This window comes from Triticum dicoccoides, chromosome 7A (assembly GCF_002162155.2).
Source record: "Triticum dicoccoides isolate Atlit2015 ecotype Zavitan chromosome 7A, WEW_v2.0, whole genome shotgun sequence".
Taxonomy (NCBI): domain Eukaryota; kingdom Viridiplantae; phylum Streptophyta; class Magnoliopsida; order Poales; family Poaceae; genus Triticum; species Triticum dicoccoides.
The window spans coordinates 31,180,202-31,248,020 of record NC_041392.1 but is presented as its reverse complement, the minus strand read 5'-3'; the positions used below and the strand labels follow the sequence as shown (position 1 = coordinate 31,248,020).

The window sequence follows — 67,819 nt, the reverse complement described above, 5'->3', positions numbered from 1 at the left end:
CGTCGCCGGCGTGCTGCACACTCGCCGGATGTGCCCGTGTGAGTTTAAATTAGGGCTAAACACAATTACTAGTTCTTAACCAATACATAGTAGTTAGTATTTTAGACGCTAACCAGCGGGCCCCCCTTCTATCATGTGGTCCCACCTGTCAGAAAGGGCAAAAATGTCTGAAAAATGTCTCAAAGATGGTCAAAGGCCTTTGACCAGACGGAAGTTGTACGGAGGGGCATTTCTATAAAGACACTTGACGGAAGAGGGGTATTTTTGAGCATACTCGAAATTTAGGGGCAAATGCCAGGTGTGGGCTCAAGTTAGGGGGAGAAATGGAATTGTCCCTTCTTTCTATGATGCATGTGTTGAGCCTTGTGTTACTCATCATTTCCCATAGAGATGGCTGCCTTGAATGGACTCACATCATTGTTTTAACAATTTTATTATATATACTCAACGCTTTCGTTAGAAGGTATTTGTCAAGTACAAACATAACTTAATCAAAGGGAAAGACTACCAATTGTAAGCGCAATTTAGAATGTCTATAAGATCTATTAATACTACAGAGTCATCAAAATCATCATGTGTGACACCCAGAAATTATTTTTGTATATGCCAAAGGGAAATGAAAAAAAACATGACCAATTTGAACAAGGAAACTTTCGCATCATTGTGACGCTTAGGCACAATGAGGCATAAGATAAAAAAATTCGATATTATGCTGCCTAGTGTTTGGGACCCATCAACGTCTTACTAGCATCTTACTTGTCACCATCCCCAAAGTAAAAACAAATAGCATATAAATAAGTTTGTGAATAACTCCATGCCAAACTATAAATTACAGTGTGGCAAACAAGATAAATGCCTTGTTGTCGGTGCACATCCTCCTATTATATGAACCAAAAGAAAACCAGCATCGTACAAGAGGGAGAAAGCAAGTTGAAGAGAGAGAACGGGGGATGCAATGTACAAAAGTTCCCATACAGTGTGAGTAATGTTCTCCATATACCATTCCCATACTCACCAAACTATATTGTTCCACCATCCACGGTTTTAACTGGCGATTCTTTTACTGGGCATATATGTAAGCCCATGATATAGTGTCAACAACAAAAATAGAGAGTATACTATGATAAAATAACTTCAGGACTTCTATCAACAGGTTGGGTGGTATCTGCCTCCGAGACAAAGCAGAGGAGGCATGACTGCTAAGCTCCACAGGGACCTCAAGCTGAATCAAGTCACTAGTATGCCAGTACCAGTTGTTTCACAAGACCGGAAGGTGAAGGCGGCGAAACGAATTATAGTTCAAAAAGAAAAAGGAAAGAGAGAATGCTATAGTCGCCCAGCACACCTTCTGGAATCATAATCTCATGAACTCCCTCCGTTCCAAAAGAAATTTTCTTCCTTCCAATTTTGTAATATATGTAAATACATTTCACAATGAATCTGATCAAGCAAATTTGAGATTCTATATCTTGACATACTTTTACATAAATTTGGTCAAACTTAAAAAGTTTGACTCGTGACAAACCTAAAACTTCTATTCTGGAACGGAGGGACGGAGTACATACCATACAACATTCTTATGAGGCCTATCAACTCTCATCCTCCAAAGATGTGAACTCTTCCTCCTGTCACATAAATGGTTGTCCTATCCTAACACATGTATACAAGCAGATAAATCTAGCTGCTACATCGTGTAGGTGTTGCTGTCATGTTGCCATTCCAGTTAATTAGGACGCAGTATCCAGTTTTGCTGAGCTCATGCCCATGGAACCAGCTACATCATTGCCTCGCCTGACACCCTCTGTTTTGTTTTCTGATACAACAATGTAAATTAGTTCCTAACATAAAACAAGGATCTGCATTAGAATCAGACAATTAGCCCAAAACAACGCAAATTATACGGGCATTGCTAGCCAGCACTGCACGTCTGCGTCCACATGTCGGCGACATACCGGGTACCAAAATGTTGATGAATTGGAAGTTGAATCTTGGTTTTCCTGAAACAGCAGTGACATGGTATGAGAGAGATGCTTCCTTCAGAGATTCTGGCCTATTAACTCCCGTCGTCCAGAGATATGAACTCTTCATATTCTTTCCATGAGGCATGTCTGAGCCTTGTATCACTCATCAATTTCAACAGAGATGGTTGGCTCAAATGGACTCGCATCTTTGATTTATTTATTAGAATAAACTCGACGCTTTCATTAGGAAGCAGTTGTGAAGTACAAACAAAACTTAATCAAAGGGAAATACTATCAATCAATAAGCCTAATGTAAAGTGTCTCTAAGATCTGTAATAAAACTTCTAAGACCACATAGTTATGGAAATTATGCGGTGTGATGCCCACAAATTACTTTCTTATGTGTCGTGGGATTGGGAAAAAATATGGTCGACTCATTCGGACCAATTTGAACAAAGTAAACTTTAGCATTATTATGATTCTTAGGCACAAGGAGGAATAATAAAAAGTAGGACTATTAGGCTGCCTAGTTGATTTGGGACCCATCAGCATCTTACAATAAAAGCAATAACAACTGGCTGTCACCATCCCCAAAGTAAAAAACATGTAGCATATAAATCAGTTTGAGGATAACTCCATGCCAACCTATAAATAACAGTGTCGCAAACAAGCTAAATGTCTTATTATCGGAGCACATCCCCCTTTTATGAACCCCAACAAAACATTGTACAAGAGGGCCAAAGCACATCGAAGACATAGAAGGTTAAAGCCAATACAAAGGTGACCATATATGGAGGTAAACAAGGTCAAGAGAGTCAACACAATAGTGAAACCATTTTCTGTACTAATAATTAGGTTTGAAATATCCCTCCAAAGATAGGGTGCCTACCAAGTTACCAGCATATAAAGGACCACACGTGTATGCTAGAGCAGGTCGTGAGCATTTATCTCGTGGAGAAGGAAGACTCCACCAAACTGTCACACTTGTGTGAGTAATGTTCTCCATGTATCTCGCCCTTTATATATACCACTCCATCTTCACAAAATCCTATACCCACAGTTCTAACTAGTGACTCTCTTACTGGGCATATATGTAGGTCCATATGATTGGTGTCAACCACAAAAAAAGTATCTCTAAGAACCGGAGAGATATGTATGGACATAATGCGGGAACTGGAGACATCAGGGACATTAGCAAGCACGTTTAATTCCACACATGCTTTGGCTCCTGGAGTGGACACTTTTGCAGGGGGTTCTATCGACAGGTTGGGTGGTACGTACCTCCGAGACGAAGCAGTGAAGGTGGGACGGCTAAACTCCAAAGGGAACTCAAGCTGAATCAAGTCACTAGTGCCCAAAACTAGTTGCCCCAAGACTGAAAGGTGGAGGCGGGAAAACGAAATATAGGGTTCAAACGGCGGAAAGCGGAGAGAGAATGTTATGGTGGCCCAGCGCATCTTTTAGCATCATAATCTGGTGCACCATACAACATTCTTATGCGGCCCTGTCAACTCCCATCCTCCAATGAAGTGAGCTCTTCCTCCTGTCACACAAAAGGCTGGCCTAGCACATGAATACAAACAGATAAATCCAGCTGCTACGTACGCCGTGTAGGTGTTGCTGTCAATGCAAGTTGCCGTTCCAGTTAATGAGAGCGAAACTAATCTCCAGTTTTGCTGAACTCATGCCCACGGAAGCAGCTATGTCACTGCCTCCCCTCACGTCCTCTCCTCTGTTTGCTGATACAACAATGCAAATTGGTTCATAACGTTACAATAATGCCCTGCATTAGAATCAGAGAATTAGCCGGAAACTCCACAAATACAATGCACATTAGATGGCACTGTACTGGCCAGCACAGCTGCGGGTCTGCGCCCACATGTCGGCGACATATACCCGGGTACCAAAATTTTGGTGAATCAGAAGTTGAATCTCGGTTGTCCTGAAACAGCAGTGTGACATGGTATATGCATATGGAGATCTTGGTTGCTAGGAAAGCCTGCTTGTAGTCAAAATGATATGCATAAAGTCTTACCAAACTCAAAATTTGATGATACAAATTCAGATTCAACGACCAATCAGCGCATAGGCAATGTTCTCCCATACCATGGAGATAGTTTAAACACAGGTTGTCATTTTCCACGACACTGTCGAAAACCTGAAAGTATAGAAACATTCATGTCACTGTCCTATCCTAGAAGACAGTGACATCAACCAAATCGAAACAAATACTGTGGCAGCACAGATCACATATAAAAGATGCTAGATGGTAAACTTACTCTCAGCAGCAGCAGCAGCAAGTTCTGATCATGTCTCCCCAGCTCTCCTGTCTCGCTGCATCCTTGGGCATTTGCGTAGTCTCAGCTCTCGCCATAGCCCTTCTGGTGATCACCCTCTACATCCTAGGCACAGCCGGATCCTTTGCCATTTTCTGCATCAGAGAGTTCACCCAGAGAGCCCATGACCGGCCACCGCTTATCGGTACCGTGTTCCGGCAGCTCAACAACTTTGACAAGATCTTCGATGAGCATGTGAAGTATGCGCTCCTGCACCCCACCATCAGGCTTGTCTATCCAGGGCACAGTGAGATCTTAACCGCCGACCCTGCCGTCATCGAGCATGTCCTCAAGACAAACTTCAGTAAATACAGCAGGGTAGTTCTCCTTTGCTCATCATTTTTGTTCCTCCTCCCTTTCCTGTTAACCAGTAATATGATGGTAGATGGAGTCTTCATGTCAGATGTTAAACTGGATCCTGCAAAATTTAAACAGAGGATGGTCGACAGCCAAAACTTGAGACCAATCATATACGTGCTATTTAGAGAGTAAACTGAATGCCTGTGGCAATTTACAAAAAGTAGAAGACAATAACCGAGTCTGACTACAATTTGACAATGATGGATCCTATTTCACAGGGGGCCTTCAACACAGAAATCGTGAAGGATCTCTTTGGAAATGGGATTTTTGTGACAGACGGGGACAAGTGGCGGCACCAGAGGAAGCTAGCAAGTGTTCTCAACCAAAGTGCTACGTGACTACAGCAGTGACGTTTTCAGAATGAATGCTGTAAAACTGGTAGAGAAGACCTCATCTGCAGCAGCTAACAGAATTACCATAAACATGCAGGTACTTCCATGATTATCTACCATCAATATAAAGGATAGTATTGTAACTGCTAAGATCATATATCTAGCTTTAATAGTTCAGTCAACGCCTATGAAATTTAGAACTTTAAACTACAAAGAGAGAAGCAAATCAAATCCTAGCTAGACCTAAACTGCCAAACAAAAATTCAGTTAACCATTCATGGCAAATAACTGGGGTAAACCTAGTTTCTTCAGAACTTCTGAATTGGGTTATCCATTACTCAGATTTCTGAGTGAGCAAAGAATGAATTGACTCCGAGTTTGAAGTTTTAGGTACACACTTGGAGTGACTTAATGCGCATTTGCTGGCAGTTCTCTTAATTTCCACCATTTCCTCAGGATCTTCTGATGAGAACAACTATGGATTCAATATTCGAAGTGGGATTCGGTTTTGAGCTTAACACACTATCTGGATCAGATGAATCCAGCATCGAATTCAGCAAGGCCTTCGATGAGGCAAATTCTCTTGTTTACTATCGGTATGTTGATATGTTCTGGAAGCTGAAAAGGTATCTTAATATCGGGTCAGAAGCTAAACTGAAAAAGAGCATAAAGATAATTGACCACTTTGTGTTCCAGTTGATCCATCAAAAGAGGGAGAACATGAAAAACATAAGTGGCCATGTAAGCAAAACTGTACGGTAGTTTGTTACAGCTATTTCAAAATTTTACATATGTTCAATTCTATCTTTTATGATAAATGCAGAAACCCAGAGATGACATACTGTCAAGATTCATACAGGAAAGTGAGAAGGATCCTGAGACAATGAACGATCGTTACCTTCGTGACATAGTCCTCAGTTTCCTGGTTGCTGGTAAAGATACCACAGGAAATACCCTTACATGGTTCTTCTACATGCTCTGTAAGAACCCGGTAGTGCAGGATAAGGTTGCCTTTGAAATCAGAGAATATGTCGAGTGGGCGCAACAAGATACCAGCATGGAAATGTTCACCGCAAGATTGAAACAAGGTGCTATTGACAAAATGCACTACCTCCATGCTGCGATTACCGAGACCCTCCGGCTGTATCCTGGTGTTCCGGTGGTACAAATGATTCCTCTTGCTACTCATTTTAAGAGTAGAGTCTAAAACTAACAAGTCCAGATAGCTTCGACAGAATTTAATTTGGATCTGGCATACACAGTAACTTATTTTGTGGTACATTTTCAGGATGGTAAGATGGCAGATGAAGATGATGTACTACCAAACGGCCAACGAGTGATAAAAGGAGATGGAATGAACTACATGATTTATGCCATGGGGAGGATGAAATACCTTTGGGGTGAGGATGCCGAAGAATTCAGGCCTGAAAGATGGCTTGTGAATGGAGTCTTCCAGCAAGAGAGCCCTTATAAGTTTATAGCTTTCAATGTAAGTTCTACAGAGAAGACATGATTAGAGAGCCTATAATAATTTTACTAAGTGAACAGGTCTAATTAACAGATTAGATTTGTGTTGGTCACAACCTAGATCATCACCAAGAGTTGGCAAAGAACCTAGAAAACAGTAACATTAGTGGTATTTAAGTCTGGCCTTCTATTGCTAAAGCAGAAAATCAAGCATATAATATTGCATTCCAACAAGTAGGGTCCACCATGCTACTTAACTACTAATCACTTGTACTTTCAGAAGATGACGGCAACTAACAGCAAGCGGTCACATGCACCCTAATACAAAAAGTTGCATGGGTTTAACATCAGTTCTCAAGTTATAAATTCATTTTCCTTTAGAGTATAAGTAACCCTTTTCATTTGACGAATCTTCTTCCAATGATCAGGCGGGACCTCGTATCTGCTTGGGGAAAGAATTTGCATATAGACAGATGAAAATTGTGGCTGCTACCCTGATACAATTCTTCAGGTTCAGAATGGAAGATGAATCCAAGGGTCCAATATACAAAACAATGTTTACCCTCCACATGGATAAAGGCCTTCATCTATTTGTGTACCCCCGTGAAATTTAAGCTTGAACATCAGAACAGGCTACTAGATACTCTGTTGTTGCACTGAACTATGTACGTTATCAACATCTACTTTTTCAAGTTGTAAAAATAAATGTCACCAACCGATGTTGCATTCAGGTTAGTCAGATTATTCATACTTTATACTATAACTTTGCATGAAACAGAGTATATTGAACTGTCAGAAAACAGAGAGATATCCAGACTGGTGTGATGTCAACCCCAAATTTCCATTTACATGAAATTTGTGCTGATCCTAGCTAGGTAATTTTCCTCCATATTTAGTTCAGAATGCATCAAACTGTAGGTGTTCAGTGAGCATACCAGGAGTATTAACCTGGATTGTCCCCCAGATAAATGTCATACATAGAAGTACAAACAGATGGATCTAAGTCTAACTGCTGTGTCCTCATATAGATGTCGCTGTCAAGTTGCGAGTCCTTGACTGCCAATCCACTCGAGAATTAGTTTTGGTCTCACCACTATCCAGTAAAGTGGTATTGTGTCTCCATCAATTCCAACACTCTTGTCTCATTTCAGTTTGTGATACATCAAACACCTGCAAAGCGTCTAGATACATAGTTGACAAAACTGAATTATTAGCTAATTAAGTAACATCATATATTCATATATAAGTGTCTTTGGTGCCTCTAAACTACAGATAACCAGAGAAAGTGGATATTAATTATTCTAGACAGAGTCAACCCAACTCTTTTATTCCTTTCCTGTTGCCCATTGGGGTCTATGCAAAGACATTGCCATTTTTGTTATATATTTGTGCATATACCAGCAAAGACGCCAACACCCTCAATACTACATAATACCGGCAACAAATACATTGGCCTCCCTTCATACAATGATCGATAGGCTGGACCAGTCACTTGTGGACACCTATCAGGGCCAGATGTCCCCAGGTTACAGAAACTGGGACTAAGTAGCCCACACCCCTTTTTTCTCCCGGGTTGTCAGGAGGTTAGCCTAGAGATCAATTCCAACACTCCTATTTCATTTCAGTTTGTGATACATGAAACACCTGCAAAGAGTCTAAATACATATAATTGACGAAAACTATTTTTTTTAGTTAGTTAATTGACAGAATATAAGTAGACAAAGTGTAGTCGGTGCCTCTAAAGTCTAAACTAGAGACAAAGAGTAGAACGCTGCACACCATACGGAGCAAATGGACGTTATTAGAGATAGACAGAGTATACCCATTCGCATCTTTGCCGAGACAAATGCACGGTCAGAAGGGCCAGTACCTATCTTTATTAAGATATATATAGGAGAAGAGACAGATTAATGCCCGGGAAATTGTGCTAGCACATCACCCTACATGGGTTCACAATTTGTTATTTGTTGGCGTGCACTGCAAAGAAGACAACACCTCCCGATCTGCAGCTCGTCTCCAAAGGCATTGACCAGAACCATGGATTCCTCCTCCTCGCAACTCCTCACAGCTGCGACAGCAGCCAACTCAACCTTCTACCTGTCCCAATGGAGATCACAGGTGATGATGGGAGTGGAATCCTCCTTGCTTGCACAGCAGAACAGCCTCCTCCGCACAATCCTCGCATGCATCCTCTCCTTCTTGACGGCGACCATGTCCAGCGCGCGGGCGTCGGTGGTGGCTCGCTGTACATCCCGATCCTCAACATCGTGGCCGGACTGAGCCTCAAGACCTCCGTGGCATTCTCGACGTTCATGGTGACCGGCGGCACGCTGTCCAACGTGCTCTACACCCTGCTGGCCCACGGCCCCGGGCTGATCGACTACGATGTCGCTGTGGTCTCGCAGCCGTGCCTGCTCCTCGGGGTGAGCGTCGGGGTGGTGTGCAACGTCATGTTCCCCGAGTGGCTCATCACCGTGCTCTTCACCGCGTTCCTCTCCTTCCTCAAGCACCCCCCTTTCCGTTGCTGCCGACTCCGCTCGCCACCGCTTCAACCCGTGCTCTTCACTGCTTATTGGCCAGAAAGAAGGGGCCGGCCATGGGGTATCACTGGGTGGACTTAGCGGTGCTTTTATCCGTCTGGCTTTGCTTCTTCGTCATTCATCTGTTCATAGGAGGTGAGGGTGCCAAGGTATGATAATCTCTCGACTACAGAATCCTGACTGTTCTTTATCATGCAATTAACTTTTTCCATCGTCATGTCTTCAATGCTCCAAATTAGTAGTATGTTCTGAACTAAAATTTGTGAGGACTGGATACTTCCATCAGGGGGCTTTTGACATAAAGCCGTGTGGCGTTGCATACTGGCTTATCACAGTCGCTCAAATCCCTGTCGCCGTGGCTTTCACAGCATGTATCGTGCACCAAAAAGGCAAATCGCAGACTCGGAAAAGCCAAGTGGTTGAGCTGGTACGCTGCGACAGATCATACTAGCCAGTCTCCAAAAGCACCTTCTTTTTTCACTTGATTTGCGATAAAAATTTTCCTTTTCTGTTTGTCTGACGACCCACGAAGGCAACTTACGTGAAGAGCAGGCTGGACGCTTTGCCGGTGTACGCCTTCCCGGTGGCTGCTCTGCTGACCGGTGTGATGGGCGGACTCTTCGGCATTGGAGGAGGACTGCTTCTCAATCCTGTCTTACTCCACATTGGAGTGCCTCCAAAAGTAACTCTCTCTTTTTGGGTGTTAATGTCTTGTTCAAATCAACAACTAACGGCAGGCTCCGTGGTTGATGAGTTCGTGGTTCTGATTCTGATTTTATTTCCCAGACAGCGTCAGCGACGACAATGTTCATGGTCCTCTTCTGCGCCTCCATGTCAATGGTCCAGTTTATAATCCTGGGAGTTGACGGGATCGTGGGCGCGTTGGTCTACGCCCTCACCTGCTTTGTGGCTTCCATCGTTGGGCTGGTCGTGATAGAAGGGGCCATCAGGAGGTCGGGCAGGGTTTCGCTCATAGTCCTCATGGTTGCTGCCATCTTGGCGCTCAGCGCCGTCGTCATAGCTTGCTCCGGCAGGGTGCATGTCTGGGCGCAGTACACCAGTGGGCAGTACATGGGCTTCAAGCTCCCATGCTAAAACAAGAAACTAAAGTGGAGTAGGCACGCTTAGCCGCGCCAGCAAGTCTGAGCTGTTCAAATAAACTTTTTTTTATCATGCTTTGCCGCACTATAAGGCAATGGGTTTGATATAAATTGTACACTTGAATCTGCTGGGATGTTTAGCTAGTGAAGAGTTCGCATGTAACAATTACAGTATTACACTATTTGAACTGCTAAGTTTGTGAAACAAATAATTCAGATATAGACACGGCCCATGGCACATGTTCAAATTCATAGGGAAAGTAGTATTAGCCTAGGATTATTCTAACAGGCCCTGAATATGCCTACAAGTTAATTAAAGGTGAAAAAAATGACAGCTATGAAAAAGAAAATCTATAATGGATTGTGAATATTCATCTAATTGTGTCATAATAAATGCACAATGGTAACCAATGCAAATAAAGTGTAGGCATAAATAGTATTTTAGACTGACAAATGTATATCACAGGTACCTCATGACAGGCGTGTACATTGGTCGCATAAATTAAAAGCAGTGCAAGAAAAGAGACGATCAACAAAATTGAGCATGGGGTGTGACCTGCAAGAGTACATAACAGAAGTGGCAATAAGTGTCAAAACTAATTTACTGAAATGATATGAATAAATTCACACATAGCAGCAACAATGGGTTTACTAAAATATATGCACTTCTCAGAAAGAAAGAAAAAATTGACTGGTCCTGAAGTTGTATAGTTAATTCAGAAAAATTATATGCAGCATACTCGTTACATCACTAGCGAGTTCTACATGGAGATTATCAGACAAACACTCACCAGCAATCAGCTCAAATATGAAGGCACAATAAGGCAGAAGGAACCCAAAAGCTTTTCAGTCGCCTACCATGACCCACTGAGGCCCACTGAGGACAAAAGCATCCATGTGCAGTTGCTCGATTAGAGTAAACCAAAGAGGCCTTCTGAGCACTTGCTTTTGGATTGCTCCACATATATCAATGCCATACATAAAAGTACAAACAGATGGATCTAACTGCTGTGTCATCGCGTAGATGTCGCTGTCAAGTTGCAAGTCCTTGACTGCCAATCCACTTGAGAAATAATTTTAGTTTCACCACCATCCAGTTTGCTGAACTCATGCTCACGGAATCAGCTATGTCACTGCTCCCTCTGACTTCTGCTTGCTCGTACCTAGAAGCCAAGGAAGTGCACTCCAAAGATCCAACCATGCTGTGCAGAAAATTTGCTCAGAAACGTCACATTGATGTATATAAAATAATACTATTATATGCGAGGTTTAGTCCTGGGGCCACGTGCCAGTGACATATATCACTATTCTGTGTACTTAATGTTGCTGAACCAAAAGCTGAATCTTCAACACAGTTTCCAATTATTATTTGTTCTCAAGAGTGGACATGATTCTTCACCACCATCTTGGTCTTCCCAATCTAAGTTCATCCTGAAACAGCAGCATATAATATGGTATAAGTGAAATATGCATATGGAGAACTTGATTGCTAGGAAAGTTCCAACCCAAAATATCCACACTAAGTCTTACCAAACTCATAATTTAGAGATATCAAAGTTGCGCTTGAAACCTAATCAACTCATAAGCGATTCTCTTGGCCACATGACTGCCTATTTTCCAAAACCCCGTGAATATAGTAATATGCATGTCGCTATTCTAGTCTGGAGGACAGGAACATTGACTTTCACCAAACCCAAGATACAGTGGCTGGCCGGCTGTGTAGATTACAGATATAAGATGCATAGGGTAAGCATATTCTCAGCAAGCAGCACCAGCAGCAGGCAGCTGTAATGGTTCCCCAGCTCTCCGTTGCTGCGTCCATGGGGATGTGCTTAGTTTCAGTTTTAACCATAGCCTTCCTGGCAATCACCCTCTACATCCTTGGTGTTGTTGTGTCCTTCGCAGTCTTCTGCACCAGAGAGTTCGCCCAGAGAGCCCAAGACCGGCCACCGCTCATCGGGACTGTGCTTCGTCAACTGAAGAACTTTGACAAGCTCTTTGACGAACAAGTGTCATATGCGCTTCTGCATCCCACCAGCAGGCTGGTCTATCCTGGGCACAGTGAGATCTTCACCTCTGACCCCGCTGTCATCGAGCATTTTCTGAAGACCAACTTCAGTAAATACAGTAAGGTGATTCTCCATGCTGATCGTCTCTGTTCCTCCTCTGCCTTTCTTAATGATTAATAACTAGTCCATGTTGATCGTCTCTGTTCCTCCTCTGCCTTTCTTAATGATTAATAACTAGTCCATGTTGATCGTCTCTGTTCCTCCATACAGTGAGGAGTGATAGATAGATAGTTTATTCAGAATTTCGATTTTTTGATGATTATAAATCCTGAAGATTCATACAATAGATGATCAAGTCAAACTTTGAGTAGTTTCTTCAGTGGTAACTACATACTATAATTTGCTATGATATGATTGAATAACAATGTATTTTGCAAGGTAGTGAGACATTCAGCTGACAGTTATTAAGTAAACACACACAATCTACTCATAGTGCAATACACAGAGCAATCTCCATTCAGAATAGGATGATTAACACCATATTGCCCTGAATCTAATCGCAAAGAGGCAGCTATTAACCTTAAACCTAGATACAGGCTAGTCGGGTTGCTCATGTTTTACCCCTACAAGAAGAAGATCATGTTGAATAGTTACTGCAAATGTATGTAAAAGTTAAAAAAAAAAAGAGCCGATGAGCACAATTTTTTGATGACGTTGGAGCCTATTTCACAGGGGGATTTCAACACACGAGTCATGAGGGATCTCTTTGGGAATGGAATTTTCGCAACTGATGGGGAGAACTGGCGACACCAGAGGAAGCTAGCAAGTCACGAATTCTCAACCAAAGTGCTACGTGACTTCAGCAGTGATGTTTTCAGAATTAATGCTGCAAAGCTGGCAGAGAAGATTTCATACGCAGCAGCTAACAGATTTACCATAAACATGCAGGTACTTCCATGACTATCAATAATAAAAAAAATACAATATTATTAAGTGCTATAAGATCATATTTGCACCTTTTATCTCTTCTCCATTTTATTTTAGCACTTTAACATACGAAAGACTAAAGTGAATTTAATCCTACACCCAAGCAAACCCAAATTCAATCTAGCTATAATGAGAAGAAACTGGAGCAAGGCTTTCACTAAAAACTTGTAGATTGGACTATGCATATCTCAAGTTTTTGAGTGAGCAAAAAAAAATTAAGTGGCTTGAACAAGCTCAACTGCAAAGTTCAGAGACCAACATGGTTGTTTCGTTCTTCCTATTTCTACCTTTTGATTGCAAATTTTATCAGGACCTTTTGATGAGAACAACAATGGATTCCATGTTCAAAGTGGGGCTTGGTTTTGAGCTTAACACACTATCCGGATCATATGAATCTAGCATTCGATTCAGCAAGGCGTTCGATGAAGCAAGCTCTCTTGTTTACTACCGATATGTTGATATGTTCTGGCAAGTAAAGCGCCAGCTTAACATCGGATCAGAAGCCAAACTCAAAAAGAACATTCAGATAATCGATGATTTTGTGATGCAGTTGATCCACCAAAAGAGAGAGCAAATGAAGAATAGGCATGATCAAGTAAGGGCAACAAAACTCTTATCTCGCTATAATTTGCTACAATCTGTGTATGATATAACACAGTTTTATAATGTCCAAGTCTCAAATACACAGATAACTTGAGGAATAATGTTTAACTTGGCATTGAAATAGATATTGGTATCCAAATCATTTCAAATACACATCCTGTAATAGGCTTGGCAGGATTAGTTGAAGTATATAATATATATCACATGGCATCAATTTCTAACACCTTAGAATATGGAATAATTTTAAGGTAGTATAATGTTGGTCATCTGGATATGGTCAGCTAAAAATTCAAGAAACATTCTTCAAATAAAGAAAGCTGTAGAGAAAGCTGCATATACCATGCTGTATTAACTAGGCTTTCTCTTTTATGATGCATGCAGAAAGCTAGAGAAGACATACTATCAAGATTCATACTGGCAAGCGAGGAGGACCCAGTGACAATGAACGATCGCTACCTACGTGACATAGTCCTCAGCTTCCTGATTGCTGGGAAAGATACCACAGCAAATACCCTATCATGGTTCATTTACATGCTCTGCAAGAACCCCATAGTGCAGGATAAGATTGCCTATGAAATCAAGGAATCTGTTGAATTGGCGCAAGAAGATAACATTGAGACCTTCACTGCAAGGTTAAAACAAGGTGCCATTGACAAGATGCAGTACCTCCATGCTACGTTAACTGAGACACTCCGGCTGTATCCTGCTGTTCCAGTGGTATGAACAACTCCAAACTTCGACAGCTATTCCTTGTAGGGAGTACAATACAACTAAAATGAGACATCACTTGTTATTGCAACTAATCATAACCTGAAACATTGGTAAGTACCGGATTGGTTTGTAGAGTAAGCATACCCTGTATTGTAAATTATATAATAGTAATGATAAATCTGAGCATGTAAAGTAATAGTACGTAGTTTATGCACTTTCCCAGCTTTTGTCCAAAAAAGAACAAAAATCAAAAAGGGTGTAGGATTGTAGCTGTAGGAATGAGTTCCAAAAACATAATTGAAGGGAGGATAATACTAGAATAGCTGCTGCTGAAAAAATAGACAGACATAAATTGCTAGATATAATGTTAAACTGCTGTCAAAATCATTAAGAGAAATATTTAATTTGAAACTTCTAAGTTTTACACAGAAATATAGTCTCCAGAATGGCATTGCCATGGTTAAGAAAAAGTTTGGCAATTTTACAGGATGGCAAGATGGCAGATGAAGATGATTTGCTACCCAATGGTTATAGAGTGATAAAAGGAGATGGAATGAACTATATGATCTATGCCATGGGGAGAATGAAATACCTTTGGGGTGAGGATGCTGAAGAATTCAGGCCTGAAAGATGGCTAGTGGATGGAATCTTTCAGCAAGAGAGCCCTTACAAGTTTATATCTTTCAATGTAAGTATTACTTGAGAAATAATCTCTGCACATGTTTATAGGGCCTATAATTTTATTCAGCGAGCATGTCCAACTCTGACAAATTGGGTTATGTCAGGCACAGGCGAGAATATCACTATAAGTTGGTATTTGGTGAAAAGCATATTAAAAAGTCACACTGCTGTTATTTAAATATGATCTTCTGTTGTTAAGATAGAAAAACAAGCATTTTATTACAAATAAAGTAGGAAACAATATGGTAACTAATTGCTAATGGATGTGCTTTCAGAAAGTACTGCAACTGACATCAAGCGCTTACAAACAAACTAATAAAAAAGTCTGCATGTGTTAACATCAATTCTCATGTCAAAAACACAAGCAAAGATAGTTCTATTTTTCCTTTAGAGTTCAGATGGCAATTTTCATCATTTAATAAGTCTTCTTCCCATGATCAGGCGGGCCCACGTATATGCTTGGGGAAAGAATTTGCATACAGGCAGATGAAAATCATGGCTGCTACCCTGATACACTTCTTCAGGTTCAAACTGGAAGATGAATCCAAGAGTCCAGTATACAAAACAATGTTTACTCTCCATATGGATGAAGGCCTTCATCTTTTTGTGTACCCCCGTAATATTTCAGCTTGAACACCTGAACAGGCTACTAGATCTTTTCTGATCACACTGTCATATGTAAATCTCCAACAGCTACTCTTTTGACAAGTTGTAATAATAATGTCCAGTTCTCGCATAAGAAGAACAAATTAAGTAGCATGGGTTAATGGTCCTATTGCTGAACCAAAAGCAAATAATATATTTTCTTAGTCCCAGAATTCCCAATTACCCCAGAATGATATAATAATTGCTCTGGGGAAGCAAAACAGAACAAGCAACCTCGAATCAAACAACAATATAACATTTCACAATTGCTTACAAGAGATTGCACAACTTGTTATATATAAGCAACTCTGATCTAACATAAGAAGGTCCAAGATAAATGGTTACACAGATGTTTATTCAGCTAGAGAGGGAAGCTGGAGACCAGGCCTTGATGCCCAGCCTTTGATGTTTCTGTAATTCTCAACCACCTCTTTCCTTAGCCTCTCAGCAGAAACATCCAAATGACTCTTCCGCTACAAACACAAGAACAGCACACTTAACCCACGAAATAACAAAGTAAATGAGTTCACATAGAAGGACATGAGAAGAGAGGGCACCTTTGGGAATGATAACTTTGGTGGAGCCTCAACAATATCACCAAATTTGACCTTCTCACGTCCAGGGAATTCCAGATGAGTCTCGGACTTACCAGCCTTACGCTTCTTTTTCTTCTCATCCAGATGTCTGAAACCAATGATACAAGATATGTTATCATCCATTTATTATACGTTGCTACAAGCGAATGTGGAGGTTTTCTTAAGCAGGTGCCTACTACAGCAGAGCATTTGTACTAGTTCAAAAATGTATGCGATTAACTTAGCATCACTTGAAGCAAGATACTATGTATATGGCATTTTATTTGCACCAGGCAACATAGAAACAAAATGGGTTGATGCAAAAGCTACACTTCCGAGCCAAGCAAATGGTTAGATCACTCACTTCTTCCTTTTCTGCTTCTTTGAAACCGAGACATTGGCCTCGAGCTCCTTGAAACGGAGATCCTCGACCTTCCCCTGCTTCCTCTTCTTCTTTCCACCATCAGCGTTCGCGTTCTCATCGGCCACCGGTCCACCCTCTACTGCCTTGGCATCCGCGGCAGCCTCCAGGGTCAGCTTCTTGGTTTTCTGCACAATCATTCGCCAGCTACTAAATTACAATGGCGCAGACCACAGTGCTCTTGTGGAACGAGACGAATTGTGTTAAGCAGTTTTTTAGGTCGCATCCGGTCTCTAGGAGAGGGCATTACCTTATCCTTCCCGGCTTTGTCCTTCCCCGTCGCATCGGCGCCATGCTTCCCGGGAGCCCCTCCTGGTCCTGGGCAACGAGCGAGAGGATTAGCGGCCAGCGCTGCAGCTGCCGTAGGAGAGGCGATACGGGAGGGTAAGGAAATCTCACCTGAGGAAGCGTCGGCCTTGCCCCCGCCGGCGGCGCCGTCCTGCTTCTTCTGGATGGCGATGAGGCGGCGGAGCTTGGACGGGAGCGCCTCGAGCTCCCGCTGCTTGGGCGGAGGGGGCAGCCGCGCGTCGCCCCCGTGCGCCGCCCGGTAGTTCTTCTCCCTCCGCCGCACCCCCTTCCCCGTCATCTCCTCCTCCGCCGCCGCCGCTCGATGCTTGGTTTGTTTTCCGCCGCCGCTCTCTCCGGGTTAGAGCAGAGGAGGAGGCGAGGTTACAGCCGCCCAAGTAGGCCGTTAGGGCCTAAATTGCCACTGTAGGGGCATGGGCTTCTTTGGCGCGGCCCATGTGAAGGGGCACATGGCTCTCGTGACGCGAAGCTTCCCCAAGAGAGAGAAAATGGCAGATTCTCAAAAAAAAAGAGAGAGAGAGAGAAAGAGAGAATGGCCAAACTGCTCCTCTCTCCTTTATGATTCATGCAATTGGATACCTCTTCTACCCGTAATTGCAGAAAAGGGCCACAGTTGGGGGAAATTATCCACCAGTGTCACCTACAAGTGGATACCTCTTCGTTTCTTCCCTCTCATCCAATTAAATAGATCATTTCTACCAAAAAAATCATTCTTGAAGCTGAAGCTAGATGAAAACCAAACATTCTCTTTGATAGTGCTACAACTTATATATGAAACTGCTCCAAAGTGGATTTAGTGGAGTGAAACTAATTTTGATGAAGTGGCGCAGTCCCAAACAGGTCCTTAAGGTGTTTCTCCAACTGGAATAGATGTGACTGTCATGTCTAGCTAGTTTGTTCTCTATGTTAAGACTGCTTAGACACAAACAGGGTTTGGAGCAACATGAGTAAGTAGAGATTATAAGGTAGCTGCAAATTGGATAGAACAGGGTGAGGAGCTGCGATAGACCAAAGCGGGCAATATACGTGCTTCGCCAGGGTTTGCCAAATCGTTGGTGTTAGCATGATGGATTGAGAGCTAATTCACATGCTCGTGAATTCTTTGTTCTAGACAGTTCCTAAATAATCGTCAGTGTTAGCATGATGGATCTAGAGTTAATTGCCATGTTTTGTTTCTTCTCTATATTATTAAGATTGCTTAGACACAAACAGGATTTGGAGCAACACTAGTCGCGAAATCTTTATTCTCGACAGTTCCTAAATAATCATCGGTAGTCCGTCTTACCTTCTGAAGTACATATTGTGGATTTTCGTTCATCTTATTGATCTACAATATGTTTAGATTCCAGGGATTGTCTTTGCAAGAGGGCCTGCTGTCGATGTGTTGATTCTTTTGGAGTCCAAAGGGCAAACATATGATGTTCATAAGTTTCTAAAAAAAATGGCATTCATACTGAATAGGTATATACTACTCCGTCCCATAATATTAGACGTTTTTGCAAGATGTTTTAGTCCTATATTATGGGACAGAGGGAGTGGTATATTGCTGTGATTTGCAGTGAAAGGATGCATATTCGGGGAACACAAATTCTATTGATTGTTGACCCTTCCAGAAATTTTAGGCTAGAGTTCCTATTGGAAGATTTATATTGGAGCTACCAGCTGGAGTGCTAGATGATGAAAACGGTGACTTTGTTGGCACTGCGGTCCGAGAGGAAAGGAAGCTGTTTTGCTCCTATTTGGGACGGGACTTTGAATTCCAGAACAAAATTAAAAAGGAAGAAAATCTCAGCAGGCGGGCTGAAATCATAGAAACGTTGTCCAGCTTATGAGAATGGAAGGAGGTTCAACTATGGCGTCATTTTTACCGGTAGATGGTAAGAGAGGTACTACTGCTGAGGGAGTTGGCTTGGTGCCTCGATCTGACCATTTAAATTTCCGCTGATCCTGCTCCCGTCTTAGGCAAATATCTTCGTAAATAAACCTTGTAAACAAAGAATGTCGATAGACCTTTAACATCGCTGGAAAATGCATATGGGGTTTACTCTCAAATGACATAAGTAAAAATATAGGCATACACTGATAGTATATTTTGGCTTGTTGGAAAAACAAGATTTATACTTCCTCCATTCCTAAATATAAGTCTTTTTCGAGATTCAACTACGGACTGCATACGCAGCAAAACGAGTACTCTAAAATCTGTCTATATACATCTGTATGAAGTCCATATGCAAAATCGAAGGAATATAGTATCGACTGAGACATAACAAAGTCTCAGTCGACTAAGACTTAGCAAAACTGCTATTATAAAGGCTTTGGACCTAACAAAGATCGCAATCTCCTATTGATTGCAAAAAATGGCACAAGAGCCATCCGCACGCACGTTAAGCCAGCTCTGATCTACTACCTACTATGTGATTACAAATTTATAGTGCACGTCAGCTAGGCCAGCTCTGCTCTGTGCGATTATATACACAGCAGAATATTAGGGATGCACACGTTACCCCCCGCCCTGGCCGACGACTTTGAGATGCACATAAGCACTCAAGAGAAATATCTACATGATGGCGTGAACTTGCCCGCCCCGGACGGATGCCCGGATTCTATAAAGAGCAGCCCTGCAGCGCCATTCAAAGTACAGTGAACCATTGTGCGTTTGTCATCCAAATAACAAAGCAACCAAGGCAATCAAGAAGCGATAGCCATGGATCTGGCAACGGGCGCCATGGGCTCCCTGCTCCCCAAGTTGGCCGAGCTCCTCAAGGAGGAGTACATGCTGCAGACGAGCATCAAGAAAAAAGTCGACTCTCTCGAGAAGGAGATGAAGAGCATGCAGGCTGCCCTATGCAAGGTGCGTGACGTGCCGCGAGACCAGCTCGACATACAGGTCAAGCTCTGGGCAGGGGAGGTGAGAGAGCTATCCTTTGACATGGAGGATGTCGTCGACAAGTTCCTGGTGCGTGTCCATGATGGCTCTGAGCTTGCAGCCAACTCAAATAAGCTCGCACGGCTCATCAAGAATATGGTCAGGTTGTTCACCAAGGGGAAGGCTCGCCGTGAGATCGCCACTGCGATCAAGGACATCAATAAGCAAGTCCAGGAGGTTGCTAACAGGCGTGGAAGAAACGCCGTCGACAATATTGTTTGCGGGCCTACAACAGTGACACCCGTCGATCCTCGCCTTCGGGTTCTGTACACTGAAGTGACAGAGCTGGTTGGCATTGTTGGAAAAAGGGATCAAGAACTAATGAAGTTGCTCTCAGAGGGAGACATCCTGTCCAAGGAGAAGTTAAAAATTGTCTCCGTTGTAGGATTTGGAGGATTGGGCAAGACTACTCTTGTCAAAACAGTTTATGATAATATCAAAGAAGATTTTGATTGCCGGGCTTTTGTTCCAGTGGGTAGAAATGCTGATGGGAAGAAAGTTCTCATGGACATCCTTGTTGATCTTGGCATGTGCGGAAGCAATCTCACCCTGTGGAATGAAAGACAGCTTATCAACAAACTCAGGGAAAGTCTACAGAACAAGAGGTACGTACATATCACCTGTTACCCAACTAGCAGACTAGCCTTCGTAATTGCGTGCGAAATATCTTAATTACCTGTTGTTGTTTCAAACATTGTCCATGGGAAATATGTCTATTCCTTTCATGATAAAAATACTTTTAACAAGTAGTAGTATGCACAATTGAGAACTAGTACAAATTTTTGGGCCAAATATCGGAAAGAATCCAATAGATTGTACTGCCTCATTTGATAAACTAGATAGATATGCCCCCCGCATGTTGTAACGAGAATATTTTGCAATATTTCAATGAGGTTTCAGTAGGAGAGAATGGTCATTCACGATGCAACTTTAACTTTCTACGCCAATATAATATCACGATACCATAAACGCTTTCACATGTGCTCAATGGCCTACTCGGTGATGCAAACTTCAGTTATGCTTACTGATCTACACATACTTATGGTTTTAATTTAGTTTAGCCCCAATCTCAATGCCAACAACCACCTAGACGGTGATTTGGACTTCAACAACTACTCCCTCTGTAAACTACGAAGTATAAGACTTTTTACACCATTAAATTAGTGATCTAAAAAGTATTGTATTAATTTACTGAGGGAGTACTAAAATTTAGTTTCATGGACTTGTCTAATACTCCCTTGGTTCATAAATATAAGATGTTCCAATTTTTGTGTCAATCGGATGTATATAGACATGTTTAGTATGTTTGTTCACTCATTTCTATAATTGTGCCTGTAAAGAATTTGATTAATTCGGTATTTAGATACAATAGCATGTACAATGTTAGCCATTTTCCGATCCATACTTTATTCTAAATATCAGTTTACTATTGCATAAGAACGAATTTTTAGCTCACATGCACTCAATGAGCTTGGCTTCATATTTGAATAGGTTCCAAACCCAGATGCACAAACAATATATAAAGACCATTGGATTTCCAATGAAAACTATTTGCATAATATAAACTTTTATGTTCAGGATTCATATTGGAGAATGTGCCAATGTATAAAATGTCATGTATTTACAAAATGAGTGTATATAGTTCTTATAACTTAAATTTAATATTAATATTGTATATTATCTTGAAAAATATTTCCAATCTATGAGAAAATGAGAATCCAATAGGACAGAGATATATAAATTTAAGCATGCCAAGAGCAAATATTATGATGTACGTATATTCAACCTATCACTATAATATAGTACGTATTCCCTCCCTTCCGAAAAAAGTGATGTTGTTTCAGTTCAAATCTGAACTAAAACAGCGTCACTTATTTTAAAACGGATGTTGTACTGTCCTACTAGGGGCTTCATGTTTTAACTCTTGATCACGAAGATCGATCTTATCACTGTTGTAATATTAGAAAACATGTACTTTCTTTCTCATGAAATACATGTGCTCTGTCAATTCATGTAGATAGATGCATACATGAGTACTTATATGCACACACAAAAAAACACAATCAGTCATCTAGGAATTGGCCCGTCCTTGTTTCTTATCCCTTGCATATTAACTACCCATATCTCCATTTCATCATGCTATATTAAAACTCTCCCCCCTTGGGCCTACCATAGGTACATGCATTCCACTAATGATTTCATAACTGATATAGGTACCTCATTGTAATTGATGATATATGGGATGAAAAACTATGGGCCACTATTAACTTGGCATTCTCTAAGAGTAACACGTTTGGCAGTCGGTTGATCACAACAACTCGTATAGTGAGTGTATCTAAATTGTGTTGCTCCTCTAGTACTGATTCAGTTTATCAAATGGAACCTCTTAGTGATGATGATTCCAAAAGGCTCTTCTATAAAAGGATATTTTCTGGCGAGAGTGGATGTCCTCCTGAATTTGATGAAGTGTCCACAAATATATTGAAGAAATGTGGTGGAGTGCCACTAGCCATCATTACTATAGCTAGTCTTTTGGCTAGTGATCAATGCATAAAACCAGAGGATGAATGGCATGTTTTGCTTAAGTCTATTGGTCATGGACTTACAGAGAACCCCAGTGTAGAGGAGATGATGAGGATACTATCATTTAGCTATTATGATCTTCCTTCTCATCTGAAGACATGTTTATTATATTTAAGCATGTTCCCGGAAGATCAAGAAATTAAAAAGGATGGGTTAATATGGATGTGGATTGCAGAAAGCTTTGTCGAGTCTGGAAATGGAAGAATTAGTCTCTTTGAGATTGGAGAAACATACTTCAATGAGCTTGTGAACAAAAGCATGATCCAGCCGGTATATGATAAAGAAAGCGTCATAGGCACAATATGTGCTTGTCGTGTACATGATATGGTGCTTGATCTCATTTGTTTGTTATCAAGGGAAGAGAACTTCGTTACTATAGTGAATGGTGTTGGTGCTATGTCTTCTCAGAGCAACGTCCACAGGCTTTCCCTCCAAAATGTTAGCAAAGAAGAACATGAAGCCACACCTCTGGAATCTGGGCGTATATTACAAGTGAGGTCCATTGCTACATTTGAACCTGCTATTCGTGTAATGCCATCTTTCTCGAGCTTTGATGTTTTACGTGTATTGGATATGACTAAATGCCATCTTGGCCCTAGTTGTCATCTTAACCTTCGGGAATTGGGGAGTTTATTCCACCTAAGGTACCTAGGTCTAGCCAGTACAGGTATTTCTAAGCTCCCAGAAGAAGTTGGAAAGTTGCAATTTCTGCAGGTGCTGGATTTGAGTAATAATTATGATATACAAGAACTGCCATCTACTATTAGTAAGTTGGGAAGATTGATGTGCCTGCTTATTAGCCATTACTGCAAGAGATTTCCAGATGGATTGGGAAACATGTCCTCAATGGAAGTGCTGCGTGACATCAATGGTGACACTCTAAGCATTGTGAAAGAGCTGGGCAAGATGAAAAGATTGAGAAAGCTCGCAATTAGGTTTGGTAATTTGAGCTTGGAGTTGGAGGAAGCTTTTGTGAAGTCCCTGGGGGAAATGGCCAACATCCAAAGTGTAAGCATTGGATGTGATTTTAAATTTGTGGACATCTTGGGGGAACATTGGGTGCCCCCTCGAAGTCTCCGGGAATTTACCACATTCAGAGATGTCAAGTTCTCCATACTGCCTGCATGGATAAGAAATAATCCCTTGCATCTTCCACAACTCTCTAACTTAAGCATCTTCGTCGAGGAAGTGCAACAGGCTGATCTGAGATCCCTTGGAAAGTTACCGGCTCTTTGTAATCTCGCCTTGTGGAGCCTCCGCCGAAGCAAGCTGCTAGTCATCAGTGCCGATGAGTTCCATTGTCTGACATCATTCACGTCCTTTTCTGGTTCACCAGGCCAAGTCGTGTTCCAGCCAGGAGCTTTGCTGAAGATTGAAGTAATTGTCATCGATATCGGCCTGCAGGTCACAAGAGAGGAAGTAGTTGGCAGTGTTGGATATTGTTTTGATCTGAGCATGGGGAACTTGCCATCCCTTCGGGACGTCACTGTCAGATTTGACCGTTCCGGAGTGACGGTCGGTGAGGCCAAGCAAGCGGAGGTTGCTCTAGGGAACACACTCCGCACCCATCCTAACCGTCCCACCTTTGAAATTTCCATCAGGCCGAGCATACCAGAAGGTGCGTATTTTGAAACCATGATACCAATTTTCTTTCCTACCGCTTTTATGAATCCGTGTCTTTATATACTTATCGACTGACACTTAATCTTTCCTTCTTCCGAAGACGCTCCTGACGGTGACGTCCACATTGAGGAGGAGTGAAGAATCTGCAGGTTATATTAATATTTCTGTTAAGAAAACCAGTTAACGATTTGAAACTGCTTTTCTAGTCCCTCCGTTTCATGATTCTTGTCATGGTTCACGGCAAGAATTATGGAACGAAGAGAGTACTCCATTAATAAAACCATTTTGAAGCCATGCTTATATTTTGTAACACATTATTTTGTAGGTTGGCCGGCGTGTTCGAGACTCTTGTATGTAAAACATGCACATTTGCGGACTGCAACACCGATCAACACTTCAACACTCCTTCATCATTGAGCTTATTTGCTGGCTTAAACAACAAAGAAAGAAAAAGGAAATTTACGAAAAATAATGTATTTTTATAGTTCTGTTTGTGATCATTAGTAGGTCAACTTACTTGAAAACTAGTGATACATATTACTATGCACTTTTATGTAGATTAATTATTCAGTACTGAATAGTTCTTAAAATAACATATGCTAATTTTTCCTACTTCTAAAGTAAAAAAAAAAACAAGACCAACCCAGGCTAGACTAGCCCGTTGACATTTTTTTATAGAAGAAAATTTCATGAGCACCAAGCGCTTGAGTCGAGACTCAAACTCTGGTGAGCTGGCTGCAAACTCCCACGCCTTGTCAACTGGCTCAGTTCTCACTTCTACCGTGCCTCCGATCTTTGCCGATTCCTACGCTTGTCACGAGTGCTCGGCCTCTGCTGCTCGGTTCTGTGCCATCAGCTCCGGCGAGGCATGGCGCCAGCTAGCCGATGGGTAGCAGAGCAACGTGCAGCGGTGGCGGCGCCAAGTCCACGGCAAGGCTGAACCCGACGGCGCCCAGGTGGAGCCGGGCAGGAAGCTCTCATCTTTCGCACGTTAGGCTGCCATGGTTGGACAGCGGACAACAGCAAGGGCCGGCGGCCGAGCAGGACGTCTCGGGATTCCTCCTAGGTGAGCTGCCGCGCCTCAAGGTGTCCCTGGCTGCCCCTCTGCTCCTCGCCAGAGTTGATGGCCACAGACCGAGCAGCAGAGGCCGAGCGCCGAGGTCGGGCGTCGGGCTTCATGCCGCGCCTTGAGCGGTCGTCCCTCGGGCCTCGAGCGTGCAGCCAGCGCACTGCTGAGGGTCAGTCGATGTCGGCACTGCTCGCTCACGGATCACCATAGCTCAAGCGTGGAAGCTGCGACCCCTACGGCCCTACCTGTGTCTGTGTGCTCTGCTCGATTGCTCGCCTAGACCGCGTGGAGGCTGCACCACCCGTCGCCACGCTCGGTCGCCGTCACCAAACCGCGTGGAGGGCGTATTCCTTGCAGGCGTGTGTGCGCTTCAAGCACTTTTTATCATGCTGCTATATCTTACTACTGTACAATATTTTCCCATGCTTGTAAGTACCGACTCTACTAAAATCCATACCTGAGCTAAGTGCTTCTTTAGTGTCCAATCCATCATCAAGCATGCCATTGCCGGCATCCACCATTGAAATTGGTGGTATAATATTCACTGGTCTGCTTTCTCAGTCTAATGATGTGTTATATTATTACTTGCAAAACTGAAATTTAGAGGATCAAGATATTGTTGAATAAGTAGGCATTTTTTTCAATTAATTTAACCCATGAATGAAAGACTAGCATGACATTGGCAGAACTAACAAAATGCTGATACTGGATCACACAAGCACATATACTACGCTAATGGCAGACACATCTACGTATAACGCTAGCATGGTTATAACAGAAAAACACTAGGAGCGGGATAAACGAGTTATACCCTCCAGTAGGCCAGGCTGAAGCCGCAGCAATACCATGTGAAAGAGGGGCGGAGGAGGAATGCGCGAGGGCCTCTTCTCTTCTCAAGCTTCAATAGCATGTGGAAGAGAAACCCTTATAAGAAGGTCCAACTCCTCTTCAACTTCCGGGTGGGACTAAACTTCCCACTACACCTAATGCCAATTAAACCCACATGGTCCCTTAGAGATTTTCAAAAATTGTTAGATGGGCCTTAGGCCCACCATAATATTTCAACAGATACCCTCCCCAGGAAGTCAGCGATAGGACATGAACGAGGAGTACTACGTTTGCTGCTGGAGGTGCACTCTATCGATTATGAGATAATAACGACCATTTTTTTATAATATAATTTTGCAATAATCCTACATCCACGGGCCTTTTACGGGGTGATTATGGAGCCTGCCCTTAATCCTCTCCACCCCTGATTTTCAAGTGGGTGGGGCCCTTTCCTCCTCACTAAACCAATCACAACGTCTCAATTCCAAACTGCTCCGTAAAACGCCTGTAATATTCCGTAAGTGTAGCATTACTAATAATTTTGCTATATCAATGTGTGCATCATTAACACTGGAGGTCAAGGAGAAATGCAATAGTTTTGCAGCTTGCCGCGTTGTCTGGGTGAGCTCCAAATAGTTGTTCATGCGTGTTAGCTAAGGTTTGATGTAGGGTAATGCAGCAGGTGTGCCTCCATATAACTATGATTGGGTGGACGTCATTATACAACAAATACTCTTGTTTGATCTGATTAAAGCCCAACCTTCTCTCACAAAAATATTTTCCGTACTCCCTCAGATCCATATTAAAGCAGTGTCAATTATTATGGATCGGAGAAAGTACTATATATATTTGGCTCCATACATTACTATTCCACATCATTTCACTTGGTTCCGTAGCATAGTACTGGCATCTTACTAGTTTCGACAAAAAAAGGAAGTAAAATAATTGTTTGCTTTGGATCTCCTAGTGGTATGTTGCCTAAAAACTCATTAAAAGATAGGTTTTAGGTTCTATGACATGTACTAGTCTTGTACTTAATTATGTGCTAGGTTTTCTGTATTTGGGTTTGGTCGATGGGTAGATTTTTTAGAAGTTTGGGAAGTGGGGAACTCCGCCTATGCCATTAATGTGAAGCTTAGACTCAATATTATTCATAGCCGGTCCCAAGCCAGGAAAAAGGAGGAGGGTCCAATTATATATCGTATAGAGAACTGAATGACATAGTGATAGAACACTTTATATACTCCTACATGTCAAACTTTTTTTACCTTCTTGCAGCAATAGAAGTGAGTAGAATAACATAACATATAGTAATAACTATATATTAGCCTCGCCCAAAGATCCTTCCTTGACTCCCTGCGAGAAAGCGATTCTGGAGCCACCACATCCATTTAGTGTCTCTAGTATCCAGTTCTAGTTGTATAGATCGGGAAACATGTCCTCCATGAAAGTGTTGCTTGACATCAACGGTGACACTCTAAGCATTTGTGATTTGTGAATGAGCTGGACAAGATGAAAAGATTGAGAAATCTCAAAATTAGGTTTGGTAATTTGAGCTTGGAGTTGGAGGAAGCTTTTGTAAACTCCCTGGGGAAATGGGCAACATCCAAAGTGTGAGCATTGGATGTGATTTTAAATTTGTGGACGTCTTGGGGGAATGTTGGGGGCAGCCGCGCATCGCCCCCGTGCTACACCCGGTAGTTCTTCTCCCTCCGCCACACCCCCTTCCCTGTCATCTCCCCCGCCGCGCTCCCTCGCTCGATGGTTGGTTTCTTTCCACCACCGCCGCCGCCACTGGTACGCGGGGTTAGGGTCCAGTTCTTTTGGCACTTTTCCCAGAATCTTGAGAATCAAGCCTCCCCTCACTTCTCCCAAAATCTTGAAATCTTTTTTTTACAATCCTAGCTTGTTTAGGATGTTTACAGCTAGGATTATCAAAAAAATATGTGTTCAAGATTCTGGGAGAAGTTGGATAAAGGTTTGATCCTAAAGATTATGGGAGAATCGCCAAAAGAACTGGGCCTAGAGCAGAGGAGGCGAGGTTACAGGCGCCAAGCGGGCCGATGGGCCAAAATTGGCACAGTGAATGGGCTTCTTCTGCCCGGCCCGGCCCATGTGAAGGGGCACATGGCTCGCGTGACGCGAAGCTTCCCGAGAGAGAGAAAATGGCGGCGGCGGCACGTGCAGCAGCAGCGCAGTGTCTGCTCGGATTGGTCCGTCGCCGCGCGCCGCCGCTGCCTCTCCTCTCTTCCCTCCCCCTTCCCCGCCGGAGCGGCGCGCTGGCTGTGCGCATGGCTTCTTCGGACGCTCAGCTCGGCGCCACCGTGGAGGTGCCCGGCGCGGCGGGGCCCGTGCGGGTCGTGGCGGCGGCGGGCCTCCCCGAGGTGGACTTCAGGAAGGCGCTGGACTCGGCGCTGTTCAGGCGGTGGCTGGAGAACCTGCAGGCGGAGAGGGGCCTGCTCGCCCACGGGAAGCTCAGCCTCCGCCAGATCCTCATCCAGGTCTGCTCCTCCCCCTCTCACACTCTCACATCGAAATGTTTGAGCTGTTACGATGTCGTTCCCGAATCAATCGACCGACGGCGCACCTGAAATTCACGGCGCGCGGTGTGGGCAGGGGGTGGACATGTTCGGGCAGCGTGTGGGGTTCCTCAAGTTCAAAGCCAACATCGTCGACGAGGAGACCCAATCCAAGGTGATCAAGATGTACCTATCAAAATTATACTCCCTCCGTCCCATAATGTAAGACGTTTTTTGTAGTGTCAAAAAACGTCTTACATTATGGGACGGAGGGGGTACTTTAAGACACTCCAACCTTTTGGCACTAGTAACAGTTTGTGATTTATGCAATTTTATGGTGTTTCTCCAACTGAAATGTATGTGATTTTGTCATGGCTAGCTTGTTCTCTATTAGTATTGCCTAGACACAAACAGGGTTTGGAGCAACATGAGCAAGAAGGGATCATAAGGTAGGTGCAAATAGGATACAAGAACAGGGGAAGGAGCCGGGCTGGACCAAGGTGGGCAACATATGTGCTTCACCAGGGTTTGCCAAGTCGATATGCATAGGCTGAAGCACCGTTTGGTGGCACTGCGAGCATGATGGCTATAGAGCTAATTTGCATGCTTGTGAAATCTCTATTCTAGACAGTTCCTTCATAACCAAAGTACTTATTGTGAATTTTTGTTCGTCTTATTGATCGACAATATGTTTAGATTCCAGGGATTGTCTTCGCAAGAGGGCCTGCTGTTGCTGTGTTGATTCTTTTGGAGTCTAAAGGGCAAATTTATGCCGTTCTTACTGAACAGGTATATTACTGTGATTTGCAGCGGATGGTTGAATATTCCTAGACCAAAGCATTCTATTTCTTATTGACCCTTTTGGAATTTTTCAGGCTAGAGTTCCTATTGGAAAATTTATATTGGAACTACCAGCTGGAATGCTAGATGATGAAAACGGTGACTTTGTTGGCACTGCAGTCCGAGAGGTTAGTATCTTCTTTCCCCAAATATACAGTTTATCCACTGAAGTTTGCATGCTATTGCAGCTTGTGAGAAACACTAGCCCTGTTTTAACTCTATTAGGTTCACAAGGCATATACCAGTCTTGCTGCCACTGCCAGGAATCCGACTTAATTTCTGAAGCACTAGGTATTCAGTTAATGTATACATCACTGTTCGGTAATTATACCTGGATTGTTGGCAGGTTGAAGAAGAAACTGGTATAAAGTTAAATCTAGGGGACATGGTTGATCTTACTGCTTTGCTGGACCCTGCTACTACTGGGTGCAGAATGCTACCATCACCGGTAAGTGGCCTGCATTCCCTTCAGTTCACAGTTAAGGCGTAACTTCTGCTTGGAAAAGAATAACATAACTTGACTCAGATTGGCTTATGTGCACTGGGCCGACCTGATGATAACATTGACATACGTAGTTTGGGTTCCTTGCTTCAGTATACCCATATGTTTTTGTTGAGAATCGCACGCAGCACAAAAAGCAGAAAACAGCCGGATGCATTCAGTTGGCAATAACTTTGCACATCTTAATAATCCTGCTATATATGCTGCTTGGAAACATAGCAAAGAGTACTGTGTAGCGGGATGTGATTCAGCAAAACTTCTATAAGTGGGATGTACTAGTTGGCATGTGATTCAGCAAAACTTCTATAAGTGGGATGTTCTTTTGGCACCATATACCTGGAATGGAAAAGTTCTCCCGATCCATGCCGATACAATTTTGACACATGTTTTACAATACTACCAATGACTAACTAGCTTCCCTTTTTACCAGGGTGGCTGTGACGAAGAGATTGGCCTGTTCCTTTACAGGGGGCATGTGGATGAGGAGACCATCAGTGCTCTCCAAGGGAAGGAAACGGGCCTGCGAGATCATGGCGAGCTCATCAAGCTGCGTGTGGTCCCCTACGACCAGCTTTGGCGCTCAACGTCAGACGCGAAGGCGCTCTCGGCCATAGCTCTGTACGAGATGGCCAAGAAGGAAGGCGTCCTGCCACCATCGCCGCCGTCTAGTGGCTCGTCGTCGAACCTATAAACACCGAACGGGGCATACTGTGTGTTCTTCTGTAACGAGATGTTTGAGAACATTGGTGATCAAGTGCACCGTAGTCTCCGTTCATGCCTGCCTGAAAGGTAACAAGAAATATAAAATGCTAGACCATGCTTGTTGCAGAAAAAGTTTCAGAAATATTTGACTTTCCAATAAAAAGTAAAAAAAATAATCAGTCTGAGTATGTGTGCACCCATGTTCACTATTTTCCTTTCGAGTTAAAAGTTAAGCATTGCCGGCGAACAAATCAGTTTACAAAACTTGTGGCAGAATCTTCATAATTCTACCACAAACACTATGACATATAACCAATAAAAATGTACTACTGCTAGGCAAATCCTTGAAGAGAGCATTGCACGTGTGCCGATGCTTATGAGTTCAACCAAAGGTCAAACATTTTTTTTTCATCTCCGAAGCTTCCAGAGCTTTGAGCCAACACCTTCAACATTGGGTGATATGTGCTAGTCATGGTCGGCCAACCATTGACTAACCAGCTATCGAGGCACTTCCTGTTGGAAATTGGAGGCACTTCCTGTTGGAAATTGGGTGGGTAACGCGATTCAAATTGAGATAAAAGTGTGATTTGGGTGGTTAACCCAAATCTTGTTTGACAACTCATCTATTGATTGGAGTACCTTGTTGGTAATGTTACGGATCAGTGAAGATGTCCATTTGAAATTAGAATGCTTTTTTGTTCTCCATATCAATGACGTTCCCTATTCAATGTGGTTGCCTTTTTTGTTATGTCTATGCTCCTCAAATGTCACATGTTACCTTTCTAATCCTGTTCATGTTACTATTTTATTTGTCAACAAAGAATAAGTCTTGCTAGTACAAATAGACATAACAACATACGATGCTTCTCTCTCTAAAGTATGAATCTTGATAGTAGGTCCTTCCTGGCTTTTGGATGCACCATAAAAGATAGAATTGAACATATATGAAATTTGAAATGCTTGAAGACCAAGATATCCTATTCCAATACTAAGTTCAACTTTATGCTAAAAATATTTTACTCCAAAAGTATCAGTCATTAGTTTCTCTTTTTGTATTAAAACGTACTCATACTGTAAGAAAACTATCATATAGATGGAGCATCGTAGCCCTTACATAATCACTTCTGTTCTTCATTTTCTCTTTCTTTTGATGGATCAACTGTATCACAAAGTCATTCATTATGTTATGCTCTTTTTCAGTTTGGCTTCTGGCCCAATATTAAGATACCTTTTCAGGTTGCAGAACATATCAACATACTGGTAGTAAACAAGAGAATTTGCCTCATCAAAGGCCTTGCTGAATTTAATGCTGGATTAATCTCATCCAGATAGCGTGTTAAGCTCGAAATTGAATCCACTTCGAAGATGGAATCCATAGTTGTTCTCATCGAAAGGTCCCGAGGAAATGTGCATTCAGACTCGATTTGCCATCGAAATGGTAGAAATTAAGAGAACTGCCAGCCAGCAAATGCGCATCAAATCATTCAGCTTTTGGTACAAGCATGCTACCTCAGCTTCGAACTCAGAGTCAATTAATTCATATCTTTACTTTGCTCACTCTGAAATCTGAGTATAGCCCAGTTCAAAAGTTCTGAAGAAACTATGTTTACTGCAGTTATTTCCCAAGAATAGGTCACTGAATTTTGGTTTTGCCATTCAGGTCTAGGATTTGATTTGATTATCTCTTTTGTAGGTTATGAAGTGCTAAATTGGACAGGCAAACTGAACTGTTAAAGCTAGAAATATGATCTTAGCACTTAAAATATTATCCTATTTATATTGCTGATGAACATGGAAGTATCTGCATATTTATGGTAATTCTGTTAGCTGCCAATTATGAGATCTTCTCTGATAGTTTTGCAGCATTGATTCTGAAAACATCACTGCTGAACTCATGTAGCACTTTGGTTGAGAACTCGTGGCTTGCTAGCTTTCTCTGATGTCGCCACTTCTCCCCGTACATTGCCACAGTCATTCAGTTTAGTATCATTAATTAGATTGGTCTGACTACCTTGAATTTAAAGTCAAGGTTAATCGTCTACCTGATGATGGTTAATCAATTCAGGAGTACATGGCAATATGTTGTTCATACTACTCAGTTTTGACTCCATCCTCTATAAATCTTGCAGGATCTAATTAAACGTCTGACATACAGACTGATGTATCTATCAGCAATTCACCATGCTATTTGTTAAGAAAGAGAGGTGGAACAAGGATGTTCAGCAAGGAAGATCACCCTACTGTATTGACTGAAGTTTGTCTGCTCAATGACGGCGAGGTCAGCGGTTAGAACATCGGTTTGCCTTGGGTAGACCAGCCCGACGGTGGCGTGTAGGAGCGCGTACGTCACATGCTCGTCGAAGATCCTGTAAAAGTTATTAAGCTGGCGGAACACTGTCCGGTGAGCTGTGGGCGGACATGGTGTCTCTGTGTGAACTCCCTGATGCAGAAGATGATGTTCAAGAAAAAAAAAAGACGAAAGATCCAACCAAAGTTTTAAATAGTGCGCTAAGCCTCTTAGCGGCGGCTCGGCCAAAAGCTATGAAACGCTATGGCGCAGCTATAGCATGCTAACCCTCATTTAGCATTTCAGCATAAATCAATTAAACAATGTACAATAAAAGAACTAGTAGTTCTACAAAAGAACTAATATTGTAGAGATTTAGATATAGCAGAATCAGGAGAATTCGTTCATTGAAATGTTGTTTTTGTAAGAGCATAGGGTTACAGTGATAAAGATTCAGCAACAGTCTGGTTCTTGCAAGCTACAAAGATGTTCAGGATTACTTGCAAACTGGTTTTTGCAAGTTATGAAGATGTTCAGAATTACTTACTACTCCCTCTGTCCCATAATATAAGAACGTTTTTGACATTAGTGTAGTGTTAAAAACGTTCTTATATTTTGGGACAGGGGGAGTACTTATCTCTAATGTTGAAAACAGATTATGAAGCAGTCCAGACTCTTCATACACGTGATGAACATTGAAGCATTCACTCTCCCAGGCTGTTCAGGATCATCAACCAAACTCAGTCTGCACCAAACTCAGGCTACGGCCATGGGTGACAGGCGCACGGACAAGCGACCGATGGAGCCTCCGATCTCCGAGGAGGAACGAAGGTGTGAGAAGGCCTTGCAGGAGCAGGCGAAGCGTGGTCAGAGGGCCAAGGCGGCGGGGCGTGTGGACGGCGGCGGCGGTTTCGAGCATGGACAAGACGGCAGTTCTGGTCGTGGCTACGGTGGCTACCAGGGTCAAGGATCTGGATCTGGTTTCCACGGGCGCGAGGGGGATTGGGGTCCTCCTCCACCCTGGTGGGGCCAGCAAGAGAAGAAGAAGAAGCGCAAGCATGGGACGCGGCGGCGCGAGCTGGAGCGTAAGCCGCAGGAGCACCCCCTTTGCGGCAGGGGCCATGGGGATCCGCTGGCCAAAAAGCCGCGGGCATCGGCTGTCCCATTAGCGGTAGTCTTGCTTGATGCGCCGCGGGGCTCGGCGGACGAGCCCATTCCGGTCGAGGAAGAGGGCGGGGAGTGCTTCAAGTGCGGTCGGACCGGGCATTTCCAGGCCAAGTGCACCTCCCCCCCCCCTGTGTGATCTGCAAGCAGGAGGGCCACGCCTCGGCTTATTGCCCTTCGCAGGGCAAGCAATGCACCTCCAGATCATGGGCAGTGCTATTCCGGGCGAAGATTTCTTTTGCATGGAGTTCGAAGAAGAAGAGGTGGCGGAGGGTGACGATCTTAAGGTTGCTAATGGTGCCATTCTGTCAGCGGAGCCAGGGAGGCTCTTGCTGCGTACGCTCAAGCAGGAGCTGAATCACATGGTGGCTGGTGACTGGGACTGGCAGATTGCGCAGGTTGGTGATAACGACTTTGCGGTGGTGTTCCCTTCTGCAGATCTGCTGCATATGGCCAAGACAAGTGGTAAGCTCTTCCTCTCCATCAATGACATTACGGTGCTGGTTTGTGACTCGATCCATGAGACGATTGTGCCCCTCTCCATGCCGGAGGTGTGGCTCCGCCTTCATGGCATCCCCAAGAAGCACCGGCGTGTCGATCGTCTGATGGAGGGGCTCAAGATGCTGGGAAGACCAATCGTGGTGGATGAGCTCTCCCTCATCCGGGTGGGACTGGTGAGGATGAAGTTTGGATGCAAAGCCCCTGACAAGTTGAACGGTTTTGTGCAAGTCTGTTTTAACCATGAGGGATTCGATATCCGGGTTGAGGTGGAGCGGCTCCCAAAACGCCCTGGAGACGGGCCAGCGGCGCCTGGCCCTGGCAACACACCTTCTCACCCGGGTGACAAGAACGTTGGTCCGCCTGGTTCGGGGACCGGGGGGTCAGCTGGGTAGCAGCAGAATGACCCAGGGGCCCAGGGAGGGCAGCACAATGGCAACGATGGCCGCTCTATGGATGTGGACATGGCCGGCCGTGAGGACGAACCTGAGGACAGCATGCCAGACACGTCAATCGACACAGAGACTTGGAATCAACTGGGCATCAAAGACCTTGCGCTCTACGCGGGGAACGAGAGCGCGGAGCCTGGGTCGCGTGATCTCGGACACGGCTGGGAGCAGTCCGCCTCCGTCCCGCGCGCTGGTGGGGGCTTTCAATCAGGTGGGCTCGTTGACGCTGCCTGCTGCTGTTTGCACTGTTGCTGCGGTCGCCCCAGCCTCCCCCAGTCTGCTCGGCTCTAACACGGGCATGGTGCTCAATGAGCCTTCCATTCGCACCCCGCTGTCAAGTCGCTGCAGCTCGGGGGGCTCCGGGCGGGCTCCTAAGAAGACGGCCGGGCGGAAGCCTACGGCCAATCAAGCAGTGTTGTCGCTCCCTTCGCCTGTGGCGCCGGCGTGTGTGGATCTGCAGGCTGCGCTGGGTTCTGCGGGCACGGCGACCAAGGCGCGGCTTTCTCGGGCCTCCCCGGGCCCTCAGCATGCTCCAAGTGCTCGGGCCAAGGCGGCGCTGGGGGACCTGTCTTCCCTGGAGAGTGCGCAGTTACGCCTTGCGGACAAGAATCTTGAGACTTCACGTAACCCCCCTCCCTCCTTTAAGATTCTGAACGTGTTTACAGATCCGCAACTTGTTTCTATTTTAGACGACAGCGGTTTCGAGTTAGGTGCGGAGCGTGGTGAGCTAGTGTCCCTTATCCGTGCTCGCGAGGAGGCCCAAGCGGCTTTGGCAGAGGCAGCTGCAGCGGCCAAGGCCAGGGAGGCCGCTGCCACGGCGCTGTCGGCCCCTGTTTCTTCTGGGACTGTGGCCAATTCCATCTCGTTAGTCCTGTCGGAGGGGGCTGCTGCAACCAGGGAGGTTGACGCAGCGCCAACGACGAGCCGAGCCCAGGCTAAGAAACGTGTGGCAAAACCGATGACCTCCAAAGGGGTTCACCTACGCAACCGTATTATTTGATGCGATACATCTTCTGGAACATTCGGGGTTGCGGGCACTCGGGTCGTCGCACGCAACTTAAAGAGTATATTGCTCATGAGAGGATTGACGTAGTGGCGCTTCAAGAAACGATCAAAGCTGATTTTTCTTATCGTGATCTTGCGGCTTATGACCCCCTTTACCGCTTCGTGTGGGGCTGGGTTCCTTCCAGTGGCCATTCGGGCAGTCTTCTCCTGGGATGTAATTCTGATGTATGTGATGTTGTAACCTGGGACGTGGGCTCGTTTTTCATTTCTGTTACGATTAAGCATAGGGTTTCTCTGGCTTCCCGGGCGATTGTGTGTGTTTACGGTCCAGCTAACCACTCGTGCGCGACAAACTTCCTGGGGGAAATCCAAGACTTGGTCGGGGCCAAGCAAGCTGCTAATATCCCCATTGTTCTTGGGGGCGATTTTAACCTTATTCGTTTGGGCGCGGACAAAAATAACCGCAACATTGACTGGCCTAGAGTCTCCCTCTTTAACAATGCCATTGCGGCTTGTGCGTTGCGGGAAATCGCTAGGACAGGGGCTAAATATACGTGGACAAACAAGCAACTCACTCCGGTGCAGAGCGTTCTTGACCGAGTGTTTGTTACGGCAGACTGGGAAGTGATCTTCCCCATGTGTACGTTGGTCGCTGAAACGCGCATTGGTTCTGACCATGTGCCGTTGATCTTGGCCTTTGGGGAGGATAGGGTCAAACGTAGTCCTCGTTTCTACTTCGAAACAGGGTGGTTCGAGGTAGAGGGTTTCGTCCCCATGCTCCTTGCGCGCTGGGAGCAAGCAAGGGCTGCGGCTGGTCGTTCCAGGGGTCCTGTTGACACTTGGGTTTCGGCGGCCGGGGCCCTGCGTGATTTCCTCCGAGGGTGGGGTGCAAACCACGGGAGTGAAGCTAAACGAGCAAGGGAAGCTATTATCGAGGAAATTAAATCCCTTGATGTGCAAGCTGACTCTAGAACCTTTTCGGAAGCGGAGTGGGCTAACCGCTACGCCCTCGGAAATCAAGTGCTGGCCATCCTCAGGGAAGAGGAGGAATATTGGCGCCGTATCAATTTCAATTGTTACTTATTAGCAATACAAAGTTAAGTACCCTAACAGTCAGAAAACCAATTCAAGAGAAGATAGGCAACTCTTACCTCCGATGCATTAGGCAGTGCAAAGTTTGGCAAGATGGTGACCTGATGAGATATATGATTCATGCATGGCCTATTTTGCATGGCGGGGTTGCCATAGTTCTGCTCTAATTCAGTCCCACGCATTCAGAAAGGTTAATTAGAATCCCTCCAATTTTGTGATCTGGTGGCTTTTGTGGATAAGGTCAAAAATTCTTCCTGCATGGAATATGAGCATTTTCTACCTTGCTGATAATAACCCCTGTGCCCAACAACGATGTTGGAATTCTTATAAAACCCATTAAATCAAGCCCAACATAGAATGTGAGAAACTAAATGCACGTATAGGATAGAACCTCAGAAGCACAGTCCAAGTATAAGATGTCACAAAAACAAGCTGGACTGCAAGATAACTTCTTTTTTACTCATACCATGGGCATCGGTAGTCCCTCGATGGACAACTTCATGGGCTTGATTGAATAGTTGTGCATTGATACGTCCATACAATCAAGGGAGACATTGATCTTATTAATAGAATTGGCTGTTTTACAGTACGTGTCAAAGATGAGGAATAGGGGGGAGTATCAATGTAGATTTGATGGTAGAAGAAAATGTGTCATGATAATTAGGGTATAAAATATGAAAAATTAAGACAACAAAAGAGAGACAAAATCAGTGATAAAAATATGAAACTTGTTTTGTTGAGTGAATCCCCATGCTCCAAATAATAATAAATCACATAGCTTGACTGATTTGAGAGGGTATAATTATATATGTATACTTTTCAGCCATCACAGACTAACACCTAGGGCCTACTAACACCTGTAAGTTGTTTGTCTTGCCTAGTTAATTACTTAATGAACCACAATCTTTCTTAGATGAACGCTACCTGCAGACAAATAGCTTGTAGAGGTGCATGTTAAAAAGACACTGTAAGTAAATAAGAAAATATTATACTACCTCAGATCAAAAATTTCTTCACACGCTTAATCCATCACCAGACCAGTTGCTTAATGATGAGCATATCACCGTGTCCTCGGCCTCGACGGTGCTGCAGCAAAGAAGAGCTTCCCATATGCACCCTGGATGGATAGGCTAAACAATGTTAGAACTGACATATTGCAGACAAACAATATCATTTTACCTAACCAAAAGATTGGGTTGGGTGATGTTTAAAAGATCACTGTATAGTGGATGGTCCTGCATTGCACTTGATCGACCAATTTTGTATAACCTGTGGAGGCACCCAATTATATAATCAGTAGATGACGTTCATCACCTGCATTGAAATCTCGCTTTTCTCAAAATTTTCACTGGATCTAACTCACTGCATTATCTTCATCATCTGCAACACACACACACACGCGCACGCTGGCCCCGGCCGCGTCGGGGCAGCCGACGGACGGTCTAGGGACGTGCATCGGGCGGTGCGGCTGTGTGCCCTGCCCGAAAGGGAAGGTCTGCATCGCTGTGTGCACACCTCCGCCGCCCTGCGAGGCCAGATGCCGCTGCACCTATTCCGGCACGGGCTGCTAGGCCGGCTGCGACCCTGATGACGCGGCCTGCATGCAGCGCATGAAACTCAAACCAGCAGTGTATTGTATGCGCGCGTCTGTGTGCTGTGATGTGGTAATAAAGTTTAAACGGATCGATCCGTGAGACAAAAATCAAAAAATAGAAATGTCATTTTCGTTTCACAGTGTATATTACTTTTATCATACTCAAACTTCAGAGCAAGTATATTGGAAACCTATATCAACCTATATAATATCAAACAAATACAATATAAAAATACTCTCTCCGTTCAAAAATACTCCCTTGCTGCCCGTGTCCTCTCCGGCCATGCCCTGGACCGAAAGATGGCTCTGATGCCAATTGTTATCTCTGAGCTCAAAGCTCTGTCAATGGCGAAAGCACTCACGAGGAACTGGACTTTTTGTGCAGCGCAATACCTTGCTGCTTTTCTACTTCTCTCTTCTTATTCACTTGATGAACGGGAAAATCGGATCAAGAACAGCCCCCACTACTGGATCATGCCATCCCACGATTATGGGAGTGCTCATTCTGCGAGCTAAGGGCCTCGGGATTGCACATGCCGCGTCCTCAGGCACTGTCTAACTGAAAACGAAAAATACGCTATCTGACGAAACTGAAAAACTATCGCTGCAGCTGCAGCTCTACTGACCTTCAGAACTACTCGACCCTAGTGACCTGTCACGCTAGATTATTTGATAACAATCTCCCCCTAAGCTAGTCGTGACAGAAGGCCTAAACCTCAACCATGCCAATGCGTGCGTGCTGCTCTCAGAGGCGTACCCACGTTGGGCCAGGGGGTGTCACAGGACACCAGGTAGATAGATATTTTGCCTATACATATATAGCCCATATACGGCTGGGACACCCCGTAATTTCATTACCTTGACACCGGGACAACAAGCTGGCCCATTCAACAACTACCTGCTGCGCGATGCAGCTAGCCAGTGCGAATCCGTCAAACAAAAAAAAAAGCTAGGAGGCCCAGCCTTAGCAGCGAGCGAGGCAGCCAGGCGGCAGCTAAATCGATCGATCGTCTTCTAAGGGCGCCGTTCTAATGGCGATGCCCACAGTTTAGCAAAGTTTTCATTAAATTTAGCTCACGGGCGCCACATGTGGCTTTTGCATCCCATAACCCTCTATGTATCCCATAAATTGTGGTATTTGATGAATAATTTTTTTTCATCCCTAAAAAAATGCTAAATCGATCAACCACCCTTAAAAAAAGCTAAATCGATTGACCAGGCTCTCATCGAATTATTTCTAAAAAAAGGCTCTCATCTAATTCTCAAAAAAGGCTCTCATCTAAAACAAACAATTCCTCAACAACAACAAAAATGTCGTACGCCTCTCCGTGTCACTCTAATAAAATCAATCCATCGTTGGCTCGGCACTCGGGTCACCATACTCACTTTGACGCCGCCGTCCCCAGATCTTGTCAAGTGGCCGAAGCAGGAGAGGAAATATAAGATAAATCATACGAAGTACAGACTCCAATGCGACGTGTTTCTTCTAGATTGTAATTCTTGTTCCTCAAACCCTTGAGGATTCCGGCAAGGCCTCTTAACTGTGTTAATGATCGGATCATTGAAATATTTCTAAAAACAATTGCGTGAAATATTCAAAATTTATTCACAAAGTGGAGGTCAGATCACAATCCTTGAAGGTGATCGGCATTTGTGCTGGACGATTCTCGGAAGACTAGACGCACCAAAGTAAGCTTACTTTTATAACCGTGCAATTCAAGTATAACCTGGAAAAAAAATCCGAGTATTAGATACATATTCTTTCATGGTTTAATCTTCTCTGCCCAAATATAAATTATCACGCACAAATATCAAATAATAACTATCAAATCACATGTCATAGAAGGAAACATTTCTAAAAAGGCAAGAGCGATCAATACATAATGAAAATGTTGATTGGTTTCAAATATAATGTTGTAGAATCGTATGCAATAAAATATATTTTTATTTTTATTTTTTTGTTTTGTTGGCCATTGCGGCAGAAACGACTACTTTTATGTAATATGGTATGCATGTTTTATTGTACATGGGACACCGGGTAAATTTTGTCCTGGGTCCGCCCCTGCTCGTCGTCGCCGGCAGTTGCTGCTAAGTCTTGCTCCTTGGCTCTTCCTCCCCGCGCTAATCTGGAGGCGGTCATGAAGGCCGGCGACGCTGGAAGTCTTCCTCTGGCCGTTGGTCGGCGACGCTGGCAGCGTGTTTGGCAGCTTGAGGGATTGGGAATGGGAGTTTAGGAGGGGGAGTTTGTGAAGGGATTAGACTTGGGAAGTAGAGTTTTAGTCCCAATCCCATGTTTGGTGTGTGGTGGGAATTATCAGTGGGAATTCAATAGGGAGTTATTTTCCTTTGTTTGGTTCATGGGTATAGAAATGGGAATTGTTCTATGAGATTGGCAAATGAGTGTTACCGTTAAATATGTCTGAATAAGAAAATACTCATATTTTTAATTTATTTGTTTCACACGGAACAGAGAAAATGTTAAAGCTACAACGTTGCATTTGATCAGTATACTTACATACATACAAAATATCAGAAGGTATCAGGTCAAAAAGGAGATACCAGATAATGGAATTTAACATGAATGTACTTCCTACATTTATATAATATATACCCCTCACATATGAAGTCATCAAATCTGTAGTAGCTATCAAGACTTGTTTGAGTGTAAAACTGAACTTAGAAAGTACAGGAAGCATGAAGCATAAAGGTATACAAATGCAAGTGCTATATGACATATATACATATTGTTCTCTACATGCAGCCACAACGACAAGTTAGAGCCATTGTGGCTTGCCGTTTTTCATGTATGTGTCAGGTGGCATGATGTACAATATTGGTTCTCTACATGTACAAGTAGCAGCCACAATGGCAAGCCAGCGATGACCAACAAACTACAGCTGAACACTAGCAAATAAATTTATACATGTACAAGAGAATTCATCCAGTAAATATTCACATCCATGTCCAATGTATGCTTCTAAAAAAGTAAAAAGGACATGACAAACTAATCAAGACAGAGACCTCTGTACAGTATTTTTATGAATCAAACAAGGGAACAAATGATATACTAAATCAAAGTAGTAATCCACACCTCTAGCCTTTTGGTGACTCTTGATTGTGAACTAAAAAGGGACAACGGGAGTGATGGAACAAATCTGTGACCTGTGTATTAGGAAAAAAAATAGAAACAAGAATATATCTGCATCAATTTGTGAAGGGAAAAGAAACGAATCCAGTTTTGTTAACAAAACCAGATGGGATACAGCTAGATATGCACGTAACAAGGTTGGATTGGCAGCAAAATTTCCTCAATTCACGATGGAAAGGGGAAGAACAGGTTACCTCAGCCGCCGATTTGTTTGGAGGAAGAATGGCGGCGGTGCTAAATAAGGGTCATTAGCTAGGATTTTGCCGGGCTATCACTGGGATTTTCGTCCTTTTTTCCCTTCCGCCGCGGGACGCCGCCGCGGGACGTGAGGAATAGCGTAGAGCTTTTTTTTGGGCGTCAACTCCCACTCCCACGCTGAATTACCAGGGTCCCCCCAGGGAAGAGTTTCAGGGGAGTTGGGCCTCCTAATTCCTCTTCCCCTTCCCCTCTTAATTCCCTTGTCCCTGAGACAATCAAAGGAAGTTAATTCCCATGGGCCTTAAACTCCCATTCCCCACATCCAAATCCCCCCAAACAAACACGCTGTGGAAGTCTTGCTCCTTGGCTCTTCCTCCCCACGCTAATCTGGTAGCGGTCATGAAGGTTGTGGGCATGGCGGTGGCAGAACTCTTGGTCCTGGGCCCTTTCTACCACATGATCATCTGGATGCCGCCTTGAAGATTTTGGGCGTGGCGGCGGCTGCCGGCGTAGATTGCAGCAAGGCGAGCTTCCCGGCAAACAGTCACAGACTGGTGGTCGAGCGCTGCTCAGTGTCTTGTTCTGTGCCGCCTCGCCTGGTGCCATGCTGCTAAGGTGGAGCAAAGCACGGGACGGTGGTTCAGACCGTTCCTCGGCCAAATTTGACCACCGATGTTGCCGGGGCACGATCTGGGGCATGGTGGTTATTGGTGTTGCCGTCGCGTGATGATACCGTCATCCTGATCTAGTCGGTCTTGGGTTGGGAACTTGGGATGTTGAAGTGGCCGATTCATCACCCAGATTAGCCTGTTGAGGTGACCTCTTCGGCCCGTGGCTGCCGCTTTATTGTGGCCTCAACCGTCTTGTTGCGGATTACGTTGGCCACCAAAAGGTCTTCATGAGGGTTTCCCCCTTTAGAGTCAGCGAATGACTTTGACAACGAGATCAATGACTGTTGCACAATGCATGTAGCTGCTTGGTCAAAGAAAAGTGGTGGCGGCAACCAATGACTGACGTCAATTGTGGTGGTAATGGAGCACCCGGTCTCGAATTCTGGGTTGAAAGCCTAGGTCTGACCCAAGTTGGTTATGTTAGAATTAATCTTGACATGTGTGTACGTACATGTGTGCATTGCATGTTAGTAGTCTAAAGATGGCTGGGGTCGTGTGAATCGACGCGCAGCCGTGTGAGACGGCAAGCTGAAGCCAAGGTCCTGAGGTGTAGACGGCAGGCTAAGTTAGTTAGTTGCATGCCTAGTTAGTAGGAGAGGATTGAGTCACACGCCTGCATGGATAAGTTGTTAGCTGGCTGGAGAGATTTCAGGGTAGTTAGCTTAGTGTCTGCGTGCGTGAGGTAGTGGCCGAGTGTGCCGGCCAGCCATGAGTTAGTGGCTGGGTGTGGAGTCATTTGTACATGGTATTTAAGTTGATCAGATGAATGGAAAAAGAGAGGCTGTGAGGGCTAGAGGAAACCATGTAGCATATGTGTTGTCACCGGGAGCAAAGGCAAAGCTAATTTTCTCCCAGGTGAATGTGCGTGTGCGTGTGTGTTTTCTGTCTCGGTGTGTGTCCTTGTGTTCTTGAGAGACAAAGGAGAGAAGAGAGAGTTGTGCGAGGAAGCTCGAGGTAGAAGAAGGTCGGCGCTGCGAGGAGGCGGCGCCAACATTTGGTATACAGAGTCAGGTTGATCCGAGATGGCGTCGGCTGTGGCGCAACAAACTCCATGCGAGATGGAGGCCGACGGCGCAAGGAGGAGGCCGCTAGTGGCGCAACGCCGCTGGTGGCTTTAACGGCGCGAGGCCATTACGACGAGAAGATGGTGTGGCGTACAGCGCCACGAAGGCGTCGTCCATGTCAAGAAATGGCCGCTGCATGCGGCAGGAGGTCGTGGTACTCGGCGCCGCGACAACGTCGTCGATAGCAAGACGGCATGGTGATCGGTGTTGCGATGGCATCGTCCACGACTAGATGGTGTGTGGTGATCGGTGCTGTGATGGAGCCGTTCACGACAAGGAGGTGTTTGGCGGTGTGACGCCGTGCAAACATATGGCTGATGTGCGACGCCGCAAGAGGAGACGGTGGTGCGATGCTGCCACAACGGTGAAATGCCGCTAAGGAGATGTACAGCGGCGCGATGCTGTCACTTGGATGGGTGCGATGCCGGCGGCGGTGGTGCGATGCCATCATCATCATGGAGAGTTGGTGTGAAGCCAGCAAACATTGCAGTGCGATGTTGTGGCAAGGTGTGTGTGTTCGGCGCTGAGACGGCGTCGATGACGAGATGGAGTGAAGCTCGATGCTGTGAAGGCGTCATCCATGAAAGTTTGGTGAGCCACCATGTCAAGATTAGAAGGGAGAATGTTAGAACTAATCTTGATATGTGTGTACGTACATGTGTGCATTGTATGTTAGTAGTCTAGAGATGGCTGGGGTCGTGTGAATCGACGCGCAGCCTTGTGAGACGGCAAGCTGAAGCCAAGCTCCTGAGGAGTAGACAGCAGGCTAAGTTAGTTAGTTGCATGCCTAGTTAGTAGGAGAGGATTCAGTCACACGCCTGCATGGATAAGTTGTTAGCTGGCTCGAGAGATTCTAGGGTAGTTAGCTTAGGGCATGTACAATGGTTGATAAGACAATTTTATCTTAAATCTTGCATGTAATTTAGAGATGATAAAAAAGTATGTCTACAATGGGTTATATCTTAGCCTTATCTTTAATAATTTATCATTCCTTAAAATATGATGAGACAAGTTGTGCTAAGAGATCATCTCTTGTCTTGTCTTAAATAAAAAAAGACAAGCCTTTTCTTATAAGTTCTCTCTCCTTCATATTATCATTTATCTTATGTAACACTTCTAAAATAGCACTACTGTACATGCCCTTAGTATTTGCGTACGTGAGGTAGTGGCCGAGTGTGCCGGCCAGCCGTGAGTTAGTGGCTGGGTGTGGAGTCATTTGTTCATGGTATTTAAGTTGATCAGATGAATGGAAAAAGAGAGGCCGTGAGGGCTAGAGGAAACCATGTAGCATATGTGTTGTCACCGGCAACAAAGGCAAAGCTAATTTTCTCCCTGGTGAATGTGTGTGTGCGTGTGTGTTTTCTGTCCCAGTGTATTGTCCTTGTGTTCTTGAGAGACAAAGGAGAGAAGAGGGAGTTGTGTGAAGCAGCTCGAGGTAGAAGAAGGTCAGCGCTGCGAGGAGGCGGCGCCAAAAGGTTATACCTGACAATGAGGATGTTTTTTACATCGTTGCCTTGTTGAAGACATTGCTTGGATACGTTCGGACTGATTCATCAAGATAAACCCTAGATTCTGGCCTTGGGTGGTTCCATCTGACGACGGTGGTGCATGAGGGTCGCTTCTTTCCTCATCATTCATGTGGTGTAATGAGATGGTTGATGCGGATATAAAGTTTGCTGATTGCGGACCTATTCGCTTTGGGTTCTTTTTTTCTCACCTATACATAGCTTTGGTCTTATATGACTTTGCAATTGGTCGGCGTGTTTTTGGTATATGTGTGCGTTGATGTTGGCTATGTGTGGCCTAACTATGCAAAAGCCAGGTGTGTGTTCATTGTGTCTGTATCGTATTTATGCTCTATTTTGAGCTAATAAAATCGATCCTTTGTGGATGCTTTTTATATTTTCTGAATCCAAATTTATTGCTTGTTAGCAATTGGGCAAGTGATCCCGAAGCGTTCAGGAGCAAGTGCATCACGCTCAATACGGAGGTGAACCAGCACTACCACAAGCATAGTGCTCGCCAGGTGCTGCCCGCAGAGGCGTACCCACGTTGGGCCAGGGGGTGTCACAGGACACCGGGTAGATAGATATTTTGCCTATACATATATAGCCCATATACGGCTGGGACACCCGTAATTTCATTACCTTGACACCGGGACAACAAGCTGGCCCATTCAACAACTACTGCTGCGCGATGCAGCTAGCCAGTGCGAATCCGTCAAACAAAAAAAAAAGCTAGCCAGTGGGAGGCCCAGCCTTAGCAGCGAGCGAGGCAGCCAGGCGGCAGCTAAATCGATCGATCGTCTTCTAAGGGCGCCGTTCTAATGGCGATGCCCACAATTTAGCAAAGTTTTCATTAAATTTAGCTCACGGGCGCCACATGTGGCTTTTGCATCCCATAACCCTTTATGTATCCCATAAATTGTGGTATTTGATGAATAATTTCTTTTCATCCCTAAAAAAATGCTAAATCGATCGACCACCCTTAAAAAAAGCTAAATCGATTGACCAGGCTCTTATCGAATTATTTCTAAAAAAAGGCTCTCATCTAATTCTCAAAAAAGGCTCTCATCTAAAACAAACAATTCCTCAACAACAACAAAAATGTCGTACGCCTCTTCGTGTCACTCTAATAAAATCAATCCATCGTTGGCTCGGCACTCGGGTCACCATACTCACTTTGACGCCGCCGTCCCCAGATCTTGTCAAGTGGCCGAAGCAGGAGAGGAAATATAAGATAAATCATACGAAGTACAGACTCCAATGCGACGTGTTTCTTCTAGATTGTAATTCTTGTTCCTCAAACCCTAGAGGATTCCGGCAAGGCCTCTTAACTGTGTTAATGATTGGATCATTGAAATATTTCTAAAAACAATTGCGTGAAATATTCAAAATTTATTCACAAAGTGGAGGTCAGATCACAATCCTTGAAGGTGATCGGCATTTGTGCTGGACGATTCTCGGAAGACTAGACGCACCAAAGTAAGCTTACTTTTATAACCGTGCAATTCAAGTATAACCCGGAAAAAAAATCCTAGTATTAGATACATATTCTTTCATGGTTTAATCTTCTCTGCCCAAATATAAATTATCACGCACAAATATCAAATAATAACTATCAAATCACATGTCATAGAAGGAAACATTTCTAAAAAGGCAAGAGCGATCAATACATAATGAAAATGTTGATTGGTTTCAAATATAATGTTGTAGAATCGTATGCAATAAAATATATTTCTATTTTTATTTTTTTGTTTTGTTGGCCATCGCGGCGGAGACGACTACTTTTATGTAATATGGTATGCATGTTTTATTGTACATGGGACACCGGGTAAATTTTGTCCTGGGTCCGCCCCTGGCTGCTCTAGGAATCGCGTCCGCCCAAGTGATTTTGTGAAAATGTCTGTGAGCTGGTCGCCAGTGGCGATGTGCTCGACCCTAATCTTTCCCTTCTCCACACACCTTCGAATGAAGTGGAACCGCACACCGATGTGCTTGCTTCGATCGTGGAAAACTGGGTTCTTGCACAGCTGGATGGCCGACTTGTTGTCGATGAAGATGGCGACGGGGCCGGCCCCCTCCACGAGCAAATCACCCAAGAGCCTGCTCAGCCACATGCCCTGGCATACCGCAATTGTTGCAGCCACGTACTCGGTTTCACACGAGGATAGCGCGAAAATCTTCTGCTTCTGCGATTGCCAAGTGATCTGTGCTCCTCCGAGGAAGAAGAGGTTGCCGGATGTGCTATTGCGATCGTCAAGATCGCCGGCCATGTCCGAGTCGCTGTACCCAATGAGCCCGCCGTTGCCTTCCTTGATATACTTGCACCCATACCTGCGGGTGCCGGCGATGTAGCGAAGGAGATGCTTGACGGCGGCCAGGTGCGCCGTGGTCGGCGCCTCCATGAACTGGCTTAGGTACCCCACCGCGAAGGTGATGTCCGGCCGCGTGTGGGTGAGGTAGCGAAGTCCTCCGATGATGTTGCGGTAGTCTGTGGCGTCCACACGCAGTTCTGGCCCTTCCTTGCTCAGTTTGAGGCGCGGCTTCATGGGCACGTGCGTTGGATTGCAGTCCGCCGTGCCCGCCCGCTCCAGGAGCTCACCAGCGTAAGCCGCATGCGACAGGGTGATCTCTCAGCCCCCTGCTTCACTTCTATGCCGAGGTAAAAACTGAGTAAGCCAATATCACTCATGCGAAACCTGGCCATCATCTCCCTCTTGAAGCTGCGGATCGCCTCGGCGTCGGCTCCGGCGACGACAAGATCGTCGACGTAAACACCAACCAGGAGCCGTGCTTGTCCCTTGCCTCGCACGTACATGGAATGATCTGACGGGCAACTCGCGAACCAAAGTTGCTGCATGGTGCAATCAAGCTTGGAGTTTCAAGCTCACGGCACCTGCCGCAACCCATAGAGTGCCTTATGGAGTCGGAACACCTTGTGCTCCTCGCCTCTTCGTGCGAAGCCAGGTGGCTGTGTGACGTAGACTTCCTCTTTGAGCTCGCCATTGAGGAAGGCCAACTTGAAGTCGAGATGGTGCAGCTCCCAGCCGCACTGTGCCGCCGTGCCGACCATGACGCACACAGAGTCCAGCCTCGCCACGACCGCTAACGCGTCGTCGTAGTCCACGCCCTCCTTCTGTACAAAGCCCCTTGCCACGAGCCTCGCCTTGTGCTTCACGACGACACCAGCCGCATCTTTCTTCAGCTTGAAAACCCACTGGAGGCCGATGGCCGTGTGGCCTGTAGGAAGATCAGTGAGCGTCCAGATACCATTCTCCTCGATGTACGCCAGCTCCTCCAGCACTGCGCTTCGCCAGGGATCGTGAGGCACTGCTTCGGCGAACATTGTTGGTTCCTCCTCGGCTAGCAGCAGCCGCTCCGCCGGCGCAGATTGCTTGGCCTTCCCGCCATACACATCCGGGATATAGTGGAAGCGATGCCCTGCGAACGGATCATCGTCGGCGTCGAATGAGTCCAGCCGTCTTGCGGGCGGCGTGACAAACTCCACCGCCCCTGGAGCCTCGTCTCGGGGTGTCGCGCCGCCAGACCCGTCCGAGGAGGCCGTAGACGCGCCGGACCACGGTGTTGCTGGGGAACTGGTCAAGGCTGCGGTTTGGGGTGTGGCGGGAGATGCAGCCACGGTCCCGCTTTTGGGCGTGGCTGGTGACTACGCCGTGGTGTCGTCGTCCCCTTCTTGGTCCCCATTCGCGTCGCCCGCCCTGGCGTGCGCGCTCTGCACTCCAGTAGTGAGCAAGATCTCGTGATGGACGATAAACGGCTCCGCCATGGGCTTGCCAGTGGCACCCCAATCCCATCTCGCGCCCTCGTCAAACACCACGTCGCGTGACGCGTACACGTGCTTGGTCAGCGGATCGTACACTCTGTACGCCTTCGATCACGCCTCGTAGACGATGAAGGTCATCTTTGTGCTGTGGTCGTCGAGCGTCTTGACATAGGTGATGCAGCCGAACATAAGGAGGTAGAGCACGACAGGCTTCATTCCGTACCATGCCTCGTACGGAGTCATGCCATCGACGCTGCGGGTGTGAGCTGTTGAGGATGAATACCACAGTCGCCACGGCCTCCCCCCAAAACCAGCTCGACATGTTCTTCACCCTGAGCATGCTTCTGGCCATGCCGACGACAGTCTGGTTGCGCCACTCCACCATGCCGTTCTGCTGCGGCGAGTAGGGCTCTGTCAGGTGCCTCTACACCCCTTGGTCTGCCAAGTACTCGCCGAGCGCGCTGGATGTGAACTCGCCGCCCCAGTTAGTCCGAAACATGCGCAGTCATGCCCCCGTTCTACCTCGGCCGCGGCAACAAATTGCTTGATGCTGGCCTTGGCGGCATCCTTTACCGGCAACATCATAACCCACATGTAGCGGTTGTGATCATCAACGACGAGCATGAAGTAGCGCTTGCCGCTGGGGTGGCCGGAGTGATGGGCCCGCAAAGATCCGCGTGAACGAGCTCGAGCAGCTCTGTTGCCTGGTAGCGCGCCTGGGAAGGGAACGGAGCACATCGTTGCTTCCCCACCAAGTACGCGTCGCAGATCTGCTCGACGTGGTCCACCAGCAGCATCCCGTGCACCATGTGAGCGCGCCCCATGCGCCGGAGTGCGTCAAAGTGCTGGTGACCGAACCTGGCATGCCTCCTCCATGCCTCGTCGCCGCCGTGAGCTGCCAGGCAAATAGGATGCACGATGTCCAGGCGCACAACATAAGTTGTCAGTTGTCTGCCATTTCAGCGTACCTGGGCCAACTCATGCTGGCGGCGATCGTACAGAGTCAGGACGCCGCCATGGATCTTGATGGTGCAGCCATGCTCGTCTAGCTACCCAAGGCTGATGATGCTCGTCTTGAGACGCGGGATGAAGTAGACATCGGTGAGAGCGTGATGATCGCCGCTGTGCATGGTGAACGTGACTGTGCCGCGACCACGAATAGCCGCACTGGAGATGTCCCCGAACCTGACGCTGCTGGTGACGCCCTCATCCAGCTCCGCGAACGCCGATCGGTCGCTAGTCATACGGTTGGACGCGCCGGTGTCCAGGAACCAACGGCCGTCGCACGGTGCCTCCTCCGCGCCCAGGTTCGCCTCTGCACGCTCCTCGTTGAGCATGACGTGCTCCCCTATGCTTTGTGCAAGGGTCGCGGCGATCACCGCCATCAGAAGCGTCGGGTCGTCGTCGTGCCCGTCCGCGGCGTGCCCGCCTTGTTCGGCGAGGTTCGCCTCCGCTCGCTCCTCGCGGATGCGCGTCTTGCACTCACGTGCCCAGTGCCCGTACTTTTTGCAGTGACGGCACTGGTCCATGGGTTCTGCGCGGCTGCCGGAGCCACATCCACGACCGCGACCGCGGCCTCTCCCGCGGCGTCCGCCGCCGCATCCTGACCCAACTCCACTACCTCCGGATCCATCATTCTCGCTGCGCTGCATGCGTGCGAGCCACTCCTCCGCCGCCGTGAACATGACACGCCCGATGGCTGACACCACCTGGTCGGCAGCCCTCAGCCGCCCGGTGAGCTCCTCCACGGAGAGCGTATCCAGATCAACGGGTATCTCAATTGACAAAGCGATTTGTGAGTACCTCTTCGGGACGACGGAGAGGAACTTGCGAACGATGTGTTTCTCCTGCATGGTCTCCCCGAGCAGCGCCATCTGGGCCACCATGTTTGTGATCCGCATGGCGAAGTCGTCGATGGTCTCGCCGTCGGTGAAGCGGATGTCGTTGTACTGCTTGGACAGGGTTGCGAGTTTCGCCTCGCGGACACGAGCCACTCCGAGGCGCATCGTCTTGACGGATTCCCACGCCTCCTTCGCCGTGGCCTTGCCAGCGAGAGTGGGCCCCATCTCCGGTGGCACTCCATGCAGGATGGCCTCGAGCGCGAGCAGATCGTCGCTGCGCTCCGCCATGCCCGCCACCACGGCATCCCACAGGTGCCGCCCTTCCATCATGACTTGCATGAGGACAGCCCAGTCGGTGTAGTTGGTCGGCCACGCCGCGCCGCCGGTGTCACGCACCACCCGCACCATAGTTCTCTCTGCCACGACCAGCTCTGTGCCGCCAGAGATCTTTGCGTGCGGCGTCGATGGCGACTTGCTGCCGGTGTCGTGCCCGGCCATGCCCTGGACCGTAAGACGGCTCTGATGCCAATTGTTATCTCTAAGCTCAAAGCTCTGTCAATGACGAAAGCACTCACGAGGAACTGGACTTTTTGTGCAGCGCAATACCTTGCTTCTTTTCTGCTTCTCTCTTCTTATTCACTTGATGAACGGAAAAAACGGATCAAGAACAGCCCCCACTACTGGATCGTGCCATTCCACGATCATGGGCGTGCTCATGCCGCGAGCTAAGGGCCTCGGGATCGCACATGCCGCGTCCTCAGGCACTGTCTAACTGAAAACGAAAAATACGCTATCTGACGAAACTGAAAAACTATCGCTGCAGCTGCAGCTCTACTGACCTTCAGAACTACTCGGCCCTAGTGACCTGTCACGCTAGATTATTTGCTAACAAAACTTAGCTAAGTTTGGCTTATGCTAAAATGAATATACATTATATTGTAAAATCAAGTTCTAATCTTCCGATGGTAACATACTAGCTTTTTGAAAAACCGGTACCGGGAACGGATTACGTTTCACGAAGTAACTGTCTTGGAGGTCCTCCATCATTCAACGCAAGGGTTCATCTGCCATGCTGGAAGTGCCGTTGGAGAAACCGAACATGCCGCAGAGGCGCTGCAGAGTTACCGTGTAGCCGTGTAGTGAGTGCACGCATGCTGCATCCCGTCAATATTGACAGCACCCAAGACAGTGGCGAGGAACTCATGGGAGATCTCTTTATATGTCGTGGTGTGCAGCTGAGCGGACTCATGCAAGCGTTGTTCGCCATCCAGTCGAAGTTGGCGATAAGTCCCTAGAGTAAGGAATGTACCACCACCGTGCGGGCAGCCAGGGGCGGACCCAGGACAAAATTTACCCGGTGTCCCGTGTACAATAAAACATGCATACCATATTACATAAAAGTAGTCGTCTCCGCCGCGATGGCCAACAAAACAAAAAAATAAAAATAAAAATATATTTTATTGCATACGATTCTACAACATTATATTTGAAACCAATCAACATTTTCATTATGTATTGATCGCTCTTGCCTTTTTAGAAATGTTTCCTTCTATGACATGTGATTTGATAGTTATTATTTGATATTTGTGCGTGATAATTTATATTTGGGCAGAGAAGATTAAACCATGAAAGAATATGTATCTAATACTAGGATTTTTTTTCCGGGTTATACTTGAATTGCACGGTTATAAAAGTAAGCTTACTTTGGTGCGTCTAGTCTTCCGAGAATCGTCCAGCACAAATGCCGATCACCTTCAAGGATTGTGATCTGACCTCCACTTTGTGAATAAATTTTGAATATTTCACGCAATTGTTTTTAGAAATATTTCAATGATCCAATCATTAACACAGTTAAGAGGCCTTGCCGGAATCCTCAAGGGTTTGAGGAACAAGAATTACAATCTAGAAGAAACACGTCGCATTGGAGTCTGTACTTCGTATGATTTATCTTATATTTCCTCTCCTGCTTCGGCCACTTGACAAGATCTGGGGACGGCGGCGTCAAAGTGAGTATGGTGACCCGAGTGCCGAGCCAACGATGGATTGATTTTATTAGAGTGACACGAAGAGGCGTACGACATTTTTGTTGTTGTTGAGGAATTGTTTGTTTTAGATGAGAGCCTTTTTTGAGAATTAGATGAGAGCCCTGTTTTTAGAAATAATTCGATAAGAGCCTGGTCAATCGATTTAGCTTTTTTTAAGGGTGGTCGATCGATTTAGCATTTTTTTAGGGATGAAAAGAAATTATTCATCAAATACCACAATTTATGGGATACATAAAGGGTTATGGGATGCAAAAGCCACATGTGGCGCCCGTGAGCTAAATTTAATGAAAACTTTGCTAAATTGTGGGCATCGCCATTAGAACGGCGCCCTTAGAAGACGATCGATCGATTTAGCTGCCGCCTGGCTGCCTCGCTCGCTGCTAAGGCTGGGCCTCCCACTGGCTAGCTTTTTTTTTTGTTTGACGGATTCGCACTGGCTAGCTGCATCGCGCAGCAGTAGTTGTTGAATGGGCCAGCTTGTTGTCCCGGTGTCAAGGTAATGAAATTACGGGTGTCCCAGCCGTATATGGGCTATATATGTATAGGCAAAATATCTATCTACCCGGTGTCCTGTGACACCCCCTGGCCCAACGTGGGTACGCCTCTGCGGGCAGCACCTGGCGAGCACTATGCTTGTGGTAGTGCTGGTTCACCTCCGTATTGAGCGTGATGCACTTGCTCCTGAACGCTTCGGGATCACTTGCCCAATTGCTAACAAGCAATAAATTTGGATTCAGAAAATATAAAAAGCATCCACAAAGGATCGATTTTATTAGCTCAAAATAGAGCATAAATACGATACAGACACAATGAACACACACCTGGCTTTTGCATAGTTAGGCCACACATAGCCAACATCAACGCACACATATACCAAAAACACGCCGACCAATTGCAAAGTCATATAAGACCAAAGCTATGTATAGGTGAGAAAAAAAGAACCCAAAGCGAATAGGTCCGCAATCAGCAAACTTTATATCCGCATCAACCATCTCATTACACCACATGAATGATGAGGAAAGAAGCGACCCTCATGCACCACCGTCGTCAGATGGAACCACCCAAGGCCAGAATCTAGGGTTTATCTTGATGAATCAGTCCGAACGTATCCAAGCAATGTCTTCAACAAGGCAACGATGTAAAAAACATCCTCATTGTCAGGTATAACCTTTTGGCGCCGCCTCCTCGCAGCGCTGACCTTCTTCTACCTCGAGCTGCTTCACACAACTCCCTCTTCTCTCCTTTGTCTCTCAAGAACACAAGGACAATACACTGGGACAGAAAACACACACGCACACACACATTCACCAGGGAGAAAATTAGCTTTGCCTTTGTTGCCGGTGACAACACATATGCTACATGGTTTCCTCTAGCCCTCACAGCCTCTCTTTTTCCATTCATCTGATCAACTTAAATACCATGTACAAATGACTCCACACCCAGCCACTAACTCACGGCTGGCCGGCACACTCGGCCACTACCTCACGTACGCAAATACTAAGGGCATGTACAGTAGTGCTATTTTAGAAGTGTTACATAAGATAAATGATAATATGAAGGAGAGAGAACTTATAAGAAAAGGCTTGTCTTCTTTTATTTAAGACAAGACAAGAGATGATCTCTTAGCACAACTTGTCTCATCATATTTTAAGGAATGATAAATTATTGAAGATAAGGCTAAGATATAACCCATTGTAGACATACTTTTTTATCATCTCTAAATTACATGCAAGATTTAAGATAAAATTGTCTTATCAACCATTGTACATGCCCTAAGCTAACTACCCTAGAATCTCTCGAGCCAGCTAACAACTTATCCATGCAGGCGTGTGACTGAATCCTCTCCTACTAACTAGGCATGCAACTAACTAACTTAGCCTGCTGTCTACTCCTCAGGAGCTTGGCTTCAGCTTGCCGTCTCACAAGGCTGCGCGTCGATTCACACGACCCCAGCCATCTCTAGACTACTAACATACAATGCACACATGTACGTACACACATATCAAGATTAGTTCTAACATTCTCCCTTCTAATCTTGACATGGTGGCTCACCAAACTTTCATGGATGACGCCTTCACAGCATCGAGCTTCACTCCATCTCGTCATCGACGCCGTCTCAGCGCCGAACACACACACCTTGCCACAACATCGCACTGCAATGTTTGCTGGCTTCACACCAACTCTCCATGATGATGATGGCATCGCACCACCGCCGCCGGCATCGCACCCATCCAAGTGACAGCATCGCGCCGCTGTACATCTCCTTAGCGGCATTTCACCGTTGTGGCAGCATCGCACCACCGTCTCCTCTTGCGGCGTCGCACAGCAGCCATATGTTTGCACGGCGTCACACCGCCAAACACCTCCTTGTCGTGAACGGCTCCATCACAGCACCGATCACCACACACCATCTAGTCGTGGACGATGCCATCGCAACACCGATCACCATGCCGTCTTGCTATCGACGACGTTGTCGCGGCGCCGAGTACCACGACCTCCTGCCGCATGCAGCGGCCATTTCTTGACATGGACGACGCCTTCGTGGCGCTGTACGCCACACCATCTTCTCGTCATAATGGCCTCGCGCCGTTAAAGCCACCAGCGGCGTCGCGCCACTAGCGGCCTCCTCCTTGCGCCGTCGGCCTCCATCTCGCATGGAGTTTGTTGCGCCACAGCCGACGCCATCTCGGATCAACCTGACTCTGTATACCAAATGTTGGCGCCGCCTCCTCGCAGCGCCGACCTTCTTCTACCTCGAGCTTCCTCGCACAACTCTCTCTTCTCTCCTTTGTCTCTCAAGAACACAAGGACACACACCGAGACAGAAAACACACACGCACACGCACATTCACCTGGGAGAAAATTAGCTTTGCCTTTGCTCCCGGTGACAACACATATGCTACATGGTTTCCTCTAGCCCTCACAGCCTCTCTTTTTCCATTCATCTGATCAACTTAAATACCATGTACAAATGACTCCACACCCAGCCACTAACTCATGGCTGGCCGGCACACTCGGCCACTACCTCACGCACGCAGACACTAAGCTAACTACCCTGAAATCTCTCCAGCCAGCTAACAACTTATCCATGCAGGCGTGTGACTCAATCCTCTCCTACTAACTAGGCATGCAACTAACTAACTTAGCCTGCCGTCTACACCTCAGGACCTTGGCTTCAGCTTGCCGTCTCACACGGCTGCGCGTCGATTCACACGACCCCAGCCATCTTTAGACTACTAACATGCAATGCACACATGTACGTACACACATGTCAAGATTAATTCTAACATAACCAACTTGGGTCAGACCTAGGCTTTCAACCCAGAATTCGAGACCGGGTGCTCCATTACCACCACAATTGACGTCAGTCATTGGTTGCCGCCACCACTTTTCTTTGACCAAGCAGCTACATGCATTGTGCAACAGTCATTGATCTCGTTGTCAAAGTCATTCGCTGACTCTAAAGGGGGAAACCCTCATGAAGACCTTTTGGTGGCCAACGTAATCCGCAACAAGACGGTTGAGGCCACAATAAAGCAGCAGCCACGGGCCGAAGTGGTCACCTCAACAGGCTAATCTGGGTGATGAATCGGCCACTTCAACATCCCAAGTTCCCAACCCAAGACCGACTAGATCAGGATGACGGTATCATCACGCGACGGCAACACCAATAACCACCATGCCCCAGATCGTGCCCCGGCAACATCGGTGGTCAAATTTGGCCGAGGAAGGTCTGAACCACCGTCCCGTGCTTTGCTCCACCTTAGCAGCATGGCACCAGGCGAGGCGGTACAGAACAAGACACTGAGCAGCGCTCGACCACTAGTCTGTGACTGTTTGCCGGGAAGCTCGCCTTGGTGCAATCTACGCCGGCAGCCGCCGCCACGCCCAAAATCTTCAAGGCGGCATCCAGATGATCATGTGGTAGAAAGGGCCCAGGACCAAGAGTTCTGCCACCGCCATGCCCACAACCTTCATGACCGCTACCAGATTAGCGTGGGGAGGAAGAGCCAAGGAGCAAGACTTCCAGCGTCGCCGACCAACGGCCAGAGGAAGACTTCCAGCGTCGCCGGCCTTCATGACCGCCTCCAGATTAGCGCGGGGAGGAAGAGCCAAGGAGCAAGACTTAGCAGCAACTGCCGGCGACGACGAGCAGGGGCGGACCCAGGACACCTCTCCCTCTCGCAGTATAACGGCGAAGCCCTGCTGCGGTGACGCCCTGCATCCACCACTACGCCGTCGTGCTGCTGAATCTTCATCAACCTCTCCTTCCCCCTTGCTGGATCAAGAAGGAGGAGACGTCACGCTGACCGTACGTGTGTTGAACACGGAGGTGCCGTCCGTTCGGCGCTAGGATCTCCGGTGATTTGGATCACGTCGAGTACGACTTCCTCATCCCCATCCTTGAACGCTTCCGTGCGTGATCTACAAAGGTATGTAGATGCAATCCGATCACTCGTTGCTAGATGAACTCATAGATGGATCTTGGTGAAACCGTAGGAATTTTGTTTTGTTTTCTGCAACGTTTCCCAACAGTGGCATCATGAGCTAGGTCTATGCGTAGTTCTCCTTGCACGAGTAGAACACAATTTGTTGTGGGCGTAGATGTTGTCAACTTTCTTGCCGCTACTAGTCTTATCTTGCTTCAGCGGTATTGTGGGATGAAACGGCCCGGACCGACCTTACACGTACGCTTACGTGAGACTGGTTCCACCGACTGACATGCACTAGTTGCATAAGGTGGCTAGCGGGTGTCTGTCTCTCCCACTTTAGTTGGAGCGGATTCGATGAAAAGGGTCCTTATGAAGGGTAAATAGAAGTTGACAAATCACGTTGTGGCTATTACGTAGGTAAGAAAACGTTCTTGCTAGAACCCTTTTGCAGCCAGGTAAAACTTGCAACAACAATTAGAGGACGTCTAACTTGTTTTTGCAGCAAGTACTTTGTGATGTGATATGGCCAAAGTTGTGATGAATGATGAATGATATATATGTGATGTATGAGATCATGTTCTTGTAATAGGAATCACGACTTGCATGTCGATGAGTATGACAACCGGCAGGAGCCATAGGAGTTGTCTTTATTTTTTGTATGACCTGCGTGTCATTGAGAAACGCCATGTAAATTACTTTACTTTATTGCTAAACGTGTTAGCCATAGTAGTAGAAGTAATAGTTGGCGAGCAACTTCATGGAGACACGATGATGGAGATCATGATGATGGAGATCATGGTGTCATGCCGGTGACAAGATGATCATGGAGCCCCAAGATGGAGATCAAAGGAGCTATGTGATATTGGCCATATCATGTCACTATTATTATTTGATTGCATGTGATGTTTATCATGTTTTTGCATCTTGTTTACTTAGAACGGCGGTAGTAAATAAGATGATCCCTCATAATAATTTCAAGAAAGTGTTCCCCCTAACTGTGCACCGTTGCGACAGTTCGTTGTTTCGAAGCACCACGTGATGATCGGGTGTGATAGATTCCAACGTTCACATACAACGGGTGTAAGACAGATTTACACATGCAAACACTTAGGTTGACTTGACGAGCCTAGCATGTACAGACATGGCCTCAGAACACAGAAGACCGAAAGGTCGAGCATGAGTCGTATAGAAGATACGATCAACATGAAGATGTTCACCGATGTTGACTAGTCCGTCTCACGTGATGATCGGACACGGCCTAGTTAACTCGGATCATGTTATACTTAGATGACTAGAGGGATGTCTATCTGAGTGGGAGTTCATTATATAATTTGATTAGATGAACTTAATTATCATGAACTTAGTCTAAAATCTTTACAATATGTCTTGTAGATCAAATGGCCAACGTTGTCCTCAACTTCAACGCGTTCCTAGAGAAAACCAAGCTGGAAGACGATGGCAGCAACTATACGGACTGGGTCCGGAACCTGAGGATCATGCTCATAGCTGCCAAGAAAGATTATGTCCTAGTAGCACCGCTAGGTGACGCACCCGTCCGACAGAACCAAGACGTTACGAACGCTTGGCAGACACGTGCTGATGACTACTCCCTCGTTCAGTGCGGCATGCTTTACAGCTTAGAACCGGGGCTCCAAAAGCATTTTGAGCGACACGGAGCATATGAGATGTTCGAAGAGCTGAAAATGGTTTTCCAAGCTCATGCCCGGGTCGAGAGATATGAAGTCTCCGACAAGTTTTTCAGCTGTAAGATGGAGGAAAATAGTTCTGTCAGTGAGCACATACTCACAATGTCTGGGTTACATAACCGCTTGACTCGGCTGGGAGTTAATCTCCCGGATGACGCGGTCATTGACAGAATCCTCCAGTCGCTTCCACCAAGCTACAAGAGCTTTGTGATAAACTTCAATATGCAGGGGATGGAAAAGACCATTCCTGAAGTATTTGCAATGCTGAAATCAGCAGAGGTAGAAGTCAAAAAGGAACATCAAGTGTTGATGGTGAATAAAACCACTAAGTTCAAGAAAGGCAAGGGTAAGAAGAACTTCAAGAAGGACGGCAAGGGAGTTGCCGCGCCCGGTAAGAAAGCTGCCGGGAAGAAGCCAAAGTATGGACCCATGCCCGAGACTGAGTGTTTTTATTGCAAGGGAAGTGGTCACTGGAAGCGGAACTGCCCCAAATACTTAGTGGACAAGAAGGCCGGCAAAACGAAAGGTATATGTGATATACATGTAATTGATGTGTACCTTACCAGTATTCGTAGTAGCTCCTGGGTATTTGATACCGGTGCGGTTGCTCACATTTGTAACTCAGGAGCTGCGGAATAAACGGAGACTGGCGAAGAACGAGGTGACAATGCGCGTCGGGAATGGTTCCAAGGTCGATGTGATCGCCGTCGGCACACTACCTCTACATTTATCCACGAGATTAGTTTTAAACCTCAATAATTGTTATTTAGTACCAGCTTTGAGCATGAACATTGTATCAGGATCTCGTTTAATTCGAGATGGCTACTCATTTAAATCCGAGAATAATGGTTGTTCTATTTATATGAGAGATATGTTTTATGGTCATGCTCCTATGTGAATGGTTTATTCTTAATGAATCTCGAGCGTAATGCTACACATGTTCATAGTGTGAATACCAAAAGATGTAAGGTTGATAATGATAGTCCCACATACTTGTGGCACTGCCGCCTTGGTCACATAGGTGTCAAACGCATGAAGAAGCTCCATGCAGATGGACTTTTAGAGTCTCTTGATTACGAATCATTTGACACGTGCGAACCATGCCTCATGGGTAAGATGACCAAGACTCCGTTCTCAGGAACAATGGAGTGAGCAACCAACCTATTGGAAATCATACATACTGATGTGTGCGGTCCAATGAGTGTTGAGGCTCGTGGTGGCTATCGTTATGTTCTCACCCTCACTGATGACTTGAGTAGATATGGGTATATCTACTTAATGAAACGCAAGTCTGAAACCTTTGAAAAGTTCAAGGAATTTCAGAGTGAGGTTGAGAATCAACGTGACGGAAAAATCAAGTTTTTGCGATCAGATCGTGGAGGAGAATACTTGAGTCACGAATTTGGTACACACTTAAGAAAATGTGGAATAGTTTCACAACTCACGCCGCCTGGAACACCTCAGCGTAATGGTGTGTCCGAACATCATAATCGCACTCTATTGGATATGGTGCGATCTATGATGTCTCTTACCGATTTACCGCTGTCATTTTGGGGCTATGCTTTAGAGATTGCCGCATTCACTTTAAATAGGGCTCCGTCGAAATCCGTTGAGACGACATCGTATGAATTATGGTTTGGGAAGAAGCCTAAGCTGTCGTTTCTAAAAGTTTGGGGATGCGATGCTTATGTCAAGAAACTTCAACCTGAAAAGCTCAAACCCAAGTCAGAAAAATGCGTCTTCATAGGATACCCTAAAGAAACTATTGGCTATACCTTCTACCTCAGATCCGAAGGCAAGATCTTTGTTGCCAAGAATGGATCATTTCTAGAGAAGAAGTTTCTCTCGAAAGAAGTAAGTGGGAGGAAAGTAGAACTTGATGAAGTATTACCTCTTGAACCGGAAAGTGGCACAACACAGGAAAATGTTCCTGTAGTGCCTGCACCAATTAGAGAGGAAGTTAATGATGATGATCAAGATACTTCTGATCAAGCTCCTACTGAACTTCGAAGGTCCACAAGGACACGTTCCGCACCAGAGTGGTACGGCAACCATGTCTTGGAAATCATGTTGTTAGACAACGGTGAACCTTCGAACTATGAAGAGGCGATGGCGGGCCCGGATTCCGACAAATGGCTGGAAGTCATGAAATCCGAGATAGGATCCATGTATGAAAACGAAGTATGGACTTTGACTGACTTGCCCGATGATCGGCGAGCCATAGAAAATAAATGGATCTTTAAGAAGAAGACAGACGCGGATGGTAATGTGACCATCTAGAAAGCTAGGCTTGTCGCTAAGGGTTATCAACAAGTTCAAGGGGTTGACTACGATGAGACATTCTCTCCCGTAGCAAAGCTGAAGTCCGTCCGAATCATGTTAGCAATTGCCGCATACTATGATTATGAGATATGGCAAATGGACGTCAAAACGGCATTCCTTAACGGTTATCTTAAGGAAGAACTGTATATGATGCAGCCAGAAGGTTTTGTCGATCCTAAGAATGCTGACAAGGTGTGCAAGCTCCAACGCTCGATTTATGGGCTGGTGCAAGCATCTCGGAGTTGGAACATTCGCTTTGTTGAGATGATCAAAGCGTTTGGGTTTATGCAGCCTTATGGAGAAGTCTGCGTTTACAAGAAAGTGAGTGGGAGCTCTGTGGCATTTCTCATATTATATGTAGATGACATACTTTTGATGGGAAATGATATAGAGCTTTTGGACAGCATTAAGACCTACTTGAATAAGAGTTTTTCAATGAAGGACCTTGGAGAAGCTACTTATATATTAGGCATCAAGATCTATAGAGATAGATCAAGACGCCTCATAGGTCTTTCACAAAGCACATACCTTGATAAGATATTGAAGAAGTTCAATGTGGATCAGTCTAAGAAGGGGTTCTTGCCTGTGTTGCAAGGTCTGAAATTGAGCTCAACTCAATGTCCGACCACGGCAGAAGATATAGAAGAGATGAGTGTCATCCCCTATGCCTCGGCCATAGGTTCTATTATGTATGCCATGCTGTGTACCAGACCTGATGTAAACCTCGCCGTAAGTTTGGTAGGAAGGTACCAAAGTAATCCCGGCAAGGAACACTGGACAGCGGTCAAGAATATCCTGAAGTACCTGAAAAGGACTAAGGAAATGTTTCTCGTTTATGGAGGTGACGAAGACCTCGTCGTAAAGGGTTACGTCGACGCTAGCTTCGACACAGATCTGGATGACTCTAAGTCACAAACCGGATACGTGTATATTTTGAATGGTGGGGCAGTAAGCTAGTGCAGTTGCAAGCAAAGCGTTGTGGCGGGATCTACATGTGAAGCGGAGTACATGGCAGCCTCGGAGGCAGCACACGAAGCAGTCTGGGTGAAGGAGTTCATTACCGATCTAGGAGTCATACCCAATGCATCGGGCCCGATGACTCTCTTCTGTGACAACACTGGAGCTATTTCCCTTGCCAAGGAGCCCAGGTTTCACAAGAAGACCAGGCATATCAAGCGTCGCTTCAACTCCATCCGTGAAAGTGTTCAAAATGGAGACATAGAGATTTGTAAAGTACATACGGACCTGAATGTAACAGATCCGTTGACTAAAGCTCTCCCTAGATCAAAACATGATCAACACCAGAATTCCATGGGTGTTCGATTCATCACAATGTAACTAAATGATTGACTCTAGTGCAAGTGGGAGACTGTTGGAAATATGCCCTAGAGGCAATAATAAAATGATTATTATATTTCCTTGTTCATGATAATTGTCTATTATTCATGCTCTAATTGTATTATCCGGATATCGTAATACATGTGTGAATACATAGACCACAATGTGTCCCTAGTGAGCCTCTAGTTGACTAGCTCGTTGATCAACAGATAGTCATGGTTTCCTGGCTATGGACATGGAGATGTCATTGATAACGGGATCACATCATTAGGAGAATGATGTGATGGACAAGACCCAATCCTAAACATAGCACAAGATTGTATAGTTCGTTTGCTAGAGTTTTTCCAATGTCAAGTACTTTTTCCTTAGACCATGAGATCGTGTAACTCCCGGATACCGTAGGAGTGCTCTGGGTGTACCAAACGTCACAACGTAACTGGGTGACTATAAAGGTATACTACGGGTATCTCCGAAAGTGTCTGTTGGGTTGACACGGATCAAGACTGGGATTTGTCACTCCATATGACGGAGAGGTATCTCTGGGCCCACTCGGTAATGCATCATCATAATGAGCTCAAAGTGACCAAGTGTCTGGTCACGGGATCATGCATTACGGTACGAGTAAAGTGACTTGCCGGTAACGAGATTGAACGAGGTATTGGGATACTGACGATCGAATCTCGGGCAAGTAACAATTTACAAAGGGAATTGTATACGGGGTTGCTTGAATCCTCGACATCGTGGTTCATCCGATGAGATCATCGAGGAGCATGTGGGAGCCAACATGGGTATCCAGATCCCGCTGTTGGTTATTGACCGGAGAGCCGTCTCGGTCATGTCTACATGTCTCCCGAACCCGTAGGGTCTACACACTTAAGGTTCGATGACGCTAGGGTTGTAGAGATATGAATATGCAGTAACCCGAAAGTTGTTCAGAGTCCCGGATGAGATTCTGGACGTCACGAGGAGTTCCGGAATGGTCTGGAGGTGAAGAATTATATATAGGATGTGCAGTTTCAGCCATCGGGAGAGTTTCGGGGTCACCGGTATTGTACCGGGACCACCGGAAGGGTCCCGGGGGTCCACCGGGTGGGGCCACCCATCCCGGAGGGCCCCATGGGCCAAAGTGGGGAGGGGAGCCAGCCCATAGTGGGCTGGTGCGCCCCCCTTGGCCCACCCCATGCGCCTAGGGTTGGGAACCCTAGGGTGGGGGGGCGCCCCACCTGGCTTGGGGGGCACTCCACCCCTTGGCCGCCGCCCCCCTAGGAGATCCCATCTCCTAGGGCTGGCGCCCCCCTAGGGGGCCTATATAAAGGGGGGAGGGAGGGGGCAGAACACCCTTGAGTCTTGGCGCCTCCCTCTCCCCTGCTACACCTCTCCCTCTCGCAGTATAACGGCGAAGCCCTGCTGCGGTGATGCCCTGCATCCACCACCACGCCGTCGTGCTGCTGGATCTTCATCAACCTCTCCTCCCCCCTTGCTGGATCAAGAAGGAGGAGACGTCACGCTGACCGTACGTGTGTTGAACACGGAGATGTCGTCCGTTCGGCGCTAGGATCTCCGGTGATTTGGATCACGTCGAGTACGACTTCCTCATCCCCGTCCTTGAACGCTTCCCGCGTGATCTACAAAGGTATGTAGATGCAATCCGATCACTCGTTGCTAGATGAACTCATAGATGGATCTTGGTGAAACCGTAGGAATTTTTTTTTGTTTTCTGCAACGTTCCCCAACAGAGGGATGGTGTAATCCGTGACCACCCTCACAAGGGTGTTGGCCCGTCAATAGGAGCCCACCATTGTGCGTCCTGTGGGAGAGCCATGATCACATCACACTCGACAACAGGGAGAGTTCGACGCCTGCATTTCCTGGCAATAACTTTAGACGACACTCTCCTCAGTGGGAGATGAGATATGAAGTATATTACAAGAGAATGTTCAAATATTGTTACCTTCAAGAACTTTAGGAGACACTAATGTAATGAGCAATTAGGCAGCATACTGGATAACAGAGTATGTGCTCGTGACTTGAAGCTGAAAATAATGTCCACTAGCAATGTAATTTTAGAACCCATGAAGAATTGCCTGTCAAAAACTCAACAACTTTGGTAAGATGCCCATTCTGATTTTTTTTTGTCAAGGCCACGGTAGCCAAAAACTATGAATGCATATAGGCTAAAGATAACATGAAACTGTGAAGGGCTCAGATGCAATTGAAAACAAACATGTCCTCATACATGTTGCTGACAAATGTTCCAACGACAGCATTAATACATTTCAGACATTATTTTGGTTGGTAACTAGCAAAATTGCAACAGCAGAAGAAATACGACACGCCCCGAATCCAATAACAATGACCAAAGGCCACAATAGGAGAACGTCCTAGATGTCCACGTGCATGACATCTATGTTGCGGCTTATCGTCCTTCCCACCCTCGCTGACGGTGGCCTCGGTGCTAACACAACCACAGTGTGTTTGAGTGTGGTCAATCCTAAGGTGTGTGTCTCGTTCTTCACAAAAGAAATCTACTTTCTTTTTCCCCCTGTGAGGTTTTGTCGAGGTGTGCATGCTAGGTTATAGATGGTTTCTTTTGTCCCAATGTGGTTTTGCTAAGGTATTTATTTCTACTCTGGATATACACCCGTACTAAACAAAGACATATCATGCACTATTGATTAATATTGCACCCTAAATTGCATTTCGAAAATATTTAATGGGTAAAACGACATCATATGCAAATTCTACACGTTTTCTAGTCAATTTTCATATATAAGTCAAAATTGCAGTTAGGGTTTAGAACATATGAATATTTTTTAAAAGTATTTTAATTTGCCTATGGATTGCGGTTTATTAAGTGAAATGTCAGGTGATTTTTCTGCAAAAAGCGAAAGGTTTTCTGGGTTCACATAAAATAGGATGGTGGGTCAAATAGCCAAAAGATCAAGGGGTTCTCTACAAAAAAAATGAAAGTTATTCTAGTCACTTCAAACATGACCGCGGTTTGATTTCACGAAATAGTATGGGGTTTCTTGCAAAAAGCATGGCAGACGGGCAGACACAGTTCTTCCTATATTAGCAGGTATAGAAGTAGAGGTATAGATGTAACGCAAACAAAACTTATATTAGTTTCCCGGTTTTATATGGTAGAGGGGACGAAAGGTCATGGAGTAATACTCGAATGACCTCGCCACCCTCGACGGCGGTGGCCTCAGTGCTAACACAACCACAACATATTTGAATATGATTCATTCTAAGGTGTGTGTCTCTTTCTTCACATAAGATGAGAAATCTACTTTCTTTACTCCTTGCGATGTTTTGTCGAGGTGTGGATGTGAGGTTATAGATGGTTTCTTTTGCGCCTAATGTGGTTTTGCTAAGGTTTTGATTTCTACTTGGGACATACACTCGTACAAAACAAAGAAGGATCGTGCACTATTGATTAATATTGCATGCTAAATTGCATTTTGAAATTGTTTAACAGGTAAAACAACATCATATTCACACTATCTAAAAGTGCAAATAACGCACTCGCTATTGTGATAGGAGACTCTCCCCGATTCTCTTAATTTTGAACTAAGTCAACCTTAGTTTACTGTGGTCAAATTTATAAAATATCAATATTCACACTGCCAAATAAGTATTTAGGTCCGCATAAAATATATTTTATATTGTATTTATTCGGTATTATATAGGTTGATAATTTCTAATATATTTGGCCAAACATTTCGAAGTTTGTATACACTGAAACCAAGATAACATTTCTAATAGTTTTTTTGACTCACGGTAGCCAACGACTGAGCTAGTTGCTCCCAATTAATTAACCAATAGGCCACTGTAAGGCTTGAACATTTCGATGAGAAACTGACCAACAACCCCAACGGATCGACCGTTGAAACTTTATTACCACATAAACACACGCACATGCAGTACAAGCATGCACAGACAGGGCTTACAATACACAGTAGAACGTCTGAGCTAGCTGCTCCCTGCTGGCTTCAGCGCTTGCGGTGCCAGGACGGTGCCGTGGCACGCGCAGGCGGCGTTGCCAGGGCCGCAGCCGGCCTAGCAGCCCGTGCCAGCAAAGGTGCAGCGGCATTTGGCCTCGCAGGACGGCAGGGGCGTGCACACAGTGATGCAGACCTGTCCTTCCGGACAGGGCACACACTCGCAGCCCTCGATGCATGCCGCGAGCGCATCCATTGGCTGCCCCGACGCGGCTGGGGCCAGTGCGGCGGCGCAGAGGGCGGCCAGGAGCACGACAGCGGCGAACTTGAGAACGGGAACAGCCATGTGAAGAAAGTAGAGGAGAGAGGATGGTATGTTTTGGGATGATCAGACAGGAGAGACGCAGACGCTATTTATAGGTTAGTAACAGTAGCTGATTAAGCATTATGTAGTTGGACTTTTGCACCATGTCTTGAGAAGATACCTCACGATGTATAGTTTTTTTTTATCAGCCTCACGATGTCTAGTTGACGTGGAGAGGATCTTTCGGATGAGATCGTATTAGCTCGTGCTCCAGCCCTCATGTTTTGACATTTAGCTACAGCACACGTTTTGTTGACTTTCTCTTCTTTCTCGTTGAACCCAGGCCGTACTGCATGCGTTCATACATGTATGTTGTAGCGGCCTTTTTCATTGAATCCAGGCCGCACTGCGTGCGTTCATACATGTATATTGTACCGGCAAACGCGATGTACAACTCTGAAGCAATCCGGTTTACATACCTTCAGACCAGATAATAGTGGTGGTCAAATCTGCTTGAGAGTGGAAACAATAGAATGGCCTGGTTTATATGAGAATTTAGGTCCAACAGCACAAGATGGCACCATTAATTAAGTGACAATTAGGAAAACAGAAAAGAAACAAAAAATGCCGGCAACCGGCTCCGCCTCCATTACCAACATGCCCACAACCCGTAGACGATGAGCAAGCTCTTCAAATACACCTGCAGGAAGGAAAACTACTCTGGCATTGACCCTCATTGAAAACTTACGTTTCGCCTAGAGGCGCCCACAAACACCTCGCCAAACCTCGGGGAAGAGGCTGGCC

The 67,819-nt window shown here is 45.7% G+C and overlaps 4 protein-coding genes and 2 pseudogenes across 9 annotated transcripts; 5 read left to right on the top strand and 1 right to left on the bottom strand.

Annotated features, from left to right (window-relative positions):
• The first annotated feature begins 4,270 nt into the window (after positions 1–4,270).
• Positions 4,271–7,070, top strand: LOC119331479 (annotated as a pseudogene).
• A 1,342-nt stretch (positions 7,071–8,412) lies between these two features.
• Positions 8,413–10,295, top strand: LOC119331604 (annotated as a pseudogene).
• Positions 10,296–11,867: 1,572 nt separating this feature from the next.
• On the top strand, positions 11,868–15,902 carry LOC119332208 (cytochrome P450 704C1-like). Its single transcript, XM_037605389.1, has 6 exons — positions 11,868–12,228; positions 12,838–13,053; positions 13,403–13,687; positions 14,077–14,412; positions 14,894–15,094; positions 15,529–15,902. Exons 1-6 carry the CDS (start codon positions 11,887–11,889, stop codon positions 15,718–15,720), a joined length of 1,572 nt encoding a protein of 523 aa, XP_037461286.1. The 5' UTR covers positions 11,868–11,886; the 3' UTR covers positions 15,721–15,902.
• A 53-nt stretch (positions 15,903–15,955) lies between these two features.
• On the bottom strand, positions 15,956–17,400 carry LOC119332209 (multiple myeloma tumor-associated protein 2 homolog). The gene is made up of 5 exons (XM_037605390.1): positions 17,128–17,400; positions 16,979–17,046; positions 16,672–16,856; positions 16,290–16,416; positions 15,956–16,205 (listed from the first exon to the last, which is right to left on the bottom strand). The coding sequence occupies exons 1-5, from the start codon at positions 17,312–17,314 to the stop codon at positions 16,086–16,088; spliced, it is 687 nt and encodes a 228-aa protein (XP_037461287.1). The 5' UTR covers positions 17,315–17,400; the 3' UTR covers positions 15,956–16,085.
• Positions 17,401–19,724: 2,324 nt separating this feature from the next.
• LOC119332956 (disease resistance protein RGA5-like) lies at positions 19,725–24,304 on the top strand. The gene is made up of 3 exons (XM_037606028.1): positions 19,725–20,565; positions 22,174–24,161; positions 24,267–24,304. The coding sequence occupies exons 1-3, from the start codon at positions 19,739–19,741 to the stop codon at positions 24,302–24,304; spliced, it is 2,853 nt and encodes a 950-aa protein (XP_037461925.1). The 5' UTR covers positions 19,725–19,738.
• A 3,900-nt stretch (positions 24,305–28,204) lies between these two features.
• Positions 28,205–33,437, top strand: LOC119330761 (nudix hydrolase 14, chloroplastic-like). 6 transcript variants are annotated; one of them, XR_005160234.1, is made up of 9 exons: positions 28,205–28,564; positions 28,680–28,757; positions 29,279–29,371; positions 29,458–29,550; positions 29,769–29,870; positions 30,355–30,713; positions 31,863–32,120; positions 32,320–32,440; positions 32,756–33,437. XR_005160234.1 is itself a non-coding variant. In XM_037603886.1 (6 exons), the coding sequence occupies exons 1-6, from the start codon at positions 28,229–28,231 to the stop codon at positions 30,613–30,615; spliced, it is 963 nt and encodes a 320-aa protein (XP_037459783.1). In that variant the 5' UTR covers positions 28,205–28,228; the 3' UTR covers positions 30,616–30,822. The 6 variants fall into 6 exon arrangements, 1 of the variants encoding a protein (XP_037459783.1); XR_005160235.1 differs by having other exon boundaries at positions 31,827–32,120; XR_005160238.1 differs by lacking the exon at positions 31,863–32,120.
• Positions 33,438–67,819: the final 34,382 nt, after the last annotated feature.

Bases quoted from the DNA above. Each gene is read 5' to 3' on its own strand.
- LOC119332209 (XM_037605390.1), bottom strand. From the start codon at position 17,314: ATGACGGGGAAGGGGGTGCGGCGGAGGGAGAAGAACTACCGGGCGGCG. The intron at 17,047-17,127 runs GTGAGATTTCCT...CTCGTTGCCCAG, and splicing joins CAAGGCCGACGCTTCCTCAG to GACCAGGAGGGGCTCCCGGG. The intron at 16,206-16,289 runs GTGCCCTCTCTT...TTGTGTTTGTAG, and splicing joins CAAAGTTATCATTCCCAAAG to CGGAAGAGTCATTTGGATGT.
- LOC119330761 (XM_037603886.1), top strand. From the start codon at position 28,229: ATGGCGGCGGCGGCACGTGCAGCAGCAGCGCAGTGTCTGCTCGGATTG. The intron at 29,372-29,457 runs GTATATTACTGT...GGAATTTTTCAG, and splicing joins ATGCCGTTCTTACTGAACAG to GCTAGAGTTCCTATTGGAAA. The intron at 29,551-29,768 runs GTTAGTATCTTC...GATTGTTGGCAG, and splicing joins TTGGCACTGCAGTCCGAGAG to GTTGAAGAAGAAACTGGTAT.
- LOC119332208 (XM_037605389.1), top strand. From the start codon at position 11,887: ATGGTTCCCCAGCTCTCCGTTGCTGCGTCCATGGGGATGTGCTTAGTT. The intron at 13,054-13,402 runs GTACTTCCATGA...AAATTTTATCAG, and splicing joins GATTTACCATAAACATGCAG to GACCTTTTGATGAGAACAAC. The intron at 15,095-15,528 runs GTAAGTATTACT...TCCCATGATCAG, and splicing joins ACAAGTTTATATCTTTCAAT to GCGGGCCCACGTATATGCTT.
- LOC119332956 (XM_037606028.1), top strand. From the start codon at position 19,739: ATGGATCTGGCAACGGGCGCCATGGGCTCCCTGCTCCCCAAGTTGGCC. The intron at 20,566-22,173 runs GTACGTACATAT...TAACTGATATAG, and splicing joins GAAAGTCTACAGAACAAGAG to GTACCTCATTGTAATTGATG. The intron at 24,162-24,266 runs GTGCGTATTTTG...CTTCTTCCGAAG, and splicing joins CAGGCCGAGCATACCAGAAG to ACGCTCCTGACGGTGACGTC.